This window comes from Puccinia triticina, chromosome 13A (genome assembly GCF_026914185.1).
Source record: "Puccinia triticina chromosome 13A, complete sequence".
Taxonomy (NCBI): domain Eukaryota; kingdom Fungi; phylum Basidiomycota; class Pucciniomycetes; order Pucciniales; family Pucciniaceae; genus Puccinia; species Puccinia triticina.
The window spans coordinates 1,296,819-1,368,405 of record NC_070570.1 but is presented as its reverse complement, the minus strand read 5'-3'; the positions used below and the strand labels follow the sequence as shown (position 1 = coordinate 1,368,405).

Genomic DNA, 71,587 nt, shown 5'->3' with positions numbered 1-71,587 from the left:
TCTGGTCCCAATTATTGAAGGACGTGCTGGAATTCACCTCCTCGTGCGAGGTATGCCAACGCACAAAGGCACCAACTACAGCGCCAACAGGAAAAATGCTGACCCCACCAATGCCCAGAAAACCGCTGTCCGACCTTGCTATTGACTTCGTGGGCCCACTGAAGCAATCCAACCATTACGACATGATCCTGACGGTCACCTGCCGACTGTCGGGGTTCACGAAGATCATCCCGTGTTTACAAACGGACTCAGCAGAGAAAGTAGCCTCCCGTTTTTTCGAAGGATGGACCGCCACCTTTGGTGCCCCGCGATCAATCATTAGCGACCGCGATAAGTTATGGACGTCCAAATTCTGGAGGGCTCTGATGGCCAGGATGAACATCAACTTCCATATGACCTCGGTGTTCCATCCGTAAGCGGACGGTCAGAGCGAACGCACCAACAAAACCGTCAGGCAAATCCTGCGCTTGACAACAATCAAAAAGCACAGTAAATGGCTTGAAGCCATACCTGCGGTTGAATTTGCAATCAACAGCGCGACGAATGGGGCGACGGGGGTCAGCCCATTTGCACTTGTCTTCGGACAACAACCATGTCTTTTTCCATCCTTGCCGCCGGACAACAACCCAATCCCCGCTCTAGACAACTGGCTCAGACTTTGCGAGAGCAGCTGGGCAGACGCCCGGGACGCCCTGTGGTTAAGCCGCATCAGACAGGCGACACATCACAATAAAAGATGCAAAAACCGCGAGCCTCTTGTGCAGGGTTGTAAGGCATGGCTCAACTCGGCCGACTGGCGGGATAGACACCAGCCTGGAACCAACAAACTGAAGCCGCGGTTTGAGGGACCATATTGGATAATCAATGTTTCAAACCACAGCCAAAATGTTGAATTACAGCTGCCACCGGGCAATCAACGACACCCGGTCTTCCATATCTCCAAAGTCAAAGAGTTTATTGAACGGCGACCATCACCTCCGACACCACTCAAAGATTCTCCGAAAAATTCTACTGCCCCCTCAACCAATCCCGACGTGAGGCCACCTCTCCCACCTACCCCACCAGCACCGATCCTGCCAACCCCCTCCAACTGTTTTATAGGAGGGGAAGATGTGAGCTCACGCCCCGCGACCTCACCAAAGGAGTCACGAGGATATCACCAATTCACCTCGGACCGAGTTCTTAGGCCTTGTCGGCCCGCGCCCTCCTATTCCAGCAGGGAAGTACTGACACTTCCCCTGGACTAGGTGAGCATTTCCTCTTCATCATCTTTAATTTTAAATACAGCAGGGAAGTACTGACACTTCCCCTGGAATAGTTGCAATGCATCCCTAGTTAGGTTCCAGAAGTGTTTCCCTCCAAGGTTGGACCTTGTACCGCGCCCATTGAGACTCCCAAGACGCTAGATCAGTGAAGCTCAATCGCGAGCTTACAGATCACCAAGGCAACGCTTGGGTATAACGTGGGAGGGGGATCAGGAATCTGCTTTCCAAGAACTCAAACATCAATTGTCGGAAACCATCCCTCTCAAGCACCCAAAACCGTTTGCACCTTTTGTCCTAGACACCGATGCGTCAGGAAAGAACATTGGCGCCGTTTTACAACAGAACCCAAATGGTGAAACGGTCAAAATCAACTTCTCCCTGGAGAAATACAGCAAAACTGTAAAGAACAAGGACCTCTGCCCCATTGCATACGAATCTCGGAAATTATCTAAAACCAAACAAAACTACTCTGCACAAGAACGGGAACTCTTGGCTATTGTACACGCTCTCAAACACTTTTGTGGCTACATTGAGGGATCCCCAATCCTCGTAAGAACAGACCACGAATTGCTAAAGTACTTCAAAACTCAAAGACACGTGAACAGACAACTTGCTTGCTTTGTCGATGAGATCGAATTCTTTGATGTCTTTATAGTCTATCGCCCTGGTCCTGAACAAATGGCGGCAGACGCCCTATCAAGAAAACCCGACAAGCCCTTAGAAAAAGAACCTCCTGAGGTTGCTGACTCCTTGTTTCTAATTGGAACCGCGGTTGAATCCTTCTTCAAACGATTGAGACAACTCAAAGCGAACCATCCCAAGGAACTTCAACAGAAGGGTTTTGTGTTTGAACATGGTGAATTATATCAGACTAACCTACATGGAAAAAAGGTAAGGATACACCCCAATATAAACAAAGCCTCACGCTTTGCTAAAGAAACTCACATCCGTCTTGGTCATTGCAACGCTAAGGATACGCTGCATCAACTTCAAAACGAGTGTTACTTTCCATACATGAACAAAATAGTTATTGATGTTGTACGCGACTGCATCTCATGTCAATTCTGTGTTAATAATACTGACAAAAATAAGATGCCCCTACAGGTGATTGAACGCAAAGGCCCCTTTGTGAAGTGGGGAATGGATTTTGTCGGACCCTTACCTAAGACACAACAAGGTAATCAATACTTGGCGACAGCCATTGACTACGGCGCCGGTTGGGCGTATGCGGTTCCATTGCGAGCACAATCCGGGCTTGCTGCCGTTAAACTTGTCAAAACCCTAATTGAAAATCACGGCTTCCCTCACTCAATCACTAGCGATAACGGCGCAGAGTTTGATTCACATGTATACCAGGGATTCCTTAGTGAAAACAAAATAATCCATAATAGGATCTCCCCATACCATCCTCAATCCAACGGACTAGTGGAGAGGTTCCACAGTACGTTAATGAACAGCTTGAGGAAACTTTGCGTCCCAGACAAACAGGCTGACTGGGACCTATATCTCGGACTAGCCCTCTTTGGCTATCGCACCTCTTGCTCCAGCGGCCTCGAACGGTCCCCATTCTTCATGTGTTACGGTTTCGAACCCACCATTGCTGTGAACAGTCATGGACACCGGATGGAAGATAGACCCCGTGTATCTGACGAGTTTGTGTCCAAGCGTTTGGAGCAAATTGACAAAATAAATAAGAAAGCCACTCTTTGGGCCGCTAAGAACGAAAATAAATATACTGAACGCAACCTGAAGGCTGGCGACATGGTCTTGCGACTCTTTGATGGATGCCCAAGTAAGCTCCATCCCAAATGGGACGGCCCATTTATCATCCAGTACGCTTCGCCTAATGGGAGCTTCAGGCTGAAAACCCCAAATGGACATATGTTGCGCGGTACAGTTAATGGCGACCGGCTTAAGCTTTATCACGGAAACTCGAAGGACTTATTCTTCAAGAACAACATGGCGAAATCTACTGGTTACTTATCTCACCGTAATGAAGCCGCCCAAAACATCCAACGAAACATCTGGTTACAAGAATTCGCCTGATAATCAGGAGGATTAAATCTTGGAGGGGATGATGTGAAGACCCTGTTGTCTTCACCTTATCCGGTACAGTATTTCTGGCCATACTATGGCTTCTCTTCTGCCCGCTCTTGGGCTCTCACTCTTATTCCGCTGTTCTCGGCAATTCTTGTTGTATCCACGAACCGGTCTTAGCCAAGACCGGTATCTCTCTTGATCATCTAGGTTGTATCTGCTTACTCTATTTGGCGCTCTCGCCTCTTATATATCTTGAGCTTGTATATTAGTCATATAGTTACGACCGGTGTGGTGATCTGTACGGTACAAGGCATCAAATCTCAACGCGCGCGGCTCGGAGCGCGACGGCGGCTTTTAGGTTCTCAGGTGTTTCTCATTTCTTTTCCAGACAGCTTGTTTCTTTTACATTTTCATTTTTTTTTTTTTTTTTTTTTTTTTTTTTTTTTGGTGTACATGAAGGGAGGGAGCAGTGTGGAGGGTAGGAGGGTTTTTTCATTTCTGGTAGCCCATCGTGTCTTGTTTTCTGTTTAGTCTTGTTGGTTTCTCTTTCCTTCAGTTGTAGCGCGCGCGCGACGAGCACAAGGGCCTGTCGCGCAGCCTGTCGCATAAACTGTCACAACCCAGAGTCTAAGTTCACCCCGAACTTAGACGAAGGGTCGGGAGGGTACCGCTTTCTGATCCAAAGAAAAGTATCATCACGATTCTGGAGCTTATTTTTGACTGAGTTTTGAGTACTTGATACGCCTGAGTTTATTGATCCTGTCTGAGTTTCTTTCCCCGACGCACCTCGCTCGTAGTTCCGAATTTTTCCGCATCCTTTCCAAGAGAACTCCCTCCCCCTTCCCTTTAAAAACTTAACACCGCCGAGGGGTATTCCATTCCCTTCGCCCTCTCAAAATCCCCACCCAAACGCTATCTGTCTGATCTCTACGACTCAAATCCGGATCACCCACGAGGGCAGCTCACCTGCACTATCCCCTCGACGCGCTGCCTACGGTCTGACACCGTAGGAGCTCCATATTTGGTCCCCCGAGCCGGGATCGAACCAGCGACCTCAAGATTTACAGTCTCGCCTCAGGATTTCGAGACGGCTGGTTCTTGGATCCCCTCTTCCGCTGATCTTTTTCCTTTCTTCTCAGCTGGATTCGTCCGGATTCCGACCGAATCTCGTTTCAGGTTCAAGAGGGATTGTTTTTCTTTTGTTTTTCTTTTAAAATCGTTACGCGCGGGGCACAGGAGAGCTATAAGTAAGTCCCCTCCATTGTGCACCTCCAGCGCCTTCTACACTCCTCGTAAGCATCACCCGCCACGCTGTGAGCCGCATCCTGCCGTCCGCCCATTCTTTCATCTCAGGAATCGTCACGATGGTCAAGATTAAAGCTCCCAACAAGAGGCTCTGCTTCGATGGGACTAAGGTTGAGCGGTTCATTGAGACTTACGAGATGGTGGCCAGCCTTGATGAGGCGACCGAGCTCGACATGGCTAAGCAAATTCGCCTTTTCCTAGCCAACGACGATCTGTTGGACGTGCTTGAGACGTTAGATGGATTCAATCCTCCCGACTGGCCGAAGCTGAAGGCTGCCATGGTCGACTATTGGGGCCAAGTGGATACCGCGCGGTTCACGACGCGAGATTTGAGCGCGCTTGTCCAAGACTGGTCGTCTAAAGGGGGCGTCGTGTCAATGACAGATTATCAGGTGTTTCGTCGAAGCTGGGAACCCATCCAGTCCTATCTCCTGTCCAAAGCTCACATTGATTCCATCGAGGAGATTCGGAACGCGTACTATCAAGCTTTCGCGACCACTGTCCAGGACGAGATCAGGCGGAAATTAATTCGTGACAAGACCATGGTCACCACTCTGGATAACCGATTTAAATTGCCAACATTCAAGGTTCTCAAAGAAGCCGCGGACGCCGTGATGAAGGAGCAAACCGCGCTCACTTTTGAAGAGTCCAAGACCGGCCAGCCAGTGATGCCGACGTCGTTCCAAGAAGGCAACTTGGTGATGAAGAAGATGGGTGAGGCCCAGCGTCCTAAGGAATCCCCGGCCGCGACCAAGCCCGTCCCAAACATGGACGAGTTATCCAGACTGTTTGAGGCTTTTGAGCAGAAGATAGATCAGAAGCTCGCTGCTGTTCCCGGAAAGTCGACTCAGAGCCAAGGAGCGCGTCCGCCGATGGTCTGTTTCTATTGTCATCGTGAAGGCCACGGCACCGCCCGTTGCTTTGAGCTTCAAAAGGACAAGGACGACCATCTGGTCAAACAGAAAAGCACGAATTTCTTTCTTCCGAATGGGGCGCTCATCCCCTGGGACTCTAGCCGACCGATCCGCCATGTCGTGGCGTCCTTTCAACCCTCACGGACTAATCAGGTCGTCGCGGAGCCGCAGACTGATTTCAAGGTCGGGTGTGGATCTCTTCAGCCTTGGTATCCTCCCGCCGTCTCGTCACAGTCCTTTTCGGGCGTCTACAAATCTGATCCGGCGGGAAGAAAAAGGCACGAAGACCCTAAGCTCTACAAGGCACCTTCAGTCCCCAGTAGTGCTGCAAAAAGGCCTATCCGTCGCGCCCCGTCTCCCAAGCCTCAAGAGGCGCAGCCCATGGAAGAGGAGCAAGAGCTTTTCGAACGTGGTGTTGGTGGGGAGGGCACTTCTGAACCGTCAGAGGGACGCCCAGCTGTCCCGTCTCCAGCCAGTAAGCCGTCAGGACCTAAGGTGCGCTTCGAGCGCGATGTGGCGCGCGACCACCCAAACGCCGTGGACGGTGCCCTCAAGAAGATATTCGACCTGCCGGTTCCCCACATGACGGTCGCTGAGCTTCTTGCTCTTGCTCCTACTGTCGCAGAGGGCGTCAAGAAATGGGTGTCACGCAGGCGCGTGGAAGTCGGGTCCGAGGAACTCAAAGTCAACTCAGGCACGTTGGCGGAAGGCGACGAGAGGCGGGAGTTGGCAGGGGATCCTAACCTGTACTCCTGCCCCTTGGGTTACTTGTCCTGCTTCGTTGGCGAGGATGAAACCCCTGCGACTCCTCTCATTGATTCCGGATCTCAACTCAATTTGATCTCGGACTCGATGGCAAACAAGTTCAACCTGAGCCCACGAGTTAATTTTCTCTCAGCAGTCTACGGCATCAACAACCAGGCCTGCGAATTGATAGGGGTGGCGGAGGATGTCCCAATCCGCGTTGGAAAGACTATTGACAGGACTTGTCATTTTTGGATTACTCGCAATGACGGCCCTCTGATCTTGGGGCGCCCTTTTCTGATGGACGTGGCGGCTACTCTCTCTTTCAACCCGCAGTCTGGCGAGAAGATCATCATCCCCGAAGCTAGCGGTCGGAACATTGAGTTATCCCTGTGCTCAACTGGATCCGGACGATGGGAACGCGAATTTCCGGGCCAGGGCCGCAAGGCCGTGTTGACTCACGTGGCGCGGCTTCCCGACGATCCTCCAGAGGAGCGTCCTTTTTTATGAGCTCAGTTGATTCGGGTTACGGCGGTTTTAATCTAGATCCTCGCACTCTCGTCGTCGAATCAACTCAAAACCTAGAGGATCAACGGCCCGTGTTTCCAATTTCATCATTTTTTTTTGATCAGCAAAACAGAAAACCCGAAAAACATTTCAAGATAATCAAAATCATCAAAAAGAAGATTTCAGATCAATTTCAATTCAGTTTTCAATCTCAAGTGTACATTAGAAGAGGCGCGGTGGAGGAAGAAACTGGAACTCCATGGAGGCAAGCAGAACCAAAAGTAAGTCCTCCCAGTTTATGCACCTCCAGGGTATCTACTACCGTCGTAAAAACCCTGCCTTGTGCCACTCTCGTGAGCCTTCCTCTTTCGCTTGTCCCCATCCTCAGATCCCAGCAACGTTCCTTGCCGGATTTCCGTCTCCGCGAAGAGAATAAACTACCTTCGTTTCACATCAAGACGGATCTCCCTCCCTCTCATGCGCGTTCTGCGGCGCGTCTATTCTCGTTTCACTTCAAGGAGGACTCAGCCCCGTCATGGGAACCCTCCGGGTTACTTTATTCCTCGTTTCATCTCAAGGAGGATTTTCTTCAGAATTGAGACTCGGTTCTAGACACGCTCTGCGATGAGGATAAACTAGTTACCGCGGATATTGGGACCGTGGAGGATGCGGAGGGCAGGTTGTGGACGCGGAGGATTGGGAGACTGAAAGTAAGTTCCTCCCAATATGCACCTCCGAGGCGTGATGCTTCTTCGTCGTCAAAACCCCTACCTCGTGCCACTCTGGTGAGCCACTCCCTGGATTCTGGCGCCCCTCTTTCCTTAGGATTCGGCGCGGCGGGAGGCGTGGTGCTCCGAAACGAGCTTAAACTATGTTCTCATCAAGTGAGCTGTGAAGGAGGAACGGTTGCGTTTGGGCCATCGTGGAGGGCATTTGGTGTGAAAGTAAGTTCCCACCAATATGCACCTCCAAGGCGTGATGCTCCCATCTTGTCAAAAACCCTGCCCCGTGCCACATACGTGAGCAAAGAACCTTCTTTTGGATTTTCCCTTGCAGACAAGGCGGCATTTGAGGATCGCGCGGAGCACCGGACGAGCCTGTTGCTGGAAAGCGGACTTGGAGCTAGGGCGCAGAGCCTTCTGTTGGATGCGTGGCGGTCGGGCGGCTTACTCACTTTTGCGGCGAAGTATAAGCCAGTCGCCAAGAAGATCAAGCCTGTAAATCAGCCGATGCCTCAAGGTTTAAATCCTCCCCTGCGCAGACCACCGCTGTCCCAAGATCCGTATCAAGGCCTTTCACAAGAGCTAGCTCGGCCTTTTGCGCCCAAGGGTCGCGTCACACCGGAGCGTTTGGAAGTGGTGAACTTCGGGCCGCCTGACTGGCTACTCCCGGACAAGCTAGACCTGATCAAGAACGTACTGGCGGAGCGGAATATGGCTATTGCTTTCGAGGGGAGTGAGCGTGGACTTTTGAAAGAGTCGTATGGGCTGCCTTATATCATCCCGGTCGTCGAACACGAACCCTGGCAGAAGAAGAAGATCCCGATTCCTGCGGCCAAGCTCGATGAGTATACGCGTTTGATCAGAGATCGCGTCAGAGACAGGCTCTATGAGCAATCTACGTCCTCCTACTCGAGCCCGGTCTTTTGCGTCCTCAAAGGTAACGGAAAACTTCGCGTAGTCCACGATCTCCAGCCGCTAAACAAGGTCACAATTCGAGACGCGGGGGTTCCTCCCGCCACGGAAGAGTTTGTTGAATCTTTCTCGGGGCGTGCTTGCTATGGGCTCGGCGACATCATGGGCGGTTATGACGAGCGCGCCTTGGACCCCATCTCTCGCCCTCTGACAACGTTTGAGACACCTTTGGGAAGATTCCAATTGACTAGACTGCCTCAAGGAGCCACAAACTCTGTCGCTGTGTATCAGGCGCAGATGATGTGGATCCTTCAGGACAAAATCCCGGACCACGCTGGTATCTTTATTGATGACGGAGGAATTAAGGGCCCAACGTCCGATTACAACAATGAGCGTTGTGGAACTCCTACCGTGCCAGGCGGTAGGCAGAGCGTCGAGGGGAAAGGTGCTGTTGAGGCTGCCCTCGTGGTGGTCCGGATGAAGAGCAATGAGGATCAGAAAGTGATAGCGTTGGGGGGGGGATTTTTGAGAGACGACGGGGATGGAATACCGTCGGCGGTGGTTGGTTTGTTAAGGATCAGATGATGATAAGGGATCAGGATCAGAGATAAAGGATCAAGAATAGTGCTGGGGATACTGCCAGCGGATCAGAAAAGGGTGATGGAATTTCTCTTGGATCAGAGCAAGTCCCATGCCGCCCCATCCTCCAAGTTCGAACTCAAACTTGGACTCTGGGGAGTGACATGTCACAGGACATGTCATCACATCCCTAACTACAAAACAACACCAAAAGGAGAGAAAAGAAAACACAACACAACAACAACCAACAGAAGAGAAGATATAAAACAAACAAGATGAAAGAAACCCACATGAATCATGTGTTAGGACCAAGAAACATGAAAAAGAGCATAAAGAGAAAGAAGGGGGAAGGGATCTTGAAGGATATTGAGAATGAGGGGCTTGATGAGAATCTTGAGGCTGAAGAGTCTTGCTGTTGAGATGTCTGATCTTGATGAATTCTGGATTTTGATGATCTTGAGGCCCTGTACCCATCTGGCCACCACATCCACCCACCATTTGCAGACTGTCCCTAGTCTGCTCCTTCCACCACGCCAGCCTAAGAACTGAAAAAAAAGAAGAAGAAAAGAGATTCCCGCCAGGCTCACATATGTGGCAAATGTGATGTTTTCAAAACAATGGTAGTAGCTACCCGAGGTGCATACACATGGGAGGACTTACTTCTGTACTCCTATGCCTCCACAAGGAACCTGTAAATACCATCCTTCATTCTCATCTAAATGCAACAAACCTAGTTTACCCTCATTGCGGAGACAACTTTCAACTGATGGTAGTTTATTCTCATTGCGGAGGGGATCGGAGATCGAAGCTGACGGTAGTTTATCCTCATTGCGGAGGCGGATCGGAGATGGGGAGAGAGCCCGAGAATTGGTTGGATGATCAGAAAAATATCGAGAAGACTTAGATTGATCAACTTGATGCTTGGAGGGAGGTTGAGGAAAAATCAAATGGGAGGATCGAGAATCTAGTTTAACCTCATCTCGGAGGCTGATCGGTGTTGGAGAATCTAGTTTTACCTCATCTCGGAGGCGGATCGGTGTTGGAGAAGACAGAGATTGGCGAACTTGAGATTCGGGGGGAGATCGAAGAAAAATCAAAGAAGATTTAGACTCAGATGAGGTGGTAGGATTAATGGAAGGAGATGGGGATTGAGAGGATAGTGTAGCCTCATTGCGGAGGCGGATCGGAAAAGACACAAAGGGCTCCGCAGTTGGGTGGAGCTGGCCAATATACTCGTAATCTGAAATCGGGCTGGAAGAAGAATCTGGAGATAGTTTAACCTCGTCTCGGAGGGCTTTGGCGCCACGGGACGGGTCAGACAGTTTAACATTTGATACTGTATTGGAGAAGCTTTGGGAGGCCTTCTTCCTGCCATCAGCACTGGCGGAAGCAGTACGAACAAGCTTGGAGGCGGAAAAACCAGGAACCATGAGATTGGCAATCTTCCTCAGAACAGAATCGAAGGCATTGATGAACTTGACAGGACGCGGCAGAGAGGATGGATCAGATGACTGTACTTCAGATCGGGTAGTCTCAACAGTAGGTGACTTGCGGATCGAGCGACAAAGATAAGGCTGGGCAACTGGTGCAGCTTGATTTGAAATTCGATCAATTGGCGGATACCACGGATGAAGAGCGCCGCTACTAATCCTATAGGGAGCATGAGCAGAGGCGGAGGAACTTGAGGCTCGAAAAGCCATCACAACTCTTCGGATCGGTCGGCTAGGATCAAAAGGGATCAAGGCGCCCGTTGGGAGGAGATAGTTTTGCCCAGTCTGCTTGACAAGGTGGTTGGCTTTATCCCTTTGAAGCGGATGACAGCGGGCCGTCCCATGACCTCTGAGATGGCAATAATAACAGATCGACGGCCGATGGATTGCAGAGGTGGAGGTGGAAGCAGAAGCGACGGCGTATTTCTTCAGCAGTCGCTCCTCGCACTGCTTGAACATCTTGGCAACTTCTTCCACAGTAACAGAGTCGCGGGGAGAAGCTGGAACGTCCTCCGGGCACGGCTGCGCTTCCATTGTTGGCAGAGCTTTATTGGTATCCTTGACTGACGCAATCAGAGCTGAATCGTTGACCTCTTGCACGTGGGGCACTTTGCTCCGACCCCAATAAGACAACATCGCGGCCTTCAACCTTGGCCAATCCTTTGATTCGAAGCCATCGAGAGTTTCCAAGATCAATCTTGCATCAGATTTGTGGGGAATGAATAGAATGATTTGCCTCGCCTTATCGTACTCGGAAGCGCCACTCAACCCCGCCGCAAACTCATAGGCATCAATAAATTTTTCTACATGGGATCCATCAAAGAGCAGCTCGTCCTCTGGCATGATCTTGACCATCTTGACCTTTGGCAGAGCTCCCGCAACTTCAACATTGACCATCCTGAAACGTTGGCAAGGTCGGACACTGAAAGAAAAGATTGGAACGTTCCTCGCGGCTCACGTACGTGGCAAAGGTAATGCTTTGACGAGAGTAGATAGACCCTGGAGGTGCACTATGGAGGGGACTTACTTTTGTCACTCCTATGCCCCGCTTATAACACCAGAAAAACAACAAGAAACTCCACTCGGTTGCGATTGCCGACAACGCCTCTTGCTCCTGAAGCGGCTTGAGGGAGGAGAAAGAAAGGAAGCCAGGTGATATAGATCGTTCGCAGTGGCTAGAGATCGGAAAAAAAAGAGGAAAGGGAGATGCGACTTTGATTCTTGAAGTCAAATAACTTTTGATCAAACCACGCAATCGGGACGCGAAATATGTACGATGAAGGCCTCGCTCGCCCTCTAGAACTTTGTCAGCGGAGACTTTGCGCGTGAGCTAACGGCTTGGGCGACGGAGCGGTATGAATTTGGGGGTTACGGGATTCAGATAGGTCAAATTTGATGTGGAATAACTTTTGACCAAATCATGCAATGACGCCAGTGGAGGGCTTGAAAGAAAACTAGAATCTTCCTCCACAACTTCGATCTGACCCACGTCCTCGAAATGCGAACCGTTTCTGAGATCCGGCCAACTGAAGTTAAGCTGACTTGAGGCTTTGCCCCCGCCGCTAAATCACAAACAAAAAGAGAAACTCCAAGCGGAGTGGATCCACGCCTACGACGCCGAGAGGAGTCGTCCTAGATAGAGAACCCAAGAAGGAAAAAGGAAGGAGGAATCCGGGGAAGAACTCGAGATCAAGTAGAAAGGATTCCCAAAGAGAGAGCGCCTCAACCGCCGATCGTCTCGAAATCCGTAAGGCCGAGACTGTAAATCTTGAGGTCGCTGGTTCGATCCCGGCTCGGGGGACCAAATGTGGAACTCCTACCGTGCCAGGCGGTAGGCAGAGCGTCGAGGGGAAAGGTGCTGTTGAGGCTGCCCTCGTGGTGGTCCGGATGAAGAGCAATGAGGATCAGAAAGTGATAGCGTTGGGGGGGGATTTTTGAGAGACGACGGGGATGGAATACCGTCGGCGGTGGTTGGTTTGTTAAGGATCAGATGATGATAAGGGATCAGGATCAGAGATAAAGGATCAAGAATAGTGCTGGGGATACTGCCAGCGGATCAGAAAAGGGTGATGGAATTTCTCTTGGATCAGAGCAAGTCCCATGCCGCCCCATCCTCCAAGTTCGAACTCAAACTTGGACTCTGGGGAGTGACATGTCACAGGACATGTCATCACATCCCTAACTACAAAACAACACCAAAAGGAGAGAAAAGAAAACACAACACAACAACAACCAACAGAAGAGAAGATATAAAACAAACAAGATGAAAGAAACCCACATGAATCATGTGTTAGGACCAAGAAACATGAAAAAGAGCATAAAGAGAAAGAAGGGGGAAGGGATCTTGAAGGATATTGAGAATGAGGGGCTTGATGAGAATCTTGAGGCTGAAGAGTCTTGCTGTTGAGATGTCTGATCTTGATGAATTCTGGATTTTGATGATCTTGAGGCCCTGTACCCATCTGGCCACCACAGCGTTTATCTTGGCACTCCGGCATCCGCAGGTTCATCTGGGAATACGCCGAAACCCTAGAGCGCATCCTCTTTCGGATTGAAGAGTCAGGCTTGACGGTCTCCGCCTCTAAGCTCGCGGCTTGCGTGCCCGCACTCGAGATCGTTGGACATGTAGTCTGCAAGGAGGGTCGGAAGATGGCTCCCAGCAAAGTCAATAAGATTGTTTCTTGGCCAACTCCCATCAGCGCGACGGAGGTGCGGGGTTTTCTGGGCGTCGTGGTCTATGTCCGGATTTTCATCCCTGCTCTGTCTCAGATTTGTTTGCCCCTCCGTCGACTGACTCGGAAGGATTCGGACTGGGAATGGACTGACGAATGTGACAAGGCGTTTCAGGAGCTCAAGCTGATTGTTGGGGAAGATATTGTCCTAGTTAAGATTGACTATGGACCAGACGCCGGGAAAATCAAGCTCGCGGTAGACTCTAGCTTCCACACGGCTGGCGCGGTCCTTACGCAGGCGGATGTCAACGGACTCGACCGGCCTGCCCTTTACGAATCGCTTTTGTTCTCCGACGTCGAATCCCGTTACTCCCAGTCAAAACTAGAGTTATGTGGGGTTGCACGGATTCTGAAGAAGCTCCAGACGGTTCTGTGGGGGCAACATTAATTCGAGCTGCAGGTTGATGCGCAGTCCTTGATTCAGATGATCAACGCTCCGAGTCTACCTAACGCGCCCATGACGCGATGGGTGGCGTTCATCCAGCTATTCTCTTTCGACATTGTGCACCGCCCCGGCAAGTTTTTCACTATGCCTGACGGGTTGTCTCGGCGCCCTCAAGGGGACGATGAATCCGACCCTCCTTCGGATTTTGATGAAGAGGCTCCTCATATCCGACCAGCGCGCGCATTCTCGGCGCGTTCAGAGGAGTATTCAGGCTACCAGGAAGGCTACTGGCGCGAATTGGAGCGGTTTCTGGCGACTTTGGAGAGGCCGAAGGACATGGACGCGAAGGAATTTCGCGCCTTAAAGCGCAAATCTGTCGAGTTCTTCCTACAAGAGGGGAGGCTTATGAAGCGGGGAAGCCCCCTACCCCGCATTGTTGTCACTATTCCCGCCAAGCAAGACTCAATTCTCCAGCAGCTTCATGAAGATCTAGGTCATCGCGGCGTGTCGGAGACCTATCGGCGCGTTTCAGACAGATTCTGGTGGCCCTCGTTGAAGCAGGCCGTTGCACGTTGGTGTCAAAGCTGTGACGCGTGTCAAAAGCGCGACTTGCGGCGGCCTCAAGAGTTGTGGTACCCTACGGGAGAGTCCACTGTGTTTGGGCGCGTCGCGATGGATGCGGTTCACCTCAAAGCTAGTGGCGCCAAATATCTCATCGTCGCGCGGGATGATTTCTCCGGTTGGGTAGAAGCAAAGATCCTCAACAATCTCACGTCCGAAGCTGTAGCGGCGTTCTTGCAGGAAAATTGGACGATGCGGTACGGTCTTGCGCAAGCTTACTCCACTGATGGAGGATCCGAGTTCGGCGGCGCACTAGCAGAAATGCTGAGGAAACTTCCTGGAAAGCATCGTGTTTCTACCCCCTACTACCCTGAAGGGCAGGGTATGGTCGAGCGGGGGCACGGTCCGTTGAAGGCAGCTCTAGTTAAGTTGGCAGGCGAGAGCGGCAAGAATTGCCGTAATTCCTCCCCCTAGTTTTGTTTGCGGACCGGATCTCGACGAAGCGAACAACAGGCTACTCTCCCTACGAGCTGGTGTTCGGGCAGCGCGCGGCTTTGCCTTTGGACCTAGAAATAGAGTCCTATCTGGGCGTCGATTGGGACGCGGTGAAGACGACGGCGGATCTCATAGCGGCGCGGTCTATTCAGCTGGAGCGCAGCGAAGAGACGCGCGGTGTTGCGTATTGAAAGATGATGGAATCTTGCGGTGACTCGGTCCGCTACTGGGAAGAAGAACGCGCGGGGAGGCTACGCGACCCGCTTGAGCCCGGCGACATGGTTCTGGCGTATAACCGATCCCTTGAGACGCAATGGGGCCAACTGTTCGCGCACAAATGGAACGGGCCCTACCGGGTTGTCAAGCAGGTCGAAGGAGGATCCTACGTGTTGGCTGAGTTGGATGGGACCGAGCTCAAGCGGCGCTTTGCGGCGGATCAGGTCAAGAAATATCGGTCACGCGGGGACTTGAGAGACCAAAAGTAAGTCCTCCCATGTGTATGCACCTCGAGGGTAGCTCTACCACTTTTCGAAGACTCTACTTCATGCCACACTTGTGAGCAATCATCGAGGACACGGTTCTTTGTTTCAGATGCGGTAGCGGGATGTGTCGCGCAGTCTAGGGACAGACTGCAAATGGTGGGTGGATGTGGTGATCTGTACGGTACAAGGCATCAAATCTCAACGCGCGCGGCTCGGAGCGTGACGGCGGCTTTTAGGTTCTCAGGTGTTTCTCATTTCTTTTCCAGACAGCTTGTTTCTTTTACATTTTCATTTTTTTTTTTTTTTTTTTTTTTTTTTTTTGGTGTACATGAAGGGAGGGAGCAGTGTGGAGGGTAGGAGGGTTTCTTCATTTCTGGTAGCCCATCGTGTCTTGTTTTCTGTTTAGTCTTGTTGGTTTCTCTTTCCTTCAGTTGTAGCGCGCGCGCGACGAGCACAAGGGCCTGTCGCGCAGCCTGTCGCATAAACTGTCACAACCCAGAGTCTAAGTTCACCCCGAACTTAGACGAAGGGTCGGGAGGGTACCGCTTTCTGATCCAAAGAAAAGTATCATCACGATTCTGGAGCTTATTTTTGACTGAGTTTTGAGTACTTGATACGCCTGAGTTTATTGATCCTGTCTGAGTTTCTTTCCCCGACGCACCACGCTCGTAGTTCCGAATTTTTCCGCATCCTTTCCAAGAGAACTCCCTCCCCCTTCCCTTTAAAAACTTAACACCGCCAAGGGGTATTCCATTCCCTTCGCCCTCTCAAAATCCCCACCCAAACGCTATCTGTCTGATCTCTACGACTCAAATCCGGATCACCCACGAGGGCAGCTCACCTGCACTATCCCCTCGACGCGCTGCCTACGGTCTGACACCGTAGGAGCTCCATACCGGACTTCTACAAGTCCGGTCATCCATCTTGGGAGGGAACTGGAGCGCAGCGAAATCCCGTGGTCCATGGGCCCCACCATAGCAACAAGCCTTGGGACGCATCCCCAGCGCCTCCCCGGACGCCCCTTCCTACTAGAAGGAAGAATCCTCCTAGAAGGAGGAAGCCACGGGTTGACTTGGGGACTAACGCCATGGCGACCCCTAGAGTCTGAACGGCAGTACCTACAGCAATAGAGGCGCCAGGAGCCACGAGACACGTCGCAAGGCCGGCGGCCCAAGGCCTACTCCGATGGGGCAAAGCAGAACAAAGGAAGACATAAAAGGCAGGGTGTTAGACCCTGCACATGGCTCCCCAGCTCTCTCGCCTCATCGCTTGCGAGCATCCATTCCTTGACAGTCACTTTCCCTTCTTTTTTGGCAAAATCAAAATCACACTCTCTCATTAAAAAACCTTCTCTTCAAAATTAAATAGTCCTCCTTTCCGGAAATCCTACCTCGAGAAATCACGTCAAATATCTCAATGGCCAAAAGACTCTACCAGCTAGCAAGCCAGGTCAGGGCAGCCACCTCAGGCGCTGCACAACCCTTGGATGAAGCACCAACGGTAGCAGGTACTCAAGCCAAGAACAGCGTTAGAAACACAAGCCCAGCCTCTCAGGAGCAAGGGGGGGACACCAGACCGCTCAAAGGCACATTGGGGAGCCAGGCAAAAGCCATGGCAAAAGCCACGGCAAAAGGACAGCAACCGAAGAAGAGCGGAGTCCAAACTAGGAGCACCGCCAAGATAGGAGTGGTCCCAGACAGCGAGGAAACCAAAACTCCAACCGCGAGTACGTCGGCAAAAGGGAAGGGTAACGCCCAGAAGCCCGCAGACAGCTTAGTGGAAACAATATCCTTGTTAGGGGATAAAAACGGTACGCAGGTGCCAATTTACAATAGCCATCTAATAATGACCACAGGCTGATCCAAAAAAAAAAAACCCACAGGGACAACCACCAAGGAGAAAGGTCGCCCAATAGCCAGGCGCGACCGCGCCAACGACAGAGCCACTATCATGGCGGAAGCGATGGCGGCCACCAAAGCAGGAGAGAAAGAAAACACCAAGATCCTTTGGGAAGTATTTCTATCCCTGTCAACGAACTCCAGCCCAAGCAAAGCAGCCAAAGTGATTCCCACTAAGCACAGCCATGACGAGTTGGTGGAACTGTTGGGTCAATCAGCGGAGGTACCCAAAGCACAACACGAGCAAAAGGAAGTTGTGGTGTTGCAAGAGGGAGAGCTGGAATTTGGTGAGCATTATTCTACCAAAGCCCAAACCCAAAACAAACTCCTGAAACCTCCATTCCTGCAGCGGTCAATGAGAAAAACACCCACAAGGACGTGGGTTTCACACCGTATTTCGATAGAAACCTGAAGGAGCTACAAGCCCCGATCCCGTTGACGATTTTCAACAAGAAGTGGCAGGACCGAGCAATACTCCACTACGCGGAGAAAAGACCAAAGAACAATGATTCTAGGTCAGATAATCCAGGTTATGCACACCTGGAAGCCAGATGACTAACATAAAAACCTACATAGCAGTTCCGAGAATCGTAATCGCTACACCGCGTTGCCATATCCATTGGAATGGACCCAAACTTTTAGTGAATGGACCACCAACCACCAGGGTTTCTACGTGGCACTGCAAGATGTCTACCAATTCAGGAAATTCGCGGGGTGGGTCCTGATCCACAAGGGACACTGCGATCGGATCCTGGCCAGGCACGGTTTTATGGCGGCACTCAGGTACGACATGAACGTCAGGTCAACGGTTTTTGCCCACCGGGTCATGGTGAACGGAAGACCTTCCGTAGCGGATATATCCGTGTACAGGCAGGACATTGCCAAAGAGACCTAATCCGACGCCCGCAACTTTGGCGAGATCGGGATGACCGATAACCCTTATGCCAAAAACGGCACCAGGGCGGGGTGAGACCCTCTGATGGGGGCGAAGAAACCGGACAAAGGAAACGGTTACAAGTCGTTCAACAGGCCTTCAGATGAAGGCGAGAACCCCGGATACAAGAACCAGAGGGGCAGCGGCTATAAAGGGAAGAATTTCAACCCTAAGCATGAAGAACAGAAAGCTGCGGCAGGGAACGGGTCAAATATTGGCATCCAAAAGGGGCAGGATAGCAACCCGTAAGTGGCCTTTTCTCATGAATTGCACTCAAATCTGAAGAGTCCAAAACTCCATTAGCAGATCAGTCCTGAGGATGGTGAAACTCTCTCCTGACAACAAGAAAACCACCTGAGACATCCAAGATCAGACAACATGAGGCCCAGAAGAATTTTTCTCTAATATTCAATTGTTCTTATCTGCATCTTTAAAACACTGTATATAGCCAGATAGATGCGGAAAAGACCATTTTTGATCCCAACTCAGAGGTTTTCCCAAACGGGAACACGCAACCACCTGAAAGGCCGTGGCTGGTGGAAGTAAGGTGCAAAATGAACATCCCAGAATGGGAAAGGGCTCTGGCCAAGGCAGGACTTCTACCTGAATATCAGGACGTGCTGGCGGGCTTCAAAGAAGGATTCCCACAAGGAATTCCGGAGCATACCTGCAAAGGGTTGAACCACTTCACGCCGCCAAACCACGCATCGGCACTACTCGCCAGAGAGAAGATAGAAACTTCTATCCAAAAGGAAGTCGCAGCAAAAAGAATGTACGGTCCATACACCCACAACAAGGTACATGAACATTTCCCTTTCTTTAGATCAAACCCCTTAGGGGCGGTGATCAATGGGGATGGTTCCCTCCGGCCAATAAATGACCTATCTTACCCATGAAATGATCCGATAATACCCTCAGTTAATTCCTTTGTCAACGGGGACAACTTCCCAACAATGTGGGACGATTTCAACGAGGTAGCGACCTTCTTCAGAAGCAGAACAGCGCCGTGCCTGCTAGCCTTGTTTGATTGGGAGAAGGCATATCGCCAAATCCCAACAGCAACAAACCAATGGCCGTATTTGCTAGTCCAAGATTTCGAGAACAAGCTCTACGTCAATACCAGGATCACCTTTGGAGGTGTAGCCGGATGTGGCTCTTTTGGTAGACCTGCGGACGCCTGGAAGACGCTGATGACTAAAGAATTTGATGTCACAAAGATCTTTCGTTGGGTTGACAACAACCTATTCTTCAAGGAAGTCGACTCCCTGGTCAACATGAAGGATGTGATCAAAAGGTCAACGCAATTGGGCATTAAGATCAACGAAGACAAATTCTGTAACTTCGCCAAAGAACAAAAATTCATCGGGTTTATTTGGAACGGGGCGAGGAAGACAGTCCGCCTCCCAACCGGAAAGCTCCAGGAGCGAATAACTCAGATCTGGGAGTTTCAAACCCCAAAGAAGAAGTTCTACTATAACCAGGTCGAGGTCCTGGCCGGCAGGCTCAACCACGTCTCCTACATCCTGCCGCAGCTAAGGTATTATCTCTGCGGACTTTACGCTTGGCTGAAGAGTTGGAGGAACAAGAAAGCAAAGAGACCAGTCACCCCAACCGTTGCCCAAGACCTCAAACGCTGGATGATAACCCTCTTCTTGTTCAAAGAAACCAGGATTATCCCAAACCCAGAACCTACTGAGATCGGGTGGGTGGGAGACGCGTCAACTAGTTACGGCGTAGGCGTGATAATAGGTCAACACTGGACCCAACTCAGGCTGGCAGACGGCTGGCAAGGCAGCTCTGAACCGAAACGGAACATCGCCTGGGTCGAGACAGTCGCAATCTGCGTAGGCCTCTGTATGCTACAGAAACTAGGTGCGCTTGAAGGTAAAACCTTCATCGTCTGGACAGACAACACCACCATGGAAGCGGCTATCAAAAACAGGCGCTCCCAGGATTTCCATGTCAACAAGGAGTGGAAATCCATACAGGACCTCCTAGGCAGAGAACAAAGCGGATCGAGCTTAACTAAGCCTCTCCGAGGAGGCGCGAAGCGTCTCCAAAGGAGAGGCTTAGGACTAATGTCCCAATCTTTGCCTGAGGCTGAGAGATATTTACACGGAAAATCATGATTTCTGTGTCTACATCTCTTTTACTCATTTCTCTCAGCACAAAATTCAAATCCTCCTATACCATGTTGTAGCCCTGCTTCTCAGCTTTTTTGTACATATTTTTTCAATTAAATTTGTCCCAAACTCGCCGCTCAGCGGCCATTCCTGTGAGGGGTTGTCTTGAGCTATGCAATGAAGCCATTGGATCATCCAAAGGTCAAGGTCGGACACACTCTCACGGTTTTTTTCAGTATTGACTTAAGAATGACAGGTCTCTCGTCAATACAGAATTTAGGTGGCTTGCGGCAGCTATACCCATAAAAGGGTATTGACGTCTGATGTCTAACCTTATCTTCATGTGTTTAGGCCGGATGGGTGATCCGGTCTACATCAGGCCGGATAGGCTCTCAGGTGGAATGTTTACATTAATTTTTTTATTAGGGGAAGGTGGTAGGTGTTGTTTTGGACCGCTGAGATTATGTAGAAATGAAAGAGGATTCTAATGGTACCGGAGGCTGTGAATAAATCAGAGGGGTATACGGTGATATTTGGGTTAGAAGGCATTTTTCAACATTTGGCTGGGCAGCCTCAAGCCAAATGTTGGACATTAGGCACAAGTCCCTCCCGCAAGCGGGAGGGTGCTCGCGCCCTGCGAGCACAGGGAGGGACTTGTGTTAAGTTCGAAAGCGGATGCTCTTTCGAGGAGAGACCCCTCCGGGCTAGAGCAAAAGTTTTGGGTACCCTTGTTGTTACCTCTAGACATAGACAACTTATTCTGGCAATGCTGAGCAATATAAATGCGTCACACGTGACACTATTTGTAACCGGAAATAGTGCGTCTTTTCATTAGAAGGGGGCCGGGGCCACTCGGCAACCTGAGACAAGGAGCGAAGAGCCCCCTGAGACACTAGAACAGACCCCCTAAGAACATAAAAGGGAGACAGAGGTCAGTCCCAGAGCCATAGTTCCTGGGACGAACCGAGGTCAACTACCAAAGTCATGGAGTTGGCTAAGATCTCGGACTTCACAGCTAATGGCACGACGCCGCTCAAACCAACAGAAAACAAAGTTCGATTCCTGAAAGGTTACGCCTGGAATACCCTAATGGGGTATAACGCGGCAGTGAAGAAACTGAAGAAAAGTCTTGCTTCAACCTATCCACACGGTTTTGAGCTCCCATTAACGGACGAGGACATCGAAACATTTTGTTGTTGGGCAGGGAGAGACCCAGATAAACCCGCGAACCAGGACGTGGCGACGACAACATTGATCAAATACCTCTCGGGCCTGAAGGCTTGGCACTTGTACCATAAAAAGCCGTACCCGACACAATGGGAAGGCAGAATCGACGTTTTCCTGAAGTCCTCTGCTAAAGCTGACGCAGCCACCCCCAAGAAACAAAAGAAAGAGGCCGTTCACCTTCCTCACAGAAGAATTGATCGCAGGAACGGCCGAAGAAAAAGCGGTCCTCGACCTCTCACTGGTAGCCTTTTGGGGGATGGCCCGGCTTGCAGAACTAACTTATGAGACATCCTCCGGATCCCTCGCGAAATCGATGAAGGTGTTGGTCTCAGACGTCAGTACAACGGACCCAAATCTTGCGATCGTGACGCTACGAAGTGCAAAAACATGCAAACCCGGGGAAACTCAGATCATCAAGTTACCCAAGCTTCCCAATGCGCTTTGCCCAGTCCTCGCGATTCACAGACGTCTAGACGAAGCAGGACCGACAGGGACGTCCCTATTTGGCTACAAATGCGGAGATAGACGGGTCCACCTAACTAGAACAGCCGTAATTTCAGTCCTGACAAAGACATGGGCAAAAGGCGGTTTCCATAGACTCTCAGGGCACTCCTTTCGCGTCGGGGGAGCATCTCTACGGATGGCACTAGGAATCAGCATAGAAGAGATTTGCTCATTAGGAAGATGGCAATCCAATTGCTAAAAGCTTTATATTTGGGATTACACCCCAACCCAAGTCAAAGAAACTCTTTCCTTGCTAGCGGAACTACAAGAGAAGTGGGAATATACGAGTTAGAAGAGAAATAAATCCCCCAGATCACGCCAACTCAGTCATAAGACAGAAGGTGTGGGTTATAGTACGAGGCTCAGGCTTCTGGTTTTTGCCAGAGTTGACGGGTCTAGCACTAAGCCCCCACTGGCGCGCTCCTTTTTTCTTCTGCTCTGGGGGGTTTCACTCCTCTCGAGCTACCAAGTCCAGATCTGAAATCTGGAGCCTCTTCGGTAGCTCGGGGGACACGGGGTGAAGCCCTCCCCCGACCCACACACGGCCTACTCGGAGTCCCCCCCAAAGGGGATTCAGGTAGGCCTAGGACAAGCGCTGACGCATCCGCAGACGCGCTTGGCCGAACTTGTAAGAAGCTAAAAGTGAGACAGACAGGGAGAACCCCCCTTGGAGGTCAAACCAAGAGGGTTACTCCCTCCCTCAGCCCAACTAGAACCCAGAAGGATCATAGTTGCGGCGGGGTGCGGAATGGATACACATGTATTTGTTAATTTGATTTTGTGTGAGACAAGCTAGGCCCAAGTTAAGCTTTCATAGCTGCTTTCAGAGTCTAGAAAAATTCAGTAAACCAGTCAGTGAATGAACATCAGCAGGTAATTGGTTTGTGGTATTGGGGCGACTAACTTTATCCATATTGTCAAAGTCTTTGGTATCTACTTTGACCAACTGCTCATCTGATATTTGTAACTCTTCTTTGATCTTCACCATGTCTTGATAGCTTCTGGGGTCATGAATAAAATTCTTTAGAATGCATTCAGAAACCAAGTGAGAAACAAGGTTGTTAACATTTTATCAATGAGATAATAGGGGGGTTCACAATAGGATAAAAATAAAACTTTAGAGCTAATTTTAAGGCCTTTATGAACAACTTTTTAAAAAATGAAGACATTGCTCTGATTATCAGGGGATACCCAGTCCTGTACACCTTGCCAGATTTTTAAAAATTTTGTTGATAAAGACCTTAAAATTGACTCTAAAATTTTACTTTTATCCTATTGTGAACCCCCCTAATCAATTGGGTTGTCTAAAAATAAACTACAATCAAGAGAGAGAGTAGAGTGTGCGTGTGAATGAAGGTGACTCAAACTGATGATTTAGATTCCCTTGCGCCCAAACCTGCCACAAAAATGCTCAACAAGGTTGGCAAAAAAGCCCCGGTGGTCGCTAGATTCTCAACTGTTGGTGGTGAAAGAGGCTTGCCAGATACCGCTAGAGACCCTTGTGGTTTCTTAGTCAAGATCAAGACCGAGGAAAGTATTTGGGACTGGGTAACTATAACACACTACCCCTGTCATCAAAAACAAAAGGAAAAAGAAAACCCATGCATAATGATATCTTCAACTGTTTGTTAGGTCTTGAACAACACTCCTTTCTTCTTGCTCAGAGACCCTGTCAAATGTTCACATTTTGACCACACCCAAAAGAGATGTCCTCAATCCAATCTATCCCACAGTGATCATGCCAATATATGTGTAGATTTTTTGTTTTGATTTTCTGTGATCTGTAGTGTTTCTCAATTACCCATTTAATCCATTGTTGATTGTTCCTCTTTTTGGATGTACCTTTTGCTCATTTCAAATCACAAAAAATTCACTTTTGTCAGCCAAGTTTGGAAATTTGTGGACAATTTTCTCCCTGCATGTTTGAAATCTGCACTGCTTAACTCCTGAGCCAAACCAATGAACCATCATGAGCAGATTTGAACTCAACAAAGCACCTCTCTACAGTGGTGTGAGCTTGCCAAGCAAGCCCATGACATCCCTTGGCAGGAGGTTATTGTGCGCTACAACGGTGGACTGTTTAATTTAAGCATAACTGCAACATATCTTATAATATCAAAGAAATAGTTAGCTAATGGTAGCCTTGAGGAATGAAATAATACCCTTGACAACAGCAGTTACAGGCTGGTTTTTGCAAATAAAGCCTGAAACACATTGTAAGGTATTGCAAAGTATTGAACAATTGATGATTTTTTTTTATTTTATAACAGGAAACAAATGAGATATATGGGGAATTCTGCGGGATTAGTAGTAAAATGACTGTTAACACATATAATTTTTTGGTTGTAAACCCACGCAGTCCAAATTTTTCAGAAATTCTTCAATTTTGCATATTATTTGAGCTGTTGTGAGCCTGTGTCTCTTATGTGACAGCAGGACACAAGAAAAGAAGGGCGAATAGTTTATATTTCTTGGGATAAAGAAATACAAACTGAGAGAGAGGAAGAGAAAGAGAGAGAAAAGAGAAGATCAGGCCTAGACTTTAAGTCTTTATAAATTGATCTGGGCTATTCTCAAACTGGAAAAGTTGGATGCCAGCTGTGCCAGGCCAAAGAAGAGTGCAACAGCCTCCACTCACAACAAGAAAACGTTGGTGGGATTCAGAAGTAGGGTTACTACTCTGCTCTGATTTTGTAGGTCTTAACCAGAGATAACCTTTTGATCCTTTAAGATTGAAAGAGTTGAAGAAAAGAAGAAACAATCAAGAGCAACAGAGTTTCATTCTGGATAAGCAAGGTTCAGTGAAAAGAGTCTACTTACTGTCAATATCCTAGGCGCCTGTGACGGTAGGTATACTGGGAGCGTGGTGGTCTCTTTGGTGGTGATCCTGGGTTATCTGGGGTGTGGTTCTGGTGTGCTGAAGTCTTTAGATCCTCCTCAGGCAAGGGGGATCCTGACTTCGAAAATTTTCACAGTTTGCTTATTTAATTACATATGTACATGTATTTGGTGCGCCTGGTAGCGCTGACACGTCACAACTGCGCATGCGCGCCACAACTCAAGAACTCAGGGAAGGAGTATAGTTACAAATAATTGATAAGTTGTAACTAGGGTTAAAATTGTCTGAGGAAACAGAATATGAAGTCAAAGCAATGATATCTCCTAAGATGAAAAAGATATGAATTAATTTCATATGTAATAAGTAGAAAAAGAGGCAGACTTTAGGTCAGCTGTGTTGACTCTAAGGCTGACATTCCCTACCACCAAAAAGGTTGGATTTCTGTAGGAAATTAAACCATGGGGGCAGAACCCTTCTCACTTCTGAACTTCCTTAGAAGGATAGCAGAGTCTGGAATTTCCTTCTCAAGGAGCCATTCATCATGATCAGCACTCAAGCCTTTGTATCTAGCTAAGTAAATCATGACATCTCTGTTCTCCACTCTCAATCTTTTGTCTCTGAGAATCTTCTGTATCACTTTATTCTGAGGGTTCTTATCCATTGGGGGAATGACAACTTTAACCTTCTGTCTCAAGGGGAACGTATCTGGATTAGGGTCTCTGCAAGGTTTCACCAAGCTGACAGGGAATGTAGGATGTTTTCTGCTGAATTCTTCAGTCAGTATTACTTCTACAGCATTCTTTCCATGTAAAGATTTCACTAGGAAAGGTCCAGCAAAGGAGTCTCTCATCTTCTTGGGGCCTGATAAGTTGTTGAAGTTTGCTGTGGATATCAGGACTTGATCACCAACTTTAAAGGATGGTTCTTTATGAGTCTTGTCCCATCTCTCTTTGTTGTAAGAGGTAGCTTCTGTTATGCATTGCTCAGCATGTTTCCTTGCTTTCTCAAAGATCTTCCCATAAGCAAGAGCAGTAGGATGAATGTCTACAGAGTCCTGTTTCAAGAAGTTTCTAGGAAGGTTTGGGATCCAGCCTTTTTCTAGAATAGCAGGAGGTTTTCCAGTGGTTAAGTGTATACTGGTGCGGTAGGCTAGCTCAAGGATTGGTAAAAGTGAGACCCAGTCATGAGTATATCCATCATTGTCTTTGAATTCCAGTCCATAGGCACAAAATCTCCTGATCATGTCTTCAAGTGTTTGGATCATCCTTTCAGCTAGACCATCAGTCTGAGGGTGGTAAGCAGTAGAAAACGAGAGTTTTGTCCCTAGCATACTATGCAGGCCAGTCCAGAATTCAGATGTAAATTTGGGATCTCTGTCAGAGATGATGATTCTTGGGATGCCAGTTCTAGGCATTACTCTGTTCCAAAAAAGTATGGCAGTGTCCATTGCAGAGTCATCCTTAAAGCAGGGAACAAATATTGGGGTCTTGGAGTATCTGTCTCCTATTACCAGACAAGCATTGAAACTAGCAGCTCCTCCAGGAGATAAGGAAGTTACCCAATCCATGTTTATCACATCTTATGGTTTAGAAGGTTCTTCTATCTTCATGAGTAGTCCAAATCTCTTTCCTGTAGCCTTGTTGGCTTTCTGGCATCTGTCACAAGGAGAGCAATATTCACTAGTTTCTTGTCTCCAATTAGCCCACCAGGCAGTATCAGCCACTTTCTCTAAAGTCCTGTCTTCAGAAAAATGGCCAGAGTAGACACTGTCATGGCACTCATGCAGGATGGTGTTAATGCTGGCTTTGTCAGCTAGAACTAGGACAGAATTGTGTTTTTCTCTGAAGTAGATGAGGCCATCAAACAGAGAGAATCTTCCTTCATCATATAACTTTCTCCAAGGTTCCTGAAGAGAGTGTTTCAGTTGGGCATCTTTGGCATCTTTCAGCAGAAGTTCAGACAAAATAACAGTGTTCTTATCTTGTTGGTAGCCTTCTCTCACTGAGTCAAAGAACTCATTCTTGAAAGTAGAGACATGTATGCCCATGATGGGGAATCTATCATCATCTTTGTCCTCAGGGTCATAAGCAGGATTACTTGGATCATTTGGTAAAGCCCATCTGCTAAGTCCATCAGCATTCTTGTGAATATTGCCATCTCTATGGATTATTGTCATATTACCTCTGTATTCTTGAATAGCAATCTGCCACCTGAGCATGTGTCTATTGGGAGTCTTCATGTTCAGCAGTGATCGCAAAGCTGTACAATCTGTTACAACATGAAATACACTGCCATCCAGGTAGTAATGGAGTTTTTCCAGAGCCCAAACCAGACATAAGCATTCAAGTTGACTAGCACCATATCTTGTTTCACTGTCCTTTAGTTGTCTGGATAAGAAAACAATGGGCCCTTCTTTTCTTACTCCATCAATGACTTGGACTTGATGTAAAGCAGCACCTAGACCAGTCATGCTAGCATCTACATATAGTGTGAAGGGATGGGTCCAGTCTGGGAACAGTAGTAAGGGAGCTGTGGTCAGTTTTTCCTTCAACAGGTTGTATGCCACTATCCTATGATGAGTCATCTCATATATGGCATCTATCCTGGTAAGCTCAGTAAGAGGCTTTGCTATCTCAGCAAACTTCTCAATGTGCTGTCTGTAGTAACCAGCGAAACCAAGAAAAGATTGCATTTCTTTCATACTACTAGGCACAGGCTTTTGGAGGACAGCAGCTACTTTGTTCTGATCTATTCCTATCGCAATTCCAGAAACAAGATGGCCGAAAGCTTTGATTTGGTCAAATCCAAAGTTACACTTCTTCAGGGAGATTTTCATGTTCATGTTGATCACAACTTTAAGTATCCTGTCTATCCTAGTAAGATGTTCTTCCCAAGTATTGGAAATAATGATAATATCATCAATGTAGATAATGACCCACTTCTCATCAATCTCCTTTCTGAATTCAATGTCCATTATTCTCTGGAAATGAGAAGGGGCATTCTTGATCCCAAAGGGCATCCTCAGGTACTCATAGATTCCTTTGTGCATAATAATCCTCAGCAGGTGTTTGGAATCTTCTGCAATCACATTCTGATGAAAACCTTTGAGTACATCCATGCTAGTCAGAAATTTTGCTTTGGCCAGATTGCTCAGAGTCTCACTGATCTTGGGAATGGGATATCTGTCTGAAGCAGTGTAGGAGTTTAGAGCTCTGAAATCTCCTACCATTCTGGACTTTCCATTATGCCAGGCAATAATTACAGGAGTTGTGATCTCAACTACTTCATTATGGCCAACTTTCCTCAGAACATTCAGGTTTACTAGCTCTTCAATATGTTGCTCAAGGGCTTCCCTGCTTTTGGGGCTAGCAGGATAAGGAGGTCTTCTGAGAAGAGGAGGATAAGGCCTCTCAGTTGTCAACTTGAGATGAACTTCATGACCCTTGATGGCACCAAGGGGTTGGTTGGTGTTAGAGAAAGCAAGTTTGTTATTATAGAGGACTTCAAATAGCTTCTCTTTCTGCTCAATAGTTAACTTATCACTGAACTTGTCTTCACAGAGTTCTTCTACAATAAATTGCTGCAGTTGAGGATTGGAGATCTTTACAGCAGAAATTTCATTGGAAGGACTCATTTTCTCCAGATGATGAGATTTAAAACTGAATTTCTTCCTCTTGTTCTCATTTCCAATGGTAAAGAATCTCTCTTTGCTGTTTGTGATATCAAAACCATAAAGAGACATGTAATCATTTCCAAGGATAAGGTAGTTTATTCTTGCATTTTTCATAACTACAAATTCTGCTAGAATTCTAATGGAACCTTTAGTGTGAGGGAAAATTAGAGCCATTTCTATTATGCCCATTGGCTGTAATTGATCACTACAGCTGTGGAATTTAGCATGATTGATTGGCATGAGTTTGTTTTCCCATTCTGGTATTATAGATTCTAGCAATTTGTTGCTGATGATTGAACAAGAAGCTCCACTATCTAGAAGGCGTGAGTGTTCTCTGATCATTGATGACACCGAATTATTCTACAATGGAAATCAATTCTTTGGATTCCCACGGAGATATGAAAGGGCAGCAGATTGGTTTTGTTCAACTAAATTTCAAAGAGCTCTTCAGATTGGACAATTCATACGAACAGAGGAACTGAAGTGCCAAATTGAGGATATGGATGGTTACAAAAAATGCAACTGGGATACCCTGCGTACAGAAATGATTGACACCTGGGGAGAATTTGATGCTTCAGTTTTGTACACCAAGAAGGATCTATTCAAGGTAGCAGAACAACAGGCCCAACAAGGAATCTTAAACTACCAGACTTACAGAAGATACCTTGGAAAATCCAACGCAATACTTGATTACGTGATGGAATCCTACCAGGTTTGGAAGAAAGAAGAAGCCAGTGTTTTATTCTTAAGTTCCTTTTCAAGAGAAAGTCAGGAAAACATCAAACAAACCTTATTCAACAATGGCCAGCTTCAAAAAGGGAAAAGTGGGAAATATGAAGTTACCAAATGGAATCACCTGGTTGCCGCTGCGGAAACGGAAGTTATACAGATAGAGGAAGTTTGCCAGAAACAAATCCAACATCTGCAGAAAGAGCTTACTGAACTCCGAAAACAAGCAAACGCTCTGGGCTTAAAGTTATCTCCTGATTACAACTATCCACTTGAATTCTCAGAAAAACCACTCAAACATGTCCTGGACCCGGCAATGGAAATCACACATCCTGTGAAAGATATGGTGAAACCAATAACAGAAGTTACAAAACCTACGTCAGAACTTACAAAAACAGAACCACAGACTTACTCTCAGGAATCAGTTTTTGAAACCACAGCTTCAACAATCCAGCTACTAGATATGGCAATGAACCAGAAACCATCAACGGCATACTTCATGGATACAGTAATGGAGCTTAAACACACTGTTATTGAGATACTAGAATTTGACTCCAACGGTGTGAATATGGCTATCAGCGTGAATCAGGAAGAAATCTCAAATCAATCTGTTTGGAAAATCAAAACCTTGGATCATCAGCCACATCAACTCAACAACAACTATAAGTCAAAAATTGAAGATTTCCATCTTACAGAAACAACTCAGCAAGATCCACAATTTCCATGCTCCCCTGAAATCAGTTGGATTGAACATATTCACAAAATTCAAAGCAAGATTTCAACAAGCACCTTTTCAAACCTCACTTGGATCAACATGAAGAATTCTTTAACAAACCTTTACCTCAAGAGCCAGGGACCACAGATGTAGAAACTGAAGAAAAGGACTACAACCCCATCAGTCTATGCAACCCAAATATCAATACTCCAGATTTCAATCCAGCAAGTGCACATACTTCAATCAATCCAATTCCAATTCCAATGCCTGCTGAAGATGTATTCAAGACTCCGCCGGCCCCAGTTCCTCCGGATATCACCTTAAAACCAACTTTTTCAATAAATAAATTAAGACCAAAACAAGAATTGGACAGATCCATTAAAAACCTATCTCAAACCAAATCATAAAACAAAGAATTTCTTCTCTTATTTTACCTACTCAAGAAGCTCATTTTTCAACCAACTCTCAAGATTCCGCCGGATTGCTTTGGACAACTTCAGAAAGCATTCAACCGCCCACAGCTCCTTGTTGGAATTGGTTAACAATTTACCATTTTTCTCTTTTTCTTTTCTAAAATTATCAAAACTGGATATCAGCTCTAAATTCTCAAATTCTTGGGGCTTAAATCTTTCAAGTTGGGGGAGGAGCCCACATTCTTTCACAACTTACTCTTTCATTAACTTCCTCCTTCCTTCACTCTCAATATTACTTTCCCTCAGTAAAGTACTTCCCTCCTAGGCATGAGACTAAGGGTTAGGGTTAGGGTTAGGGTTAGCTCACTCTTTTATTTAGTCATTCTTTTCCCGCCTTCCTCCACTCACTCTTTTTCTCTCAACTATTTTTCTATTTTACCATTCTTCTCCACCTCTGTTATCCACTCACAATTCCAACTCAATCCACTCCTTCAAAACTCACACTGTTTTTTTTGTTTACTTTTTTCTTGGCTTACTCTAAACTCACTTTCTTCAAGGTTGAGGACAACCTGCTAAGTTGGGGGAGGGAGCTTTCAATTCCGTCTTGGATTCATTTCATTTTATTTTATTTTTATTTTATGTATTTATTTATTTTTAGCAAAAGGGCACTCAACCACGGCTTAATCAATACTATCTAACGGTTTACTTGAATTGGATGGACTGCTTGGCGTCAGTTGGATTGATCACAAAAGCGCTGGTCACTATCCAGGCGCTGGTCAGTATCTGGGCGTTGGTGGCGAGTACAACGGGCCCGCAAATCAGCGGATTGTTCAAAGGGATCAAGCCGATCAGTACCCAGGATCTACGGGGCGGATATCCGGATTAACAAGGACCCGAGATGGTTGGATAGAAAAGAAAAAAACTTACATGTTTATCCTGATCAACGGCGGACGGATCGATTACTATCCGGAGCTTAGTGCGGACACAACGAGCACAACAGGCTCTTGAATCCGCGGATTGATTGATGGCGTTGAGCTGGGCTTGATCCCAACAAATACAAGAAGATTAGACCGGACATCAGCGGCCGGCAGGAATACAAAGCTAGTAGATTCTGATCAAAAGGCGTACTCGGGACAAGGCTCTGGCGGTGGACGCTCTGTTTCAAATAGTATAATCAAGTCCGCATATAGTAGGTTCTAAAGAGTGGACGATCAGCCAGAACAAAGAAGTAAGGTTTTAGTCAGCACGAGGCTAGTATAGTACTGGTGGGATGATGAGCGAGTGAGGAGAGGCACTGGGAAGAGGTCTCTCTTATAGCTTACCAGTTCCTCAGGGGATACCCACTTACCCAAAAAGTGTAGCCGTGCTACTATAGTACGGGCGGGTTACCACCCGCCACGTAGTAGAGAGGCGGGAGGCCCCTGCGCCTCCCTTGCCTAGATCGGGTTAGACCCGGAGTTAGGCTATCACGCCTTCTTCTTTTCCTCGTTACAGCTGCCAGGAGTACTCCTGTATGGCTGTAGCTGATAGTCCCCCTGTATTCAGGGGTGGTTGTTGTTGTTTCCATTTCTCCTTTGAGGCGCCTATATTAGGCGCTCTCTCTTGTAGGGCTTTTTGCCCCAGTTCCTTTTTGCCTCTCGAAATCCAGAGTGCCATTTCTCTTCTTTTATCGCATCGCTTGTACCAGTCCCCCAGTTACTGTAGAGCCCCGCTACAAAAGACCCAACGCGAAAGGCAAGACCCACGGCTCCAACATCATACGACAGCTGAGCTCAGATCAGGCCGAGAAGAAAGCGATCCAAGCTCAAACAATGGCATTTGGGGCGGCGAAGCTCGCTCGAGAGGAGACGACAGGTGGCGTGGGTGGCGTACAAGCCTGCAGATTGAGGATTCGATTCGGATTCAAGTTGGTCGAGGACTCGAGGTCGGCAGGATTGGAAGGTGGCGGAAGTTGAAGGATATATCCATACCCTCCAAGGGGTATGGGTGATATACATACCCCAGGGCGAGCTCAGACACCTACGCGGGCGGGCGCGAGCAGCGCGGAACACCCGGGCCCAAGGCCCGACCGGACCCACGGGCCCCCGATCAACACTCGATAACCAAACCTTGCGGCTCCAGACGCGCGCACCCTACCAAGAGCTGGCGCAACTGCGGCGGCAGCTACAGCAGCTTGATGTCAACTACTGCGCAACTGCGCACCTGCGGACTGCGGACTGCGGACTGCGCGCAGCACTTCGACTCCCAGAACTGATAAAAAGTTCTCGTCAAGAAAAACCCCAATATTGACAAAAAATCAAAATTTTGGTCAATTTTCGCCCTGCGCAGCCTCTCAAGCCACGTGGCCCAGAAGACATCAAAATGGCCAATTCTCCAAGGATCCTGCAAATCACCACGTAAATTCACCATGTTACAGGTTCAAAAGTTGACAGGAAGCACTTTTTCACGTCAAAATTGTCTGGGGACAGACACTAAGTTGGGGGAGGATGTGGTAGACGGAAAAGTGGAAAAATAAAAAGTTTTTTTCTATGCCACATAATTACTCATACTAGGCCTCAAGATACCATCAAATGGATTCTACGGCCAATTTTACCCCTAGTCACCACTGGAAGCGTCACTGGAGCCCCTCTGGATTGGAACCTACACTTCCTTGGACACTGGACACCCATCACACGTTCAACATACCAAATCACCAACCTGTCACAAGCCTCAAGTCAAGGATCACAGTATTATGCTTATACACATCACAGGATACAAGCATACATCTTCCCATCAGACTATAGTCATCACATAGTATCAAGTACTCTTCTATTTCCATATTATGATGTCATCCCGCACTGATCCTGCAGCCTCAGACTTCATTTATGCACCCCCTGCATCCACCTGTCAACTAATGCAGTCTACTGTCAGTTTACGCAGCCTTCATGCAGCCCTACTGCATTCTTATGACATCATTTATGTACTCCTGACATATTATGACATCATTTGTATCTACTCTCACCGGCTAAAATCCCTCACCCTGTTGTCCAGATCAGCTGAAACCCCAACCCACAAGCCCTCTGGAGCTCCACTTCTGTCTATATAAGGAGCTCTCTCCTCCCCAGTTTTCAGCTCCCCAGCTCATCACTCACCAATCACAGTCACCCCCAATATTCACCCTTACCAATTATAACCAACCCTTATATAAATCATCAGCTCTATACTTGTCAATCAAACAACTCATCTTGAGCCAACCTACCCTATCACTTGATTAAAAACTTGCCAAGCATAGCTTGGTGGGTCTTGTTGACTGATAGCATAGAAGGGCAGAGTTTTGCACCTCCATCATCCCCTTCTCCATTCAGCAAAAGGTTCTCACAAACACTTTTGAGTCTTACATCGTCCAACGGCGGTAATGCCAACTCTAGCTTGCCAAAGCCGTTCCTCTGCGGCTGGGCTGAGTTGGTAGCGGAGTCGTTGCTCTGCTGAGAGGTCCCTTCCATTTCTAAGATGGGGGGGCATTTTGTTCATGAGTTATTATTAGTTTTTTTTTGCTTTGTTTATTGTCTTTTTACGTTTTAATCTTAAGAAATAGAGAAATAAAGAAAAAGAAATACCTGAAACCTTGGCTTTAGCGGAAATTCTGCGACTTTTACGCGTAGTAAAAGAGACTTTCTTCTTTTTCTCCTTAGCTTTGGTTATTGCGGTAGTTTCAGACGTCCAGTCGGATATATTAACGGCGGCTGTGACCTTCTTGCGACGTACTTTTGGGTAAGAAGTTGTAGCAATGGGCGTCCAAGAAGTACTACTAATCAAGTTTCCGTTTTGCGGGGTAGCTATGATTTTATCTTTGTAGTCTTCTTCCTCTGCGCTCTCCTGCGGCGTTAGGATAAAATTTTTGGTCACTATTGGCAATTATGCTTCAGAAGGAGAGGAATCTTTTGAGCACACTCCGATTTTTGATATCTCTTCTTGATCCGACGGTACAGTGGATCCAAGTGAAGATAAGTCCGACAAAGGGATAAAAAGGTCTGCGGAAGAGTCGCAATTCTGCACTTTCACGGGTAAGGAGGACGTAAAAAAAAAATTTCAAGGGTTCAGTTAGGGATTCAACCAATATAGAACCGATTTGGGATAGTTTTGAGAGAATTTCAGTGTTAGTTGTATATGTAGAAAGAATTTTTTGTGATTTTTTCGAATTTTTATGAATTTTTTGTTTGATTTGAACAGGATGATCAGTCCTTGGCTTTTAAGCAGTCTAGAAGTATGAAAAAGGAGGATATTTCCCAATTAGGCCCCCAATTGTGAGCCTGTGTCTCTTATGTGACAGCAGGACACAAGAAAAGAAGGGCGAATAGTTTATATTTCTTGGGATAAAGAAATACAAACTGAGAGAGAGGAAGAGAAAGAGAGAGAAAAGAGAAGATCAGGCCTAGACTTTAAGTCTTTATAAATTGATCTGGGCTATTCTCAAACTGGAAAAGTTGGATGCCAGCTGTGCCAGGCCAAAGAAGAGTGCAACAGCCTCCACTCACAACAAGAAAACGTTGGTGGGATTCAGAAGTAGGGTTACTACTCTGCTCTGATTTTGTAGGTCTTAACCAGAGATAACCTTTTGATCCTTTAAGATTGAAAGAGTTGAAGAAAAGAAGAAACAATCAAGAGCAACAGAGTTTCATTCTGGATAAGCAAGGTTCAGTGAAAAGAGTCTACTTACTGTCAATATCCTAGGCGCCTGTGACGGTAGGTATACTGGGAGCGTGGTGGTCTCTTTGGTGGTGATCCTGGGTTATCTAGGGTGTGGTTCTGGTGTGCTGAAGTCTTTAGATCCTCCTCAGGCAAGGGGGATCCTGACTTCGAAAATTTTCACATTTTGCTTATGTAATTACATATGTACATGTGGTTTGGCACGCCTGGTAGCGCTGACACGTCACAACTGCGCATGCGCGCCAAAACTCAAGAACTCAGGGAAGGAGTATAGTTACAAATAATTGATAAGTTGTAACTAGGGTTAAAATTGTCTGAGGAAACAGAATATGAAGTCAAAGCAATGATATCTCTTAAGATGAAAAAGATATGAATTAATTTCATATGTAATAAGTAGAAAAAGAGGCAGACTTTAGGTCAGCTGTGTCGACTCTAAGGCTAACAGCTGTTAAGCTATTAGGAATGGTGTTTCACCAGAGAATGAAATATAAGGGGTGTGCAGAGGGCTTAGTAGGAAAGTGATTGCAAACTGTATACCTTTTTACATCAATGCCCAAACAAGATGGGGAAAAATTTGTCATCAATTATGGAGATTCCATGGGTAATTCTTGATTTTCCAGTGGTTTTGCCATTTGTATGCCGTTGCAGCAACACAGCAATTTGTCTTGAGACCCCGCAGTGGTGCAGCCGCCTTGACCTCTAGTGTACAATGTTGTGGCAAGGGTAACGGTGAATTTGATTCAGAGCGAGTTGAGAGAAAGGGGGTGGCGAGTCTAGCAACGCAGCAAAGGACAAACTGCTTGAGATAGAGGCAGTGTTTGAGATTATCAATTCCTCAGGGCCATTGAAGCAACAATGGGCCTATACTATACTCTACAATAACCAGGCCTTTCTGTTATAGTATAGGCAACGGTGGGCCGTTACAGTTAACCGTAACTGTGAAGTATTGTAAAGTATCAAAAAATAAGTTACAATACAGAAAATTAAGATTATTGAGTGTATAAAATAAGTTAACTATAACACCCACGGGTGCAAAAATATGCAAAAATACCCTAAATAACAGCAAATATTGGCCATTTTTCATAGATGCAGCCAAAAATGTATTGTAATTCATCGTAAAGTATTGAAAATTCAATATTTTTTTGATAAAATTAACACCTTTTTCTTAAAAATAATGTTCAATGTGTTACACGTTTAGGCCTAAATATTGTAACGTAACGCATCGGCCCACCGTTGGTATAGGTCTGGTTGTACCAACCTATCACTATGAAAAAAACTCAAGAAAGTGCTGTCAGTTGACATGCAGCATACCTGATTTCATTCCTAGTTGAGACCAGGCCCATACAAATGAATCCCAGGGTGGTACACCCTGGAAAGTTTGGAATTTCCTCAGCTCAAGTCCATAGTGCAAAATGCACTAGGCCGAAGTACAGGAAGCTTGGTCTGAGGTGCACAGACTCAGTCCTGAGGCAAATGCTCAGCTGCCCCTGACTCTTCCAAAGTCCCACGCATTGGAGGTCACGTGTACATGCTTGACCTCCCCAGCCCTCCGGGTCAACAAGAGTAAGCACCCTTGTTGAAAAAGAGGAATCCCACCCGGTCAAAAGCTATATACAACGACTTACCGGGAGGAATCCCTCCCGGTTGATAAAGTTACCGGGAGGAGTCCCTCCTGGTCGGCTGCCATATTGAGCAGTCGACTGGGAGGAGTCCCTCCCGGTCGACTGCCATATCAAGCAGTTGGCTGGGAGGAGTCCCTCCCGGTCAACTGCCATACACTGCAGTCAACTGGGAGGAGTCCCTCCCGGTCAACTGCCATATCAAGCAGTCGACTGGGAGGAGGGGAGGAGTCCCTCCCGGTCAAATGCCACATCGCGCAGTCGACTGGGAGGAGGGGAGGAGTCTCTCCCGGTTGACTGCTGTATATAGTTGTCAACAGTGTGAGATTAAGGAAAACTAAGAGATTTTATTCCATAAGAATTTGGTTGTGCAGAATAAGAGAGAAAAGAAAAGGACAATGGTTGCTCTTACCTAAGAGCAAGGTTAGTTAAGCTGGGATTTATCAAAGGCTTGAAGAAGAAAGAATTAGGCGCAGAGTAAATGCAATGATGTGAAGGATACGAGAATTCGTATTATGTGAAATTGAGTAGGAGATTGTATAAGGAAGATGAGACGCTAAGGATGATCACAGAGACAAAGTTAATTTGTAGTTTTTGGACTTTGAAGATTGGAAAGGCAAGAACGCTAAGTTTAATGGTAGATTTGTACAAGCAAGTTTATTTGATAGATGAGCTGAGAATGTGTCAAGACAGTGAGGCTTATGGAATCAGGATACGGATGAAAGTCAGCTTTTAGCGGAGCATTGGCTTTCTTTTATAAGCACAAGGCGTTGTACTGACTGTTTCATGGCCCAACTAATTGGGTATCCCTTCTCACTGAGGCGTTCAGGGTTCAGGAAAATTTGTGCCTCACCTGACCGAATGTCAGGGTTAATGGCTGAAACATTGCTTGCCAAAGCTGCGGTAAAGTTTTGTTCCATTTTACATGGTTAGTTTGGGGACAAAGCTGGTTTCATGGCTTTGCAACAGCACGGGTCCGCTTAAAGAGGAGACTTACAGGCTAAGAAGCATTCTGTGTTGTGTTTCATAATCTGACAGACAGTCCCTCCCGGTCGACTGTTGTATATAGTTGTTGACCGGGAGGGACTCCTCCCGGTCAACAGTCACATATATCAGTCAATTGGGAGGGACTCCTCCCGGTCAACTGCTCGATATGGCTGTCGACCGGGAGGGACTCCTCCCGGTCGGTGTGGTGGCTATTTACGTGGTGCCCGTGGCGCGGCGGATTTCTCAAGCTTTCAGATGTCAAGACATCAGCTCGCGGGTCCTCAAGATCAATCAGCGCGCGTCGCGCGCGGTGGAATCATCAAGGCGTTTCAGGACCAGAGGCTTCCTTCCGGCGGATTTTCTTTCTTTTGGCTCCTTGATCTTATTTTCTTAGATGTTTGTTACTCCTCCTTTTTCTTCCTTTGTTGTTTCAATTCTTCTTTCATGTTGTCTCCTCTTTTGTTTCATACTGCGCGCGTTGGATGGTTAGAGTGTGGTGGGTTGGTTTTTTTTTTCTTAGCCTTTCAGTTGTTGTGTCCTTTCCTTTTCAGTTGTGGCGCGCGCGTAGGCGCGCGGGTGGTTGTGATGACCTGTCACAAGATTGTCATCATCCCTGAAGTTTAAGTTCTTCGGAGCTTAGGCGGAGGGGACGGCATGAGACTTCGTCTGAACCCAAATTTTATCAGATCATCTCGTCACTTCGAATCAGAAAGCTTATTGATCCTAGTTCAGATATACTCGTGGGGTTTCTGAGTCATTCCTCTCAGCCTGCGCCGATCCTTTCCCCTCTTCTTTTAGATCATGTTTCCCGGCCCAGTTCGCCGGCTGCTTCTCTCAGATCCTCAACAAAACAAATTACCGCCGACGGGAATCTACCCCCCCGTCGTCTCATAACAAATCCCCCCCCCCAAAAAAACTTCCGCTGTCACTCGAATCCTAGAATCTCCCTCGGACCACCTCGAAGGCAGCGCCTAGCAGCGCACATTCCCTTCCAGTAACTGCCGACGGCCCAGCACCGGTCGGAGTTCCACATTTGGTCCCCCGAGCCGGGATCAAACCAGCGACCTCAAGATTTACAGTCTCGCCCTTGCGGATTTCGAGACGATCGGTGGTTGAGGCGCTCTCTCTTTCAAATCCTTTATCTCAGTGTTTCTCCGGTTCTTTCTTCCGGATTTTCTTCTTCTCTGTTTGTTAGATCCTTATCTTGGACGACTCTTTCGGGCGTCGTAGGCAATTGGTTTTTTTTGTTCGCGGAGGTTTGGAGGAACAAAAGTAAGTTCCATCCAAAGTTGCACCTCCAGGGTTTCTATCTACGAGTCGTCAAGCATTACATCTGCCACTGCTGTGAGCCACCCCGGATCCGATCACCTATTTTTTTTAGACTCCCCGTTTCCCTCTCCGGCTGCGTATCAAGATGGAAGACTCACCAGCTGGACAACCCGCTAGTCGGCGAGTCAAGATCAAACCTCAAGACCGGTCCTTGAAGTTCATGGGCACGCGAGTTGAGGCGTTTCTTCGAGAATATGAGCTCGCGGCCGATTTGGATGGGGCTTCGGAGGAGGATATGGTTCTTCAAGTGACGTCGTTTCTTGGCACTGAGGATCTCAAGGACGCCGTTTGGGACATGAGCGGTTACACGAGCAAATCCTGGCCAGCGCTCAAAGAACAGATGCTTGAGCGATGGGGTCAAGTGGATCTCGTTCGGTACACGGTGGCCGACTTGCAGGCGCTTCGGGAGTCGTGGGCCGCTAAGGGAGGGGTCTCCACTCTGGATGCCTATCGGTCCTTCAAGTCCACGTTTGATGTCGTCTTATCCTATTTGATTTGGTATGCGCATCTCTCATCGGAGGACTTAGCGGTGGATCACTTTTTCTTTGCTTTCTCTAGCGGGTTTCAGCAGCATATGAAGACGTACCTCATTAAGGAAAAGAAGATGGTGAAGACGCTGGATGGACGCTATTTGCTGCCGGCGCTCAAGGAGCTGCGAGCCGCTGCGAAGGCGGAGATGGAAGAGGAGGTGGCTTTCACCTCTGAAAAGGTCACCCCAGCTTCCCAGCCGGCGGCGTTGATGTTCAAAGAGTCAAATGACGTTATGATCAAGATGGAGGCCATGGGGTCGACCGGGAGGGACTCCTCCCGATTGACTGATATATGTGACTGTCAACCGGGAGGAGTCCCTCCCGGTTGACAACTATATACAGCAGTCGACCAGGAGGGACTGTCAACAACTATATACAGCAGTTGACCGGGAGGGACTCCTCCCAGTCGACTGCAGTGTATGGCAGTTGACCGGGAGGGCTTCCTCCCACTCGACACATGTGTTGATGACCTGGAGGGATTCCTCCCGGTTGACACCGTTGTTTTTGTTGTGTTGTTGACCGGGAGGGATTGACGCGCGTGAAGGTATGCCCTTGTCGACCAGGGGGGATTCCTCCTAGTCAACACGGGCATGTATTCTTGCCAACACAGGGGGCATTCTTCCCAGGGGGTTGTTGACAAGCCAGTATGGATTTGCATGGATGACCAGTCAGCACCAGTACTGTGCAGGTGTTGAGGTGTATGGCTCAGGACACACTTTGCACATGCAAATACTGTGCTAAGTCCAAAGCTGAGCCACAGATCTTCTTTTGACGCTGAGCTAACCTGTGATTAAACTTGGAATGACCATGGATGTACTTGAAGTTTCAACCTGGAATGTGCATGTCAACTGACAGCACTTTCTTGAGTTTCTTTCATAGTGTATACTAATAACTGTACTAGTATTGGCTCTTGTTCCAAGCAATGGTGCAACAATTACGATACAAGTATTGTATAGGCTATGCATTGTATTGTATTTTCATGCAGATACACGCAAATACAAAAAATGTATTTTGTATTGGTCTCACCAAACAATTCAAATGATACATGTGTACACTTTTTGGAAAAAAATACAATACAGACACATGTATTTTTGAATTTTTCCAATACAATACAGTCCAATACAATTACATGTATCATACTTGTTGCATTGTTGTTCCAAGTGGCCTGTATAGTATTCTATGTTTTTTTTCTGAAACAAAAAATACAGGTATAGTAACTTTTTTTGCCCCTGCTTACTGCGATAATGCACTTAACCAGGTGTAAACATAAGGCAATGAAATGTGGGCTCCTGATGATTGTACAGGCAAACCATTCCACTTACCTGGTCCTTTTGGCAATAGCATGGGCTTATTTAGGAACACCAGGTAGCTCTTGTTCTCTGCGGCTGCAGATGTATGTGGCTTCAGATGTGGTAGTTTGGTCCCTTCAACTATTTCACAATCCATCAGCAGCCTTATGTGGCTTTGTGAGGATTTTACCCTCTCAGGGGACTTTGCTGAGGCTGGAAAGGATTTGGGTGCTCTGATCCCCAAGCCCAAGAAATAGATAGATTTTCATCCCTACAAAGTAGTGGTACTGGCAGCATCTGGCCAGTATAGTATTGAGATTTTTTTTTTGTTTCTTCCTTCATTTGGATATAGTATTCTCCAAAAAGAAAAAATCCTCATGTAATTGGATATATTATTAACGGACTTACTTCGCGCACTGCAAAAAACTCTTCGCGCACTGCACAGTGCGCGCAGTCCCAAACACTTCGCGCACTGCGGGTGAAATACACAACTTTTTCAAGATTCTTTTTGACCAATCAATAGAACACCTTTTAATTGGTCTCTCTGAATTTTTTGGGAGTTTTTTGAAGCATTCTTCCACGTTAAAAAAAATCATAAAAAACCAGAACAAAGGTAGAATGTTGGGGCCTAAAAAACAAGGTTCCTATAGCCCAAAAATTCCAAATCATTTATTGAGTAATGAAATATATAAGAACAGCTACTTTGATAATTTTGAGCCACTTTGTGCAAAAATAAGGGTATGCAAAATGAGGAAATTTCACCCCATGATAGCTCATTGCCTCTAGAATATCCTCATTTTTCGGACCGTTATCCTTCCACAAATTAGCTAAAAATTTCTAAAAGAGCTGTCCTCATATCTTTAATTACTCAATAAAATATTTGGAATTTTTGGGCAATGGGAACCTTGTTTTTAAGGTCCCCACATCCTACATTTGTTCTAGTTGTTCATGATTTTGTTAACACGGAAGAATGCTTCAAAAAACTCCCAAAAAATTCAGAGAGGCCAATTAAAAGATGTTCTATTGATTGGTCAAAAAAAATCTTGAAAAAGTTGTGTATTTCACCTGCAGTGCGCGAAGTGTTTGGGACTGCGCGCACTGTGCAGTGCGCAAAGAGTTTTTTGCAGTGCGCGAAGTAAGTCCGATTATTAAAAATCCATTACTGAAAATGGAAATAACAGTAATGTTATTGGACCAAAAAAATACAATAACAATACTATACCAATATCTGTATAGTAAAGGCCCATTGTTGATTGGAGACGCTGCACTTCCAGCTATCCATTGCCCTCAACCCCTCCGCTGTTGCACATGCGCAGTCTGAGGGGCAAAGAGTGGCCCCCCCACGGGTCCGTAGCCTTAGCTGCTGGCCGGGGGCCTTCATGTCCATCCCTTTTGACCCGCGCACTAGACGCGGGCTGGGGGGTGAGCCTGAGTACACAGCTCTGCTGTTGTTGGGGGGCTAAGTTGAGATTTTATTTTTTTGAATAATTATTGTATGGAGATTAGTGCTGTCATTTTTTGGAAGCTTTACATAAGGGGAAAACCTTGATTTTTTTTCTCTCTTTTGTTATTTTATAGGGGGGACCCTTGATCTTGTTTTTTACAATTGAGATAAAACTGTGTCTTTAATAAACTTGGATTTCAGCATACAAGGGAGCTTCAAAAAACTCCCAAAAATTGCCCAGAGGGCAATCAAAGGCTTTTCTATTGATTTGTCAAAAAAATCTTGAAAACTTTGATTCCTCCACCCGCAGTGTGCGAAGGGTTTGGAAATTTGCGCACTGCACTGACACTTGGCTTTGTATCAGGCTCAGAATAGCCAATGCCCAGCTGTGGCCCAGGCCCAGTAAATGCCTACTGCTCAGCTTTTGATGAGAATCAGCGGTTCCTGGGAAAAATTTAGGATCAGCTGACTGTGCCACATTGAGTGCTCTGGTGCATTGCTGCAAGCTCTACAAGTGCTGGTGGAGCATGTTGTGACATTAGATTAGATCTCGACTGCAACACCTGTCACAGGTTGTGTACATAGACTATTTATCTCCTTTTCCTCTCTCTTGTGATAGAAAGTATCGATTATTGCGAGCTACACTCACAACAGGTTATGAGCCTCTCGTTGGAGTAGCTCAAATTCTTTCGCAACAAATTCACAAGCCGGCCATAGGACGAGAACAACATCAGTAGTCTGCCTCACCACAGACGAGCCTCCCCATTGTAGTCTTTCATCGACGAGCACCAGTAGTCCGCCGGCTATTTTTTTTCTTCTTTTCTCCCTCGTTTCTATCACCCTCCGACAACAAACAAACTCTATAATACCCAGTTTAAGATCTTGAGTCGGGCTAGAGCCAAATTTTCCTAACTCTGTATCTTACGGCTAGTGCTTTGCAGGCACTTAGGTTGGACTGATCATTCATAACCGTAAGAACGGGGCGCAGTTTATTGAAACTCAAAGCTTGACGATATTGTCTGAAAATCTGGTCTGAGGTTGTTTGTTCAGCAAGATCCGACCTCAATCATTCTTTTTTTTTTCTTCCTTCTTCCCCCTTCTATTTCCGACCATCATCTCTGACCCTTCCCACCATGTCAGACAACAAACCACCCTCTGGACGACTCCAACCTAAACCTCGTCTCGGAGCGATACCCGGCCTAAGAACGATCAATCGGTCGACACCAAAAAATCCGACAATGAAAACTGTGTTAGGCCCGCAACTGTCTTCCAACGACTTCTTCACGAGAAGACTTGGCTGAGTTGTGTCTGACAACTCACACGATGAAGGCCCATCGAATTTCCGCGGCAACAAAGGAAAAGGGCCGGACATATCAGACGACGTACCCGAGGAAACCACTTTCCAACCTCGACTCACCGGCCGTGTCATTGGTTCGTCGTCGCAAAACTGGCGCCGAACAGAGTCTGCTCCTCATCTTGCCGAGAAAGATGCTCCCCAACCACCACCACCTCAACAGCTTGGACAATCCGATATCACCAGCCTTGTTGAGGAGATGAGATTCAGACGTGAACTGGACAGTGCACGACTGGAGGAAGACCGCGCGCGACAAGAGGAGGATCGGGCCCGCAGATTGGCCGAAGAAAACATCACTCACTGGCGTCAAGAGCTCGATGAACAGGCCAAGATCTCATCAATCGTTAACTCGGCGATCAACAAGCTTGATACCGAGGACATACTCAAGCCGGACGGATCAAACGTGCGAAGATGGGAAGATGCACTCAGACTCACGGCTTTTGAGCGCTTCCACGATCAACACTTCTTCACACCTGGAGAAGACAAGGTTGTCGACCCTTACTATGAAGCGATAGCGCGGGGCATCATCCATTCGTCCGTTCATGCCGACCTCTCATATGACCTGGTGGACTACGACAACTCGGCAGCTGTTTACGAACACCTTCTTTCGAAATTTTGAGTAGTCAATTGGGCCAAGCAACTACACACGTGGGAATCACTGAAGAAAATTTCACTGTCAGATTACAGTAGCTCAGCGGAAGCAATTGCCGCCGTGGACCAATGCGCAAGGACATTTCGGGAGCAAGGGGTCGATCTTACTTGGGATAACATCATCAGCTTCATTTTTCAGGGCAACCTCTGAGACCACCTGGGCCCAACGGTCGATAGAAAGGTGGATTTGTTCATGGAGACTCATGAACAAGAGTTACCAACATCCGGCGATATACTGCGTTTTTGGGAGGCGGCGAGGACGGAACACCGACTAGCCACCGAGACCGGACGTTCGGATTCTTCGGCCTTGTCTGTCAAGCTAGCTAGCCGAGAGAAGACTAGCGTCCCAGGATCCGTTTCAGGAGCTACTTCCGGCACTCAAGACGAACACAAAGTCTCAGCGCTGGCAGTGAGCAAACCACCGACATGCTACATCTGCAAACAAGTGGGACACATGTCTTCCAGCTGCCCCTCCAGCCGCAAGAACAATCAGAATCCCAGGCCTGTGCCACAACGCTCCGCCGGCGCACCGAGTTTTCCCCCATGCTCGGTGACGTACAACTTTGACCGGATCCCCTATATTAAGCCGATACAGCCAGACCAAAAGCCCAACACCTCCCATCGACCACCCAACAACTTGCCCCCAAAGCCGGAAACATCCAATCTCCAGCCGAAGTCCATCAAATCATGTCAGGTCAACCCAAATCTCTTTGCCGAAGAAGACGAAGATCCAACCAAGTACATTTTCGACAATGAAGATCTCTCGGCTGAACCATCTGGACACCGATTCAACCTGCGCAAAATGATCATCGATTGTGACGGGCAGGAAGTCATATGGGATTCCGGTGCCTCTGACAATGTGACTGGGGATAGGTATGCATTACATGACTTCAAATTGCTCGAGCATCCTATCGCCGTCAAAGTTGCGACTGACTCAGCCTGTGATTACATTACAGGCATGGGTACCTTGAGATTTGTCGGGACGAACGGGGCGATCATCGTAGTTAAAAAGGTTTACTACTGTGAGCGCGCTCGTTCTACGCTTTTATCAATTGCGGCCTTCAAGAAATCTGACGCTCTGTTCAACGTGAATGGAAACTTTGACTCGATCAACCTAGTCTCACGCACGGGACGTGTCCTTCTACACAGCAAATTTGACTCAAAGCGCAACACCTGGCCGCTCCCAATACCCATTCGGGCGAATGTTTCCTCCATTCCAGACTGTCTTGATTCCCCTTCTTGTACCTTCATTTCCTCGCCTGTCAATGCAAATTCAGTATTCAAATCCCCAAACCTAGTTGAACATAGCCAGTTCACCTGGAATCCAGAGGAGCTGACCAGTGATGAGAAGACACTTCTTTTTTGGCACCGCCTGTTTGGGCATGCAAGTTTGAGAAAAATCAGGCGTCTAGTGAAACTTCAATTGGGATATGGACTACCGACGACAATGCCGACCGCATCAATCAAGTGCCCGGTTTGTTCCATATGCAAAGCGACGCGCACCTTGGCACTTGGCCCCACCAAGAGATGCATCGATAGACTATCGGTGGTATGTGTAGACCTTATGGGTCCTTTTGACACGCCAACTATGACTGGAGGAAAATTTGCGCTCACAATTCGCGATGTTTTCACGTCCTACAGTGAGGTCCGAATTTTGAAAGCAAAGAGTGAAGCCGCGGATATGTTGATGCAAACGCTGACCAGATGGGAAACACAAGTGGGTTGCAAAATCAAGATCCTGCGTTCGGACAACGGAGGCGAATTCGACTCAAAAGTTTTTGCTAAGTTCCTCACTGACAAGGGTATTGTAGCAGAACGATCATTGCCATACCACTACTTCCAGAATGGAGCGGCTGAACAGTACAATCGTACAGTATCCGACATGGGTCGCAGCATCCTTTATGACAGCGAACTAGGGAAGGAATTCTGGGGGTACGCATTTATGTGGGCGGCCTGGACGATTAACCACATCCCAAACCAAATCACAAAAGAAAAGACACCCTACGAGTTTTTCTTTGGCGATAAACCTCAGCTGGACCGCACACGGGTTTTTGGCTCACGGGCCTACGTTTTGGTGGCTCCTGAGAAGCGAAAAAAGCTGGACGATAGGGCTATTGAAGGTTTGGTTGTTGGACATCTCCCGGAGTCAAAAGGATGGACCTTTTGGATTCCAAAGACGAAGAAATTGGTTTCATCGGCCTGGGCCAACTTTGGCAGAAACTCCTTGCCAGCAGTTCCCAACGCCACTAATCCCTGTCCGGTGACCAATGCACAAACGGAGGAGCCAAGAGTCGACGCATCACTCAAAGCTAAACAGTTACTTCTGAACGATTTTTCACAAGAGGAACTGGTTGCGGCTCAAGAAAAATCGGTTGACGACTGCCTAATGAACTGCGCGAATGAATCCTACGAGGTCCCCTTGACATTCAAAGCGGCAATCAAGTCACCAGACGCAATCCACTGGAAGCAAGCTGTCAACACTGAACTCGACAACCTCAAGCGGAAGAGTGTCTGGAGTGTACGTAAACTACCGGCAAACCGGAGGAAGCTGGGGCCAAAATGGGTATTTGCGAGGAAGGAGAATGCTGACGGTTCTTTCAGATACAAAGCCCGGTATGTAGCGAAGGGGTTCAACCAGAAAGAAGGCACAGACTTCGCACATACGTTCGCCCCCACCGCCACTTTCACATCAATGCGGATTCTTCTCTCCATCGCAGCGAAGAATAATTGGCCGATTTACAATTTCGACTTTGTGGCGGCATACCTAAACGCCCTGATTGACGAGGAAGTTTGGGTCCAGGCCCCGGAGGGTTTAGACGTCAATGTAGGTGAAGCATGCTTGTTACGACGCGCACTCTACGGTACCAAGCAGGCAGCACGCTGCTGGTGGAAACATCTGAGTGGGACTCTAGCAGACTTAGGATACACGTCAAGCTACTACGACTCAAGTGTTTACACACTCAGCAACAAAAATAACAAGTCAATCATCTGGGTTCATGTTGACGATGGGATAGTAACGGGATCTTCCGACGCAGCCCTCAAATTACTAGAGACTCAACTTAAAGGTAGTCTAGAAATCAAGTGGAACGAGGGACTGACTAGCATGGTGGGGGTGAAAATCTCTAGAAGCAAGGCAGGCTTTGAATTGACTCAACCACAGCTCATTGAGAAGATCCTCCGCGAAAGATGGGACGGTGTCACTGTTCACCCTACGCCGCTACCCGAAGGTTACACGGCTAACACCGACATGACCACACCTGGGATCAACAGCTCTTATTATCTCTCAACAATTGGAGGCCTCAGCTATGTTGCGGTTGGAACGCGTCCGGATATAGCCTACAGCGTAAACTATTTGGCACGATTTTCCAGCAGACCCTCACAGTTACACTGGAAGGGCCTACGCCATCTGCTTGGTTATCTTGCAGAAACAAAGACGACCCCCCTCCGCATACATCCAACACAGGAAGATGCGACACCTGTGGAATGTTTCGTTGACGCAAACTGGGGTGGGCCAAACTCTTGATCGACATACGGAGTTATGATTTGTCTCTATGGCGCACCCGTGATGTGGGTCTCACGCAGACTGGTTACGGTGGCCAGTTCAACGTGTCAGGCTGAATACATGGCCCTTGGACACGCCACACGACACTCTCTCTGGATCCGGAATCTGCTGTTCGACATCATAGGTTGCAATTTTCCGGTAACTATTCTGTGCGACAATCAGTCGGCGGTTAAAATTGGCTGTGAAGATTTGTCAAACAAGCGCACTCACCATATCAAACGGGAATTTTACATTACCAATCAAGCAATGTACGAGAAGAAGACCAACATCAAATGGATTCCCGGCACAGATCAAATAGCGGATGTCCTGACCAAGGCACTGGGTAAATCAGCACATCTGAAATGCGGCGCTGTTATTCAAGGTTTTATTCGCTAGTTTTTTTTTTCTTTCTTTTCCCTTATTTTTTGTTTTGTTGTCTTTATTTTATTCTTTTATTTATTTCTTTTCTCTATATCCTGGTACAGGTTTCTTGTCGAGGGGGGGGATGTTGTGACATTAGATTAGATCTCAACTGCGACACCTGTCACAGGTTGTGTACATAGACTATTTATCTCCTTTTCCTCTCTCTTGTGATAGAAAGTATTGATTATTGCGAGCTACACTCACAACAGAGCAGACTTGGAGCAGTACTGAAGCAGCTCCGGCGCAGAAACCAAAGCTGCATTAGAGATGGCCAGTGGGTATCCGTTTGGCGGTACCCGGCACCCGTTGGCGGGTACCCGCCACTGCCCTTTGAGTACCCCTCTGCAGGTGCCGTGTACGGGTCCGGGTATGAAATTTGGGCCAGAAAATCACCGGGTACCCGGTAACCAAACGGGTACCCACCGTTGTCAGCAGTGGATGGCCGGCCATCAACCAACTCGATGGCCAGCCATTGAGTGGGGTACACACCCCGCTTGATGACCGGACATCAAGCAGAGTACACGCCCTGCTTGATGACCGGACATCAAGCGGAGTACACACCCCGCTTGATGACCAGACATCAAGCGGGATACACATCTCACTTGATGGCCGGTGCACTCCATGACCAGCCATCGAGTGGGATGCGCACTCAATGACCATTGACCGGTCACCGAGTACACACCCCGCTCAATGAACGGTCATTGAGTGGAGTACACACCCTCGATGACCGGCCATTGTTGAGCGGAGTACACACCTCCCCATCCCACGTGATGACCGGACATCGAGTGGGGTGATTACAATGGCCGGTCACTGAGCAGGGTGTGTACTCTGCTTGATGACCGGCCTACACCCCCACTCGATGGCCGGTCATTGGGTTGAGTGCGCATCCCACTCGATGGCCGGTCATCGAGTGGGATGTGCACCCCGCTCAATGTGCAGTCATTGAGAGGGGTGTGTACTGCGCTCAATGACCGGCCATCGAGAGGGGTGTGTACATACCCCACTCAATCGGTCACCAGTGCGGTACCCGCGGTACCTGCCTCAAGTACTGCCGGTACCCGTCGGCGGGTGCCCTGTCCGGGTCTGGGTGTCCAAAATTGGTGAAATTCACAGCAAGTACCCGCACCCGTTGCGGGTACCCGGACCCGTCGCGGGTACCCGGACCCGTTTGGCCATCTCTAAGCTGCATCATGTCACTTGCCATCAAGTGACTATAATTTTCCCCAGGTGATATTTCATGAAAACATACAACCTTATTTGAATGGGCTGTCAAACGCTTCCCTGCAACAAAAGTGCGTATGGCAGTATGTCACATCTGTATGTTTTCAACTTTGAGGACCCTAAATTAAAATTTGTGCTTGCTCTTTCATCTGCATGGTAAGTAGAAATGTAATACTACAGGTGCTCCTTTCATGTAATGCCTAAGGAACAGTGTGTCATATCCCACATCCATAGCTCATTCAGCATGTGTTTCAGAGTTATGTGGCATTGGGTTCATTATTGGACAATTCTTGTTGCACTGCCACTGAAACTCCTGTTTGGAGTGATTTCAAGCAACAATTACACCAGATGAGCAATAAATTGTGATCATGTGGGGATGTAGCAGGTTCCTACATGTTAGGACTCAGTCACAATATTAAGGTATTACAGATGCCAATAGGAATCCCTGTGATTACTGGATTTATGATGTGGCCAATACAGAACTAACCTACGGCCTGCTGGGAAACTTCTCTAACAAAATTCAGTTGCTGTACATGAGGTTTGAAGGCACTGAGCCACATGAGCTAGGCTGAAGGTGCCAGACAAGTTTGTGTTCTGCTTCCAAAATGAGCTACACACAAAAGTACAAAACTTCCTGTACTTCCTGTCAAGTTCTTGGAATCAGAATTATCATGTCAAGCAAGACCAATGACATCCCCAAAACATTGGTAAAACAATATACCCAGGCAAGACATGTTCAATCAGATTTGTAAAGATAGGAGCCACATTGCAACCAAACATCAATTTATGTAAGCACCTTTTAATGGTTTGATAATCAAGTATGATAGAATATGATGAAGTGAGGTGTAAATTTAATGTGAAACATCACTTTGCTGCAGCAAAACATATTGACACATGTCAAGATGTCACTCAATACAACTTATCAATCTTGCTCATAACCACACTGCAACAGGAGGGCCCCCCACGCAAGCTGCCAATATGTCACTGCAATCCAGGAAAAGGATGTGTCAGAGTGCATTTCATGTCTCATTTGCTACGAAAATCTGATTTTTGCAGGAAGAAAACCTGCATTGAATTTCCCAATTTTGTCTATAAATAGGGGGCTTGGAGGGAGCACCCTTCATTCCCTCACACCAAACCTGCAAAGCAGTCTTTGAGTTTTTGAATAGCTATATACAAGAGGTAAATAATTCTGTTGCATATTGATCAAATGTGATCATATAGACATAGATTCAATAGAACAGAGCTCATATACTCCGGTTTGTTTTGGCTGCCCATCCAGGATAACTGTCATAAAATTCACAATGGTTAACTTACTGAGATTTTTTATAGTTAAGCTTCACTTTTTCTGTCGTAAATAACCAGCCAAAAGAGTATGGCTAAATGTTGAATAATTCTGTTCAGCTCCAAGCAATTGGTTCAGTGGCTGGCATACCTGTAGGAAGAGACACTTCGCCTGCTGCCACAGCAGTCCTTGCTGCTGAAGCGGATCATGGCAGTGGTGCTTTGGAGGCTCACTCCGCTGAGCATGCCTTAGATCCAATCCCAAGCCATCACAACCTACCAGCTGAAAATCAAATGGCTGTTAGGGAATCCCCTCGTTTCCCAGAAGGAGACAGCAAAGTGAGTTCCCATCGAAACCAGAGCCGACGCAATAGACTTTTTCATGGGCACTGATGATGATGAATGTTTTTCCCATTTTCTTTATGGATAGGGCGACAAAGAGCACATAGTTGACAGCGATGAAGAAGGGAGCACTTCCGAGATGGACGCGTCTGCAAACGGGAAGGAGCACGCGGCAGAAGCGGAGGGCGAAAGGGAAGAGCGAGCGGGCCTAGTGGCCCTGGGTCAGCCTGGAAAGGATGCCGCGCTGGGCGCCCGTCGGGGCGTGCTTCCGCGGCTTTTGCGCTGGGAGAATCTCCGGCCGATGGCGATGACGGCGGCCAAGGCGGCGGGGATTTTTTACCTGACCATGAAAGTGGGGGACTTGCGTCTCTTGACATGGGATGAAATGGTGCAAATCAAGGATTCTGTGGCCTTGCTAGGCACTACCCTCGGCGCCTTTGTTGTCACTTACCCGTGTGAATTCGCTCCTGAAGTCTGTCGACAAATCGCCATGCTCATCTGTGGTGTAAAAACCCCGGGGAAGGAAGAAAAGGTACCACCCGACTACACGATCGTAGCGGGCGGTACCTTTTCTTCCTTCCCCGGGGTTTTTACAGGTTATGAGCCCAGCGTTGCCTCTGTTGCGTGTTCAATTCCCATTGCCTGCATCTCGCACATGTCACATCTCCCCAGCTTGTAACCCTCACATAACATGACATAACTGTATTAGCTACTCCTAGTCTTACCTATAAGCATATTATTGATTATTAGTTTAGGAGTGTGGTTGCCTCAAAATAGTTCCACGGTTCATGGGTGCCAAAAGTCCCATTTTAAGATAAATCATAGTATAGTCTTTACAAATAGCATTAGTATAGTAGCCAGTATGCGTGAAAGTTGACAGTTAACAAGTCTGTCGGGGAGTAACACTTAGATTTGTATGTAGTTTCACACCAGCCCATTTGGTGTCCAATCCAATATCACCTCTGTTATCAGTGATATTGGCTTGCGGGGGAGTGTTATGGCCTGGTGTATACCTCTCCGGGGGAGAGTTGATGCCCGCTACGATCGTGTAGTCGGGTGGTACCTTTTCTTCCTTCCCCGGGGTTTTTACATGTGGTGACTCTACTTCTCACCATTGCTATTACACAACATTGCCAAGATCAGCTTGGACCGGGTGACTTTCTGTATCCAATCTTCTTCTAGCTGCAAAATGACTGTTCCAACACGCGTGGCAAACTCCATTCCTGATATACCCAGTGTCTTTTTTTTTTACTTCCTTTTTGATCGGTCGGTTTTTTTTTGTCCTCCACCTCGCTAGAAATCTTCGGGACAGATCCTACATATTGGCCATTATTTTGAAGCCACTTAGACCAGCATGATAAAACATCCAAAATCCAAAAAGAAATACTACTCCTTCTTGATCTCCATGTGTTTGAAACCGGGCACGCTCATGGGACAGTGGAGTGACTGGTCAGACGGTTGGTCTGCTTTAGTCCACGATGCCACCCCAATGACTGTCTGCGCCAAAACTTAACGTTGCTGGGCCTTTTAAAGAGGTGCTTTAGTGCCCACCCTGCACAACAAAATCTGTTTGGTTGTTTGTTTGAGGACAAAAGCAAACCACTTTCATCCAATCGCTTTGTATTAATTTCCTTCTTTCGTAATTTGCAGCCCGGCGCATGCAGATCTGGCTGGTTGTGTAAGATCATGGTGTCTCCAGATTTGTGGGGTCCGGTACATACATACATAGCTCGTTTATGTGATAAGCGGTGTTTGTATTAATTGGTATCTGTTGAATCCTTTTCTGCTCTGCATTCACAAACCAGTCCTTTGATTTGATAAGGACAACACTTTCTGTGGTTGTATTTTCTTCCAACAGTATGAATGTTCCTCGCTTCATGCCCCGCATTTTAGCAACACCAGAGGCCAAGGCGGTGTGATGTCCCGACGCCGGCCTGGCGCTGCCCCCTTTGTTGAGCGGATAAAGACGCCGTCCTTATCTTCCTTTCCTTTACCTCTGTATGCGGTCTTCTAAAGACTCGCCTAGTTGTCTCTTGCCCATTGTTGTCCTTGTTTCTATTCGCGGACTCTTTGGAGTCCGCTCCTCTTGTTGTCCTTTGTTTCTCTTGGGCCTAGCCAATCTTGTAGCTAGAGGCCCTCCCCTATAAATAGAGGCTCCATCCCCCGCCTGGAATGGAGCCTCAGCGCACTTTCAGCTATCTTTCCGTACAAAACCCAGCTGTCATCACAGCGGCTTCGCCGCTGCAAATTTGAGGTGTGATTTCTAAGGAAAAAAGCAAAAGAAAGTAAACCAACTGCTTCTTTTCCAGAACAAAAGTCAGTATGGATCCTCACTCAATGAGCAGAAGCTATCTCGAAAGCGAGTGGTCAAAATACAATATTAGGGAGTTTCAAGTGGCTAGGAGCCCCTCACATTCACTTTTGTAAGTTAGAGTTCAGGTTTGTTCTGACACACCAAGTGGCAAAAGGAAGATCTGCAGGTCTCCCAGAAGTGATCTAGAGCCCAAAAGGCCAGATTTCCCTGTGAAATTTAGACTCTTCGGGTCTAAACCAACATCTGCGGGGGTCCCAGATGGCACGGGAAGTCCTCCAGTACCTCTTGAAAGTTGGCGGCTGAGCTGTTCAATACTAGGGCTGAAAGTTTCTTTTGAAGTTCAAGGAATGGATATAATCCACGGTGCTTTTTTTATGTGAAACGACGGAGAAAAAACAATGCCTTTTTGTCTAGATAAGTATTTCTAGTTTCTAATTCAACTTCATTTACAGGGAGAACAATGTGGTGGAGGGAAAGGGTGGAGAACGTATTGCAACTTACTTTAGAAAAACAAATCACAGTCACATATATTAGAGAAAAGAGATAAGAAAGAGGGAGAATGAAGAAGACGAAGACACAAGAATGGGTGGAACTAAGACCAAGCCAATGAGAAGAGTTAACAACTCGTCTGTGCTATCAGATTTTGAAGATTGCTAGAAGGGAGCAAAAAGGGCTATGAACTCAGCCGTCTCACCAAAGAAAGCCAAGATGCCAAAGATTCAAAAGCATATGGGCAAAGTTTCTTACAGCCACTGGAATACATAAGCTCATTGGCATCATGCATGATCGTCAAGATCTTGGTAGCCTCGATCTGGTCGAAGATCAGTCTGTCCGTTCCTTCATTGACCAGTGCCAGCAGCTCATCAATCTCGATCTTCGCATCATCCGAGCGCATACACGTCTTTCCTAGTCTTTGCTTAAACAGTCTGATCTTGTAATACGCGCACAACAAGACGAAAAAGAAAAATGATGAGGGTCGGTTCGGAGAGAAAGTAGATTAGACAGATGAAAGGATACCTTTCAACACTCAGCTCGGCGAGGCTTGTGGAATTCGAATCGGCGATCTGCGATTCTTGCGCCGTAGTAGGTCGAACAGGGATAAGATCTACCTCCATCTGCTCAGATGATTGTTGGTTGAGAGAATGAGAGCCAGAGGCGGTCGCTTGAGGCACGGTTCCTCGGGAGCGTGTAGGATACTTCGAGCGACTGGCCGGCTGGGCTGGGTCTGTGGCCTCAGCCTCAGCCTCAGCCTCTTCATCGCTTTCGTCTTCATCGTCCATCTCTTGCTCATCGGAACCAACAACTCCTTTCTTCGGCTTGTCCACCTTCCTCCTCTTGTTTCCACTCCGGCTCTTCCGCGACTTGATCACCTCTTTGAATAGTGCAAAGCGTAGAATCGCTTCCGCGCCATGCGCATGAGCTGTGCTGACCGTCGGCGATAGTCGCGCTTTGGCATGCGCAGTCGCCAGATGGATCAGAGTTTCCAGAGTACGTGCGGTAAGCGGAGTCGTCTGAAAAACAAATCAGAGGAAATCAATATTTTGTCAAGAAGCTCAAAGTTAGATCAGCAAATGGATCCTCCCCCGTACCCTCTTTTGGTTGGACTGTAGGTCATCATTTCGAGGAGATGAATAAACTTCGACGATCAGGGTGGTCGCATCTTGAGTGAGAGCGGGTTTACAGTTGTTCTTAGCGTATTGGATGTATTTTTTGATAAACTCTATCGACAGCGCTTCCTTGCGACGACGGTCGCCTTGACCCTCCTCATCATTCCCAGTCACATCGGCAAGAGCGGATTGAATTTTTTGAATACAATGGTTTCCTTGGCAGCACCGGGGTCGAGAGAATCAATTCCAATGCCGACTGACAGGTTCTGCTGGAGGACATCAACAGCTGGAGTGCCTTCTTCCACGCCGGGTTGTAAGTAACGATACATGCGCAAGACATGTTCGGATCTCTTCCGATCTCGATGCTCATCAGAATCATCTGTCACGATAAAGAACAAATCGAAACGCGAGAGAAGCGAGTGCGATATTCCGATGAGGGGCCTTGAGAACATGTCACTGTCCATAGATTGAAGCGGCTGCGGCGATCACCGAGCATCGGGCAATGAATGAAGAGTGAATTCCAGCCTTCGCGATCGTAACGGTCTGTTGTTCCATCACCTCATGAATTGCCACCCGATCGACGTCAGACATCTTGACGAATTCATCGATACAAACCACGCTTCTATCCGCCAGGACCATAGCACCGGCTTCTAAACGTCTTTCGCCTGTTTTCTTGGCTGTCGTGACGGCCGCTGTCAGTTGTCGTTGTCGTCTTTGTATTGGGCGTCCTGGCGGGCGGCCTCGGTGCGGATGCGGCGGTCGGCCAGCTTGATGAGCAGCGCCAGGGTCCGGTCGGTCGTCGGTTGGCCGCCATCTTTGGGGTACGAGTGTATGTTTCCGCAGGAGGGGGCCGGGCTGTGGGGAGGCGGGGGAGAGGGGGACGATGGTGGTGGAGGAGAAGTGGGGGCGGTGGTGGGCGTGGTGGTGCTTGGGGCTGGCGAGCAGGTGGTCCGTGGCAGTCTGGCAGTGTTGCTGTTGCTGGTGGTGGTGGTCCGTTTGCTTCGTTGCTGCTGGGCAAGTGGTTCTTGGGCTGGTTTTGTGGGGTATGGTGACGTGGCAGCCCAACAAACACAACATCACCCATCACCCATCACAGCTCATGTCACTTTGTGTCTTTGTGTAATACAAACACCGCTCACATCAACGAGCTGTGGACCCCCAAAAAATCTGGAGACACCATCTTATACAACCAGACACAATCTGAACGCGCCTGGCCGCAAAATACGGAAAAAGAAAACAAAAAGCGATCGGGTGGAAGTGGTTCGCTTTTGTTCCCAAACAAACAAACAGATTTTGTTGTGCAGGGTGGGCACTAAAACACCTTTTGTATGAAAAGGCCCAGTGACGTTAAGTTTTGGCGCAGATAGTCATTGGGGTGGCATCGTGGCCTAGAGGCTAGAGCAGACCAACCGTCTGACCAGTCACTCCACTGTCTCATGAGCCTGCCCGGTTTCAAACACATGGAGATCAAGAAGGAATAGTATTTCTTTTTGGATTTTGGATGTTTTATCATGCTGGTCTAAGTGGCTTCAAAATAATGGCCAATATGTAGGATCTGTCCCGAAGATTTCTAGCGAGGTGGAGGACAAAAAAAAACCGACCGATCAAAAAGGAAGTAAAAAAAAAAGACACTGGGTATATCAGGAATGGAGTTTGCCACGCGTGTTGGAACAGTCATTTTGCAGCTAGAAGAAGATTGGATACAGAAAGTCACCCGGTCCAAGCTGATCTTGGCAATGTTGTGTAATAGCAATGGTGAGAAGTAGAGTCACCACAGATGAGAATGGCGATTTGTCGACAGACTTCAGGAGCGAATTCACACGGGTAAGTCACAACGTAGGCGCCGAGGACAGTGCCCATCCAGAGCACAGAGTGCGCAACATTCTTGTATTGCTCTATGTCATCCCGTGTCAAGAAACGCAAGTCTCCCCAATTCCTTCCTACCAGATGGGCCGCTTGTGTGCCCAGTTTGGTCAGGTAAAAAATCCCCGTCGCCTTGGCCGCCGTCATCGCCATCGGCCGGAGATTTTCCTTGCGGAAAAGCCACGAAAGCACGCCCCGACGGGCGCCCACGCTGGCATCCTTTCCAGGCTGACCCAGGGCCACTAGGCCCGCTTGCTCTTCCCTTTCGCCCTCCGCTTCTGCCACGTGCTCCTTCCCGTTTGCAGACGCGTCCATCTCGGAAATGCTCCCTTCTTCATCGCTGTCAACTATGTGCTCTTTGTCGCTCTATCCATAAAGAAAATGGGAAAAACATTCGTCATCATCAGTGCCCATGAAAAGATCTATTGCGTCGGCTCTGGTTTCGATGGGAACTCACTTTGCTGTCTCCTTCTGGGAAACGAGGGGATTCCCTAACAGCCATTTGATTTTCAGCTGGTAGGTTGTGATGGCTTGGGATTGGATCTAAGGCATGCTCAGCGGAGTGAGCCTCCAAAGCACCACTGCCATGGTCCGCTTCAGCAGCAAGGACTGCTGTGGCAGCAGGCGAAGTGTCTCTTCCTACAGGTATGCCAGCCACTGAACCAATTGCTTGGAGCTGAACAGAATTATTCAACAGTTAACCATACTCTTTTGGCTGGTTATTTACGACAGAAAAAGTGAAGCTTAACTATAAAAAATCTCAGTAAGTTAACCATTGTGAATTTTATGACAGTTATCCTGGATGGGCAGCCAAAACAAACCGGAGTATATGAGCTCTGTTCTATTGAATCTATGTCTATATGATCACATTTGATCAATATGCAACAGAATTATTTACCTCTTGTATATAGCTATTCAAAAACTCAAAGACTGCTTTGCAGGTTTGGTGTGAGGGAATGAAGGGTGCTCCCTCCAAGCCCCCTATTTATAGACAAAATTGGGAAATTCAATGCAGGTTTTCTTCCTGCAAAAAGCAGATTTTCATAGCAAATGAGACATGTCATGCACTCTGACACATCCTTTCCCTGGATTGCAGTGACAGATTGACAGATTACATGGGAGGTCCCTCTTGTTGCATTGTGGTTATGAGCAAGATAGATAAGTTGTATGAAGTGACATCTTGACATGCATCAATATTTACCACAGCAAAGTGATGTTTCACCGTTAAAGTTACAATTCACTTCATCATATTTCATTACACTTGATTATAAAACCATTGAACAGGGCTGACATAAATGGATGTTTGGTTGCACTGTGGCTCCTATCTTTACAAATCTGGTTGAACTTGTTTTGCCAATGTTTTGGGGATGTCATTGGGCTTGCTTGAAATGATAAGTCTTATTCCATGAACTTTACAGGAAGGACAGGCAGTGTTGTACTTTTGTTTGTAGCTCATTTTGGGAGCAGAACACAAACTTGCCTGGGACCTTCAACCTAGCTCATGTGGCTCAGTCACCAGGGGGGGAATGGTCGCACTCTCCAGAGAGTGCCAGATGCTAACTTCTTTCAGGAAGTCTGCCAGATGTGAGCTGTGCCTCAGTTTTAACTCAGTCATGTGCTAGCTTGATGTCATGTTCAACCAATATCAATCTCTGCTCTAGTCATGCTTGTATAATCTGGTGAGTTAACACCACAACACAAGGCTGTGGCAATTGAGATACTTCCAGTCATATTTTCTTCTGTAACCATCAAGCATGACATCTGTTGAAGCAGTGCAAGACATGCTTATTCATAGGGATGACACAAAGTACTCCTTGGCAAGTACACAGAACGTGTAGAGTAGTACTTTCAGGCTTACAATAAGTACTCATCTATGGGTGCTGGGTGTGGGTGCAGGTGCCAGGATCTTGGAATGAACAACAGGCAAGTATTTGGTACAAGTAATCACCATACATCTGTGACCCACAGGTTGTCTTGTTTGCACCACATTTTTACAATTACACATAATACAACCACCAGGAAAAAAAAGTAGTCACTTGATGGCAAGTGACATGACACAGCTTTGTTTTCAGCTCCAACACTGCTCCAATGCTGCTCCTCTCCACCAGCACATCTAGGGCTCACATGATAGGTGTCAGGATCAAAGCACTCAATGTGAAAAAACCAGATGATGCTCAGCTTTTGCCCTGGCCCAGCTGATTCTCAGCTTTTACCCTGGCTCAGCTGATGCTCAGTTTTTCCCCTGGCCAAGCTGATGCTCAGCTTTGGAACTGGCCACCTGCTGATCATCTTTGGCCGTGGCACAGCTGATGCTCAGCCTTGTCCATGGCTCAGCTGATGCTCAGCTTTGGCCCTACCCTAGCTGATTTTCAGCTCTGGTCCTGTCCAAGCTGATTCCCATATTTTTCCCTGGCCTGGCTCAGCTGATACTCAGCAAGCTGAGCATCAGCTGTCCAGCGAGCCCAGGACTGGGCCAAAGCTGAGCATCAGCTGGGACAGGACTAGGAAAAGGCTGAGCAAGGACTGGTACAAAGCTGAGCATCAGCTGCGCCAGGACTAGTACAAAGCTGAGCATCACCTGGGCAATGACTGGTCAAAAGGCTTTATTCCAATTCTGAGAGTAAGCTGCGTGAAAAAGCTGAGTATGGGCTGGGCAGAAAAGCTGAGTATGAACTGGGTGCCAAAGCTTAGTATCAGCTGAACAGAACTGAGGATCAGTTGGGCTCATCAAAAACTGAACAGGACCTCCTTGGTAAATTTTGGAAGTTGAGGAGATGGTTGGAAATTGGGGTAGATAGTGGATAGATATTGGATAGATGGTGGGTAGCTGGCTGGAGCTGGTGTAATGTCACTTGTCATCAACTGACTATTTTATTTTCCTGGTGAACAGTACAACTTCTGTGCTGCGATTCAAATTGACCTTTGAGGCTCTGGCTGGAGAAATTCCAACAATTGCACATCTCTGACTGGGGAAATGCCTGCAATCACAGTCCTCAATTCTAGGGATTCCTCCTGTCAAAGATTTGCACTGCCTCTTTGACTGGAGGAATCCCCCCATCTGAGGAGGCATACCCCCCCTCTGACGGAGGGATTCCTGTTGAAGAGTTATTTAAATCTCTTTTACCAGAGGGATCCCTTTGGTCAATCAGGTGTACATACCTTTTTGACCAGAGGAATACCTGCGGTCAAGGTGTACATACCTCTGACCACAGGAATAAATCCCTCCTGTTGGATTTATGTAAAACTCTTCCACCAGAGGAATCACTGTGGTTGAAGATGTTTACACACCTCTGACTGGAGGAATCAATCCCTTCTGTTGGACTTGTGTACACCTTATTGATCAGAGGAATGCCTTCCATCAAAGAGGTGAGTCCACTCAGGGAGCTGGATATGTGAACAGCTTGCCAAGCTGGATAAGCTTTCCAAGAAAAGGGACTGCTCCTAACAGGCCCTCTCAGCCAAGCAGGACGGGAGGATTCCTCCCGGAGAGCTGACATACCATTCTGCCGCTGGGATGACTCCTCCCAGTGAGCTGGATACATATGAATCCAGCTTGCCAAGATGACTTGCCCCAGTGACCGAGCTGAATACATATAGGGAGGTCCTCCCAGCGAGCTCTCAATTGCCCAGCTGGATATATATATACCCAGCTTGCCGAGAGGACTGCTCCCGTAGAGCTGGATAATTATGTATACAGCTCGCAGAGGGGGGTTCTCAAAGCAAGCTGGGTACTTTGTATCCAGCCAGCTCGCTGAGAGTCGCTGGGAGGAGTCCTCTTGGCAAACTGGATATATTCCAGCTTGGCAAGGAATGTTGTTGCCCATGTCCAACCTCAGGTTTGGGAAAACCTGAGGGTGGAAATGTCAAGCACAGACCCTTGTGACATTGCACACCTATGTCACAGGTGCAAACGGTTCATCTCAGGGAGACTCCCTTCAATGGCCGGTACAGGTGCCAACCATTGAAGGGATTGAGTACTCCCATTGGTGACCAATACTAATCAGCCATCAAAGGGAGTTTGAACTCCTCCTGATGGCCGGTATGGCTCGGCAATCAGAGGCAAAATCCCTCCAATGGCTGGGCTGTACCGGCCATTGAGGGGAGTACACACTCTGACTGCTGGTTGGTGCAACTTGGCCATCAGAGGGCTTCAATGGTTGAGTTGCACCAGCCATCAAACAGGGTGTGCACTCTCTTTGATGGCCAGTACGGCCCGGCCGTTGCGGTGGCCCCTCTCGTGGCCAGCTAGTCAAGACATCACCGCCACCAGGATCATCAAGACTCTCCCCTCAAGATCCCATCATCAAGGCATCAAGAACCCAAACCTCAATTTCCCTCTTCATCACCTCCCCACTTTCAACTGGCTCCCCCTTCAAGATCTTCCCCCTCATTTTCCTTCTGTCTATCTTCCCATCTCTCTTCCTTCTCAGTTCCCCATCCCCCTTCAGCTTTCTTGGTCCTAACACAGCGCCTGCTGTGGGTTTATTTTCTTGTTTGTTTCTGGTTTCTTTCCTTTCTGTTTGGTTTGTCTGTTTTGAGTGTTTTCTGGCTTTTCATTCCTTGCTTCTTTTCTTTCTTCTCTCTGCCTCTTTCTTCCTGACTCATCACACTATGTTTCCTTTATTTTCCCTTGTGTTTAAAAGAATACGAGCAACTGAAAGGTTATATTGCTTGTTAGAATGCTATTTACAAAGGTATAGTTCTGAGATGAGTAGAAAAAGTCTGCACAAGTATGCACCTGAAAGCAGGGCAGAATGTGCCTGGGATCTGTGTCTGAAAGAAGGTTTAAAGGGCGATGCGCTTGGCGCGGTGCTGTCACGTCAACGGTTATGTGCGCGGGAAAAAGGTCCTGTACGCCGAGCAGTTTGCAACGCAAGATACACACAATGCCGGCTTCAGTTTCTTTTTTCTGTTTTGTTCTTTCTTTTCTGTCTTGTTTTCTACTCACGGGTATAAGTCGAGTTATCGCAATAACTTCGTCTTATCCTGTCTGAACGCTTCCAATGCGTCTGTTTCTAGTGGATGAATGAATCAACGTCTGCGTTAGATTCAGGGTCTTTTCTTTTTTGTGCTTGGTCTGGTATGTGCTGTACTTACAGATAGCTGTTGCTTCCAATAGTCTGCCTAGTAGTTCTGGTTGATTCTTGGGACCAAGTCATTCCTCGAGAGTTCTGCATAAGAACACGGCAAAGTTAGTCTTAAGGTTTTAAGTCTACTTTCCGCTTGATCTCGGGACGTACAAGCTTCTCCGTCTGGGCTGAGTTTGGCTTTGGGCGTTGACCAATAAGGTTCTAGCCTGGTTCGCTTCTGCAATCGTCAAGCAATACTATGCATCAGCTTCTGTGGTTAGGGCTGGGGTCTGGGGTCTGGACTGCGAAAGGGTTTACCTTTCTCTGCAGCTGGGCTTGGGCTTGCGCCTTGGTCTGTCCGCGCGAGCTTCCTTAAAGATTGCTGCGGGTGTGGGTCTTGGTCCAGATTCCTACAGCCTCGCATACTTTGAGTTGTGAGATTCGAAGTAGCTTCTGAGATTCGGATGATGCCAATTTGGGCAAGAGAGCGGCGGATGACCGATCTTCCAAGAGGTTTCGTGAGGAAATCAGCGGCATTGGCGCTTGTCTTGACGTATCGGAGTTTGATGATTTTGAACAGGATGAGCTCGCGGACAAAGTGAAGCCGGATATTCATGTGTTTCGTCCGGAAGCTGTTTTGAGAGGTTTCGCTGTTGGCCAGGTCAATGGCGCCTTTGTTGTCCACTGCCACGTCGATGTTTTCAACCGATTTTTGAAGTTCAATTTCTTTGATGAGGCTCGCGAACCATGCGAGGTCCCTCCCAAGATCCGAAAGGGCCTTATACTCGGCCTCCGCAGTCGAGAGGGAGACTGTTGGCTGTTTACTAGACTTCCAATTAAGCAAGTGGGAGCCGGCCGTCACCACAAAGCCGGTGGTGGCCCTTGAGTATCCGGGCAGTTCCCCCAGTCGGCATCCGAAAAGGATTTGAGGCAGGCGGATTCTGATCGTCCGACTTGCCTGGTGCCTGACAGGTAGCGGAAAACTTGCACCGCCGCCTGGTAGTGCTTGACTCCTGGTTCCTCCAGATACTGAGATAGCTGGCTGACCGCCAGGGAGATGTCTGGTCTAGTAAGGATGCTTAGGTAATTTAGCGATCCCACGAGTCCCCGGTAATTGATGTTTAAATTCTTGAGAGTCTTGATTTCATGGGGGGTTGCTTTAGAGAGTCTCTCTCTGGGATTGAGGGGACAGGAGGCGGGATGCTCCCTGTCGAGACCGTATTCGGCTAGCTTCCGCTCGACGTATTGTGTTTGGTTTATTTGAAGCCCGCCCTTGAAACGCTCAATGTTCATGCCGAGAAGGAACTCCGCTTCACCCGGATACTTGATCTCGAAATCCTTCTCCATTTCGCGTCGAAATACCTCAGGCTTGTGGCTGATGATGACGATGTCATCCACATGCGCAAACAGCCAGGTTGCTGGCTTGCCATCTTGCTCGCGTCTCCAGAATACGCAGGGGTCGGATACTGAGATATTGAAGCCTAGTGTCTTTAGGTAGCTGGTCAAGCGCTTGTACCAGACGAGCGGGGCTTGTCGCAGTCCATATATGGCTTTATTCAGGTGAAGGACGGAGTTAGGAGGGCAATCGTACCCCTGCGGCGGCAGCAGGGTGACCGTTTCCTCCAGGGGGCAGGTTAGGAAGGCACTTCTGACGTCGAGCTGATGTATCTTCATCCCGTGGTTGACTGCGAATGAGATGAGTAGCCGCAGAGAGGCGGCCTTGCCCGTTGGGGCATAAATTACGTTGAAGTTTCTTCCATGGACCTGTCGAAATCCCTGCGCGCAAATCCGCGCTTTAAATTCGATGACCTCGTTGGAGGCTCCCAACTTCTTCCTGTAGGCCCAGGTGGATGGAATTGGCTCGTCAGATTGGAGTCGTTGGCGGACAATCCAGACCTGGTGGCGCAGCATATTGGCGATCTCTTTTTGCTCCGCTTGAGTCCAGCTGTCACAATCGGCTCCGCTCATTGCCTGTTTGTGGTTCTTGGGGTCGACTCCAATCTCAATGATGAAAGCTTGTCGAAGCCGTTTGCCTTCTATGATGTTGCTGGCGTCGATCCCACTGGAGATCTCCTTTGGTGGCGGCGCCGATGTCCAGGCATAGCGCCTCCCCGCCGGTAGAGACGCCTGTTGCCGGTCAGTTGGCTTCTTGGGGTTTTCCTGGGTGAGTTGCATGTCGGGGCTGGCAGAACGCAGTTCTTGAACGATCCGGGAGATGTCCCGCTCCTCCTCCTCCAGTTCCCCGGCTGGTTGAGAGTCCTGTTGATCATAGCTTGAAGGGTCTTCTTTGGCGAATGGCAGCGGATCCGCTGAGTTGAAACTCGGTAGTTTGTTAGGCCCGAGAGCCAGATGGTTTTTGTTGAGCGCTGGGCATTCGGGGAAGGTTGCTTCGTCGAAGTGGACATGTTTGGCTGTGATTATCGACATATCTTCAAAGCGAAGGACTCAATAAGATGAGTAGTTGTTCTCGTAGCCGAGTAAGACTCCCTCCCATGATATGGAGGCAAATTTTGCGACCCTTTTTGGTTTAGGCTTGACTATCCAGACTCGGCAGCCGAACGGCCGGAAGAAATGGATGTTCGGCTTGGCTTTGAAGAGTAGCTCGAGTGGGGAGGATTTGCTTTTAGCCAGTGAGGGGAGGCAGTTGGTCGTTGCTGTGGCCGCTTTCACTGATTCTGCCCACCATTCTGGGGCCAGGTTGGCCTGCATGAGCAGACAGCGTGTCATGTCAATTATCGTCTGGTTTGCTCTTTCAGCTAGGCCGTTGTTTTGAGGAGTGTAGGCGGGAGCGACGTTGTGCTGAATACCCTCGGCTTTGAGGAACTCGCCTAGGGTGCCATTTACGAATTCGCCGCCTCCGTCGGTGATGATCTTCTTGAGGTTGTGGCCCGTTTGCTTCTCGAAGAACACCTTGTAGTCAAGGATGGCACTCGAGGCTTGGCTTTTCTCCTTGAGGATCACCGTGTGAATATATCCAGTGAACTGGTCGACTAGTGTTAAGAAATAACGGGCTCCGCCATTATTTGGAGGTGAGACAGGTCCAACCAGGTCACCGTGCACCACGCTGAGGGGCGCGTCAGCGTCTTTGAAGGAGCCATTACAGGGAATGCGAGTGAGCTTGCCCTGCATGCAGGCCGAGCATGAGTGCGTTTTGGTGAGATCTATTTTCTCTTGAGTGGCCTGAGCAATCCGGCCGGAACTAGCGTGACCGAGCCTGTTGTGCCACTTTTGAAAGTCGGATAGACGGGGCGCAATTGCTGTGGACAGGCTTGTCTTGTGGTTGGGTCTTGCCCCTGCTATTTCGAGCAGGTCGTTGTCTATGCCCACTCGAAACGGGTCCGCATCGTCTAGCTTTACTTCAAAGTGACCGTCGTTCTTGCTGATGACGACCCGGCAGTCCATGAGCTGAACCATGGAGATGAGGTTCCTGGAGAGATTAGGCACGAAGAGAGCGTCGGGAAGATTGAGGATCTGACCCGAGGGAAGGCGCATGTGGGCTGTCCCCTTTGCCACTGCGACGAGCTCCGACTTGCCGCTCCCGGTAACGATGCTTATGTGGACTGGTGTCGTTGCCGAGAAATAATCCAGGGAGTTAAGCATATGATTGCTTGCTCCCGAGTCGAGGATTGTCGAGAGAGCTGTACCGGTCAGGGTGGTGTTGTACGTGAAAGAGGGCTTCACAATGGCCGTATGCAGCGCGTCTTGCTCCTCATCGCCGTCCTCATCATCGGCTGTGGTGTGGTAGGATGAACGTTGCCTCTTCTGGGGCCGATCTTGCTGCTGGAGCGGTCGTTCTGGTGGCCGCGTTGACGGGTGGATAGTCCAGCAGTCTGCTTCGACGTGAGTGGTGGCTCTGGGATTGTGTTTCCCGTGGCTGCAGCGGATGACTGGTCCTGCAGCGCCTGAGCTCGGTCCTCCTTGCCTTTTTGGCTTTCGGCTGGGTCCGGTAGCGAGCGCGGTTGAGGAGGGTTCAGGATCCTCAACGAACTTCCTCTTGGTGACGGTTTCATGGCGGCCTATGTCGCGTAGCTTGGCGATTATCTCCTTGGGCTTGGCCAGAGCTTTGAGATCAGTAAAGAGTGCCTGCATTAGCATGGGGCGACGCTTCGTGATCTTGCCGACGATGCCGCAACCAACGAGAACGTCAGGGACTTTCAGGCCGAGTGAACTGAACTCGGTGAGGCTTTCTTCCATCTCGACGATGTACGAGTTAAGATCTTTGTTATATTGTATGTCGAGCCATTTGTTCCAAACTTGGAACACCGACAATAAGGAGTCGGAGGCGTAGATGGTCTTGATATCCGACCAGATTGAGAAAGGATCCTGTTCGTTGTCGTCGTTGATGACGCTGGTGAAGACCGCATTTGAGAGTGCTTCGCTCAAAATGCTGCAGGTTCTGAGGGCTCCTTGCAGTTCGTCCTCCTCGGGTTCTTCTGACAAAGGCTCCTCAATATAGCTTTCAAGCCGACGGGGTCAAAGATGCATTTTGATTTTCCTTTCCCATAGCGGAAAATTGGTACCGTCGAATTTGGGGACGTTAACGTGATCTTTATCGGGGCTGTACGCATTGCTTTTAGGCTGCGTGGGTACCCGTTCGACGCCGGCACTGGGGCCTTGATTTCGCGTATTTACCATCCTGGCCTGCTTTCAGCTGCTTGTCGTGAGGTCCGCTCGAGCGATGCAAGACTGTAAATCTAAAAGAATACGAGCAACTGAAAGGTTATATTGCTTGTTAGAATGCTATTTACAAAGGTATAGTTCTGAGATGAGTAGAAAAAGTCTGCACAAGTATGCACCTGAAAGCAGGGCAGAATGTGCCTGGGATCTGTGTCTGAAAGAAGGTTTAAAGGGCGATGCGCTTGGCGCGGTGCTGTCACGTCAACGGTTATGTGCGCGGGAAAAAGGTCCTGTACGCCGAGCAGTTTGCAACGCAAGATACGCACAATGCCGGCTTCAGTTTCTTTTTTCTGTCTTGTTTTCTACTCACGGGTATAAGTCGAGTTATCGCAATAACTTCGTCTTATCCTGTCTGAACGCTTCCAATGCGTCTGTTTCTAGTGGATGAATGAATCAACGTCTGCGTTAGATTCAGGGTCTTTTCTTTTTTGTGCTTGGTCTGGTATGTGCTGTACTTACAGATAGCTGTTGCTTCCAATAGTCTGCCTAGTAGTTCTGGTTGATTCTTGGGACCAAGTCATTCCTCGAGAGTTCTGCATAAGAACACGGCAAAGTTAGTCTTAAGGTTTTAAGTCTACTTTCCGCTTGATCTCGGGACGTACAAGCTTCTCCGTCTGGGCTGAGTTTGGCTTTGGGCGTTGACCAATAAGGTTCTAGCCTGGTTCGCTTCTGCAATCGTCAAGCAATACTATGCATCAGCTTCTGTGGTTAGGGCTGGGGTCTGGGGTCTGGACTGCGAAAGGGTTTACCTTTCTCTGCAGCTGGGCTTGGGCTTGCGCCTTGGTCTGTCCGCGCGAGCTTCCTTAAAGGTTGCTGCGGGTGTGGGTCTTGGTCCAGATTCCTACAGTGTTGTTTCTTTTTTCCTGTTTCTCTTGGTTGTTGTGTGTGCGCGCGTGTAGCGCGCGGAGGATATGATGAAATATATGTTACATGTGGCCTCCTGGAGTCCAAGTTCACCGAACTTGGATGATGGGAGGGCATGGCATTCTGATCCCCAGAATACGGTCCATCCAGAGCATATTGATCAAGATTTCCAGAGTCCAAACTTTTGAGCGCCGCTCACTGATCCTTCTTCATTCAGAGTTCCAGATCCCTTGCTTTTCTTCCTTAAGATCACAACCCCCAGCTTTCTCAAAACAAACAACCACCGCCAAGGATCCAAAACCCCGGCAAACATCTCAAAACCATCAAACCCACAAGCTGTCTCAAATCCCCTCATTTCAGCGCTCACCCTCAAGGACCATCCACCCCCAAGGGCAGCCTAAACAGCACCCATCCCCTCACACGACTGCCGCCGCCTAGTACGGACAGGAGTCCCTCACCGTCAAAGGGAGTCTGCCTCTGATGGCCAGGTCGTACCAGCAATTGCAAGGAGTTCAGACTCCCTTTGATGGCTGAGTATTACCGGCCATCAAAGGAATTACACACTTCCTTCAATGGTTGGCACACCTTGGCCATCAAAGGGAGCCTCCCTCCAACAGCTGGATGGTACCGGCCATCGAGGAAAACAGTACTTGCTTCAATGGCTGGTACAATTTGGCTATCAAAGGGATTACCTACCCCCTTTGATGATTGGTCTAACCCGGCCATCAAAGGGAGCACAAAGTCCTTTTGATGGCCAAGTTGTACCAGCCATCAAAGGGGACATGTACTCCCTCTGATGGCGGGGTTAGGCCAACCATCTGAGGGGTTACACACTGCCTTGGATGATTGGTACAACTTGGCCATTGAAGTGAGTCGCCCTTTGACTGCCAAGTTGTACCAACAATCAAGAGGAGTTCACACTCCCATTGATGGCTGTCTTGTACCAGCCATTGAAGGGAGTATGTGTAGGAATACAGGCTCAGACCCGCAGCAACAATTAAGGAAGCTTGCGCGGATAGCTCAAGGCGCAAGCCCAAGCCCAGCTGCAAAGAAAGGTAAACCCTTTCGCAGTCCAGACCCCAGACCTTAGCCCTAACCACAGCAGCTAACACAAAGTATTGCTTGACAATTACAGAGGCGATCCAGGGTAGAACCCTATTGGTCAAAGCCCAAAGCCAAGCACAGCCCAAGCAAAGAACCTTGTACGTCCCCAGAGCAAGCGGCAAGTAGACTTAAACCTTAAGACTAACTTAAACACATTCTTCCGCAGAACTCTCTAGGATTGACTTGGACCCAGAAACAAGCCAGAACTACTGGCCAGACTATCGGAAGCTAAAGCTACCCGTAAGTAAAACCCAGAACAGACCAAGAACAAAGAAAAAGAAAGAACAACAAACAATCTTATTTGTCCAATCACCAGAACCAGACGCATCGGAAGCGTTCAGACAGAACAAGACAAAGTTATTGAGATAACTCGGCTTAGACCCGTGAGTAGATAAAAAGACATACGAAAGGAAACTCAGAAATAGAAACTTAGAAAAAGAAACTGGAGCTGACTCCTTGCCATGCAATTGATTGGCGTGCAGGAATTTTTCAGCACATATAAACGTTGAATTTCAAAGCCAGCACCAAGGGCAATTTTCCTTTCTCATCCTTCAGACATAGATCCTGGGCGCAATCTGCCCTGCTTTCAGGTACATGCTTGCGCCGCTATTCTCTATTCATCCTAACAGAATTAGATCTCTATTCATGTACATAGTTATCTAACAAGCAATTTATCTTTCAGTTGCTTGGTTTCTTTTAGTACGCACCCCCTTCAATGGCTGGTACAACTCAAATATTGAAGGCAGTGTGTACTCTTTTCAATGGCAGGATTTCACGAGCCATTGAGGAGACACACTCCCTTTGATGGCCGGTGCAACCCATCTGAGTTTCCCTGTGATAGCAAGTTGGGTGATGAGGCTATACATCCTTGTTGCCCTACCCCTTACTTCTACCCCCTGAAGGTTGGGCAAGCTGTCATCTGGTCCACTGCAAGGTTTGGCCAAACATTGTGGTGGACAAGGGTGCAGGTTGGAACTTACTTTTGAGAATTGATCAAGGCACACCCCTTTCTGGGGGCAAACCCACACCCAAACCCTTCAAAAAAGGGTGAATGGCCTGCCTGAAAGGAATTCCTTCAAAGTGGCAATTCACCGTTCAATCTCAAAACTTTTACGTCTGGTTTCCTGCCCACCTTTGCCTCCCTCATGACCTTGGAGTTATAACAGGGAGCCCATCCGGTCAAAATAACAACTTACACAATATTAGGCTGTTTTTTGGTCAAAAGAAATTGGCATTTTTTACTCTCTTGCAAGCATTAGGTTTCCCATAAACTCAAATGTGGCAGGTGCTTGCAACATCCACAATTATTCTGAATGAGGAAGGCCCAATCAGTAATAACAACAACAGTACAAATTTGGTTCTGAGAAAATGTGACTACAAGATGGCAAACTGAATAGTGTTACTTCCAGACCATTTTCCATATGCCAATAATAGGACTTGGCTATTATTTTGGGTAAAGTATGAAGAGCACTTAGTTTGACTTATTTCCAAAGAATTGTATGGAACACAATACAAAGTGACTAATCAGATGATAAATATTATAATCATGTGGGTATCAGAGAGTGATAGAGTCTTGCTGGAGCTTGGCTTGGAATCACTTCAAAACCACAATCCCTCAAAAACATCAGGAACTGAAGAAAAGCAGATTGGAATTTGATTTAATTTGGGAAGAGGGGTGACCTTGTAGAATGTTTGCGGCTTACTTGGCCACAGGCTCATCTATGGTCACATTGATATTGATCAGACCTCCTGCAAATACAATTATGATGGACTGAGGGTAAAACTCACATCAGGAGGAGTCACTCATGAGTTCAGACTGGAATACAAATAAATTCAGAAAAATTCTCCTGCAGACCTCAGAATGACTTGAGCATGAGATAATCATGAGTTGCAGTTGAAATCAGTACTGGAATTGGACTGACATCAGACTAATCCAACAACCAAATTACAGTCTGGCACTCTCTGGAGAGTGCAAACATTCCCCCTGGTGAGTGAGTGCCTTGAACCTTCAAATCTCTTGTACAGCAACTGAATTTTGTTAGAGCAGTTTCCCAGCAGGCCATTGGCATAGGTTAGGTCTGTATTGGCCACATCATAAATCCAGTAATCACGGGGATACCTATTGGCAGCTATAATACCTGAATATTGTGACTAGTCTGAGTCCTCCCATGTATAAAACTGCTACATCCCCACATGATCACACTTTATTGCTCATCTGGTGTAATTGTTGCTTGAAATCAGTCCAAATAGGAGTTGCAGTGGCAGCGCAACAAGAATTGTCCAATAATGCACCCAATGCCACATAACTCTGAAACACATGCAGAATGAGCTATGAATGTGGGATATGACAAACTGTCCTTTAGGCATTAGATGAAAGGAGCACCTGTAGTATTTCATTCCCACCTACCATGCAGATGAAAGAGCAAGCAAAAAAATTTCATTGCTTTTTCATAGAATTATTTGTTGTGCAGGATGGGCACTAAAGCATGTTGAAGTGTCAATCCAGCACTGCTTAACACAAAGTTGCGTACATATCCAATCAACATTGGAGGCAACATCAAACATCATCATAAGCACACATCTAATGTATTCAACAGCAAAAAAGCAATGTGTACTTACACCATTGCAATACAGTATCAAGTTAATAAAACTAAAGCCTAAGGTGGCTGCACCGCTGAAAATATCAGTAACACCTATTGATAGCTGGACTACCATCATACAGCAGTTTGATTGGAAAAATTCTTAGAAGATGATCATCACCTTGGGGGATGAACACTATTCAAAAAGGTTAGTAATTTCCTCTTCTTTCTCCTCTCCTCAGCTTAGTACAACCAATCTGTTATGGTCTGTTCTAGGGAGATGAAGATGGAGTCTGGGGTCTGGGGCTCTGGGGGTTCTGGATCCAAGATGGTAGATTGCAGGATGAGGAAGAGGCTTGGATCTCCAGCCTCTTGAACCTTGAGTATGGTCCATGACATGTACGTGTAGTCTATGTACATGTGAGTCTGCGCTGCGGAGCCCGCACTACGGCTCATAACAGTATCCCCCCTTTAATGCCCAAGCCGCCCCCTTCTCTGGTTGATCAATGAGAAATAAAAAATAGAAAAAATTCCTCCTCTTTTGGCTCTGCATTCTGTCCCTGGGCAGCATTAAAAAACCCATTTGGAAAAAGCTTGCCCTCTCACTTTCCTCTCTGCGTCC

At 47.7% G+C, this 71,587-nt stretch overlaps 5 protein-coding genes across 5 annotated transcripts; 3 read left to right on the top strand and 2 right to left on the bottom strand.

Annotated features, from left to right (window-relative positions):
* Positions 1-23,226: 23,226 nt before the first annotated feature.
* PtA15_13A132 (uncharacterized protein) lies at positions 23,227-44,045 on the top strand (the record flags this gene model as incomplete). Its single annotated transcript, XM_053162299.1, has 2 exons — positions 23,227-23,353; positions 43,402-44,045. 2 exons carry the CDS (start codon positions 23,227-23,229, stop codon positions 44,043-44,045), a joined length of 771 nt encoding a protein of 256 aa, XP_053026288.1.
* Positions 44,046-44,270: 225 nt separating this feature from the next.
* PtA15_13A131 (uncharacterized protein) lies at positions 44,271-47,600 on the top strand (the record flags this gene model as incomplete). The annotated part of the gene is made up of 1 exon (XM_053162298.1): positions 44,271-47,600. The coding sequence occupies one exon, from the start codon at positions 44,271-44,273 to the stop codon at positions 47,598-47,600; it is 3,330 nt and encodes a 1,109-aa protein (XP_053026287.1).
* Positions 47,601-50,566: 2,966 nt separating this feature from the next.
* PtA15_13A130 (uncharacterized protein) lies at positions 50,567-51,272 on the top strand (the record flags this gene model as incomplete). The annotated part of the gene is made up of 4 exons (XM_053162297.1): positions 50,567-50,593; positions 50,667-50,885; positions 50,977-51,109; positions 51,178-51,272. The coding sequence occupies 4 exons, from the start codon at positions 50,567-50,569 to the stop codon at positions 51,270-51,272; spliced, it is 474 nt and encodes a 157-aa protein (XP_053026286.1).
* A 2,566-nt stretch (positions 51,273-53,838) lies between these two features.
* Positions 53,839-55,400, bottom strand: PtA15_13A129 (uncharacterized protein; the record flags this gene model as incomplete). Its single annotated transcript, XM_053162295.1, has 6 exons — positions 53,839-53,855; positions 53,950-54,128; positions 54,220-54,713; positions 54,792-54,938; positions 55,016-55,285; positions 55,368-55,400. The coding sequence occupies 6 exons, from the start codon at positions 55,398-55,400 to the stop codon at positions 53,839-53,841; spliced, it is 1,140 nt and encodes a 379-aa protein (XP_053026285.1).
* A 104-nt stretch (positions 55,401-55,504) lies between these two features.
* PtA15_13A128 (uncharacterized protein) lies at positions 55,505-57,448 on the bottom strand (the record flags this gene model as incomplete). The annotated part of the gene is made up of 4 exons (XM_053162294.1): positions 55,505-55,623; positions 56,582-57,038; positions 57,130-57,348; positions 57,422-57,448. The coding sequence occupies 4 exons, from the start codon at positions 57,446-57,448 to the stop codon at positions 55,505-55,507; spliced, it is 822 nt and encodes a 273-aa protein (XP_053026284.1).
* Positions 57,449-71,587: the final 14,139 nt, after the last annotated feature.